A 65189-nucleotide genomic window follows, 5' to 3' on the forward strand; every position below is an offset into this window, starting at 1 on the left:
ACAATGCCACACACCAAAACAGACTGTATATATATATATATATATATATATATATATATATATATATATATAATTAGCTATATATAATTAATTATTCTTCACATTAAAGTATCATAATTAATTTATTCATTCAGTTTTTTCTAAATACTCAAAACATTTATAACTTTCATCGATTTAATCTGAGCACACTGAATAGAACATCATCATTTAACCCAGTAAAAAATGAGTAAACAATCTTCTGTGCAGATAACAGGGTTAAACTGAGCAGCCAAACATCTAAAGTGGTCCTTATACATGCAGGGTTAACCATACATCTTATTTTGAGTCTGTGCTAATTCATTTCTCTGAACTACATGTCCCACCAACCCTTTGTTAAAATAATGCACCACAGTAAATGATAAAATAATAATAAATGTATGTTTTTGCTTACAATTTTCTTCCACTTCATCCTTCTGTTCTGGTACCATGTTTTCACCTGCAGCTGACTGAGACCCAGAGACTCAGCCAGGTCTATTCTGTAGGAACAAAGAAATCAATCAGATCAAACCTCAGAATGAAAATTCAAGATCAAATCAGTTCAGTGATTTTTTCCAACAAAACCGCAGTTTGGTTTGTTTTTTTTCCCCTGTTTGGGCAGAAAATCAAAACTTCAGTTGTTTCTAATGATTCTGCAGAATAAACCGTCATATAGGCCCACAAGTCGTCAAAGTATGAACTTACGTGGGAAACTGCGACTTGCGACAATTTTACTTTGCATTACAATATCAAAACTTCTTCTAGATGAAACTATGACCCGCAATGAAAACAATGAGGTCATGTCCTCCGTTTTCTTTTTTTGTCTTTTTTAGCTGTTCCCAATATTTTCATACTCCATATATTTATATAGACCAATGTATATATCGTAACAATTCATTTATTTGCCATTATTCTATAAAATATGCTGCTTTGGAGAGTCATGGAGAAGTATGCCATTTAGACTACATGGAGTTGGCTATAGCTATTTATTTATGAATTAATAACTTATTAATTATAATTGTTTATTTGTTTAGTTTGACTGAATAAATCCAAATTATTCTACAAACAGCCGCCGCTTTCTGTCCATGATATTCTGGGGGAGCTGCAGGGACCTCAGCATCAGTCTGCAGCCCTGCTCCCCGCACTTTCAACCGGGCTAAAAACGCACCTGTCAGGCGTAGACAGATACTTCTGCTTCTCGAAGCGTTTCTCCAGGCCCATCAGCTGCAGCTCGGTGAACACGGTGCGGCTCCGGCGGCCCTTCTTGGTTTTGCTGCCCCCGTCGGCTCCGTGCTCCAGCTTCCCGCGGAGGTGCAGGTCCAGCGGCAGGTGGTGAGACGCCGCGCCGACCTGCAGGCCCGGAGCCGCGGATAGCAGAGCGGGGCCGAGCGGAGAGCCCAGCGAGCAGGACAGCGGGGACATGGGGAACTTGAGGAGGCTCGTCTGGTCGGTTTTTAGCACTGGACACAACAAGTATACACACGGAGAGGTATTTGTTTTAGACCCTGGTTCATGGTGGTTTTTTAAGGGCTATAGGACTATAACACTGCACGTTTGACCCTAGATGTGACTGGAAACAAATAGATTAAACAGGCCAGAGGTCACACGGGGATCCCGGCTCTCTCAACTACAGCTGGTAGACTATGAGGGAAAATCCGTGATGCATTTATAATAAATATGAACATGCAGTTGTGATATCAAACAGCAACAACAATGGGGCCTCACCTATTTGATGGGCCTGAAACGTTAGAATCAGACGTCTTTTATCATGTTATTATTATTTATCCTCATGGTGTTTGTGGCCACATTTACTATCATGTGCCATTAAAAATCCAGTCATAGGACTATTCCGATTTAAGATCTTTATTTCTAATATAATTAATGTCACACGACTTTAATCAGCGTTAAACAAATCAAAGCCTGATGCACAGGATCAGGTTTTTTTTCACGGAAACTGGAACAGATGTCAAAAGTCTTCTACGTGTAAACACCTGGAATTATACTGAGAACCAGAAACAGTTCAGAAAAAAACACCGCGCAGTGGGCTGCATTTTGAGGAAATAAACAAACTTTGGCCACATAAACTACTCATTTTTTGCACTGGAATGTGAGTAAATATTGTAACATCTGCCACTGAGTATTTTTCCTTTTTATCAGAGGATCAGTGAGGGAGCGCTGCTCATCCTGAACCCGACAGACAGTGCTCATTTTACGCTTGCTCTCTAAGAACTTCGAAATATTCAAATCGTACATTCAAAATGTTTTGTTTTTTTTTGTTTTTTTTTTTTGCAGTTGATTATTTTTCTTGTTAGGCTACAGATAAAATTTTACACTTCCATTACTTTAAAAGTGAAGTTATTGCCTTTAACTGAGACACGTCTGTGCGTCAGTATCAGTTAGGCCTGTATCTGACTTTAATTCTTACAAATCTTTAGCTGTTGCTTAAAACAATACCCTCACAGCCTCTCTCTACTTGCAATTTATTATCAAGCCTAATTTTAAACCAATATTATCAATAATAACAGCCTGATAATAATAATTCGTTGTGTTACAACTAATCTTCAATTCAAATTTTTTTCCCAGCATGAAACGAGTCACACTGTTACTCATTCGTCTTTCCTCAGAAGCCTCTCTTACCCAGTTGGTTGTGGAAAGGCCGGGCGGACAGCAGAGCTTGTACACCGAACTTGAGGAGCTCCCCGGTCGGAGCCGAGACTTTGTGCTCCGGGTGATCGGTGAGGATCTCCTCTATCATGAAACTCCTGTACCGATGCGTTCTGTGGTCGGGGTGAATTTCCGGAGGATAGTAATGCGCCCCCATGTCCAGAGGATGCTGCATGATCTGGCTGTGCGGTCACTTCAACAGACACCAAGCGCTCACACCGATTATCACTCCGCTCAGTGGGCCAGGCCAGCTGTCATATTCCCCTCAGTGCTGCCTGTACAGTCCGGAGATCAATACCGCGGCTCACACTTATCCTCAGGTTCTGGCGCAAACCAAACAACAAGCGCAGCTGCCGACTTCTATGCGACTCTGAGTCCTCCGCGGGGTTTTACGCGTTACTTCAGACCAGATTTGGTTCTTCTTGGAGAGGAAATCTGGAACCGAGAGCAAAACTTTGACCAAAAAATCCCGAGCCCGGCTGAGTTCATGCCCACTCTCCGTGTGTGTGTGTGTGTGTGTGTGTGTGTGTATGTGTGTGTGTGTGTGTATGTATGTGTGTGTGCAAGCCGCGGAGGTCGGAGATATTTGTCAGCTGCGCAGCGCGTCACCTTGGCAGTGAGTTGAAGAATAAGCTTTGGGTTTTATGAGTCTGGTCATAGCTCCACCTCCTCTCAGGGTTTGTCTGCTCGCTTCTTCCACTGAGTTAAGTTACATGCAAAGCTGCTCGCTGTCCTGCATGGATTTATATGCAAAAGGAAGGAGAGAAGGACGTGGAAGGACGGACCTTTTAAGTGCCCTGCAAGGTGACTTTGCAACTTATAGGGCATTAGACTGATGACGGCGATGATGATGATGATGATGATGATGCAGGGGAGCAATTGTGCAACATGGAAAGCTCAGGTTAGAAAGTAAAGTTAATATTAATGGTGTCTACTTTCATGACATTTTTCTATATAAAAATAAGTCTATGCAAAGTCATCAATACGTTTTTATTCTTGAAGGAGGATTTTTTTTTTTGATAATGCACACAGGGTAATGCATGTTTAATAAAGCATCAGGCTGTTGTGCAGAGGCTGCACGTCTGTATTTTCACACAGGACTTTGCAGTATTCACAATAACCTTGTGTTTTTGCCAAGAAAGTGACCAAGAAATCAATATCTTTTTTTTACCCTTGTGTCTGCTACCCAGCAGATGTGTACTTATCACAGACTAAGAGAACCTCAGCAGATGGCAGCATCAGTGTTCCCAATCCAGGCTGTCAGGCCCAGAAAAAACACTGAGGCAGCTCAGAGAGAAATGTATCATCCTGGAGGCCAAGAAACCCGCTCCATAGCACCTCTGGGATTTTTTCCCATTGTGGTTATTTAGCTCAGAATTCGTGAAATATCTCCCACAGTATATTTTTTGCAAGTCTCGTGGCTGCTTTGAGAAAAGCTCTGGCCTCTAAAAATCAACCCTGGAGCTGAAAACCTCACAGAACCTCTGAATGTCGGAATATGTGCTCTGTTTAGATTTTTGACTTTTAAAAAATATGTTTAGTTTGAACTCCTTCTTTGAAATATGACACAGTAAACAACAAACTTTAGAGGCAGGAGCTGATGTGACAAATATTTGAAACATAATAACACAATTTAGAGTAAAATGCTCCAACAAATCTGTCAGGTTCAAAGCTGCAGTTACCATCACCATTACCTTAGTCAGCCTTTATTCTAACACACTGGTGAACACTATTCAAACTAAATAATCTAAAAATCATATGTACATCTTAAAAATAGTCCATTAAAAGCAGCATAAAACTGCACTTTGTCCCACATCAGACATCAGACATGTAGTCGAGAAGAACATTGCAGTTTTAAGTGATTAGAAAAGCTCAGGCTAAAAATAAAAAGAGTATATTTTACATTTCACACTAAGACTACTTCACAAAAAGATTAAAAAAAAATGTAAGTACCAGAACAGGAGAATAATGGCATGTAACATGTCATTATGTCAAACCATTAGCTCATGATAGATTCATGGCAGATGCGTTCTGAATCTTTTAGGGCCTGTTCTCTGTGATCACGAGTCCTTCAAGAGAATGTGTGTTGTGTAACAATGTGTTGAAAATAGTTAGATTATCCTGTTTCTGCTGTGTTCTGGGGCAGCAGGTCGAGGGTGGCGGATGTTAACTGACTCAACAAACTGATCCATGAGGCCTGTGATGTTTTGGGGATGGAGTGGGACTCTGGTGGTGGTGGTGTCAGACAGGACGATGCTGTGTAGCTATATACCATCCTGGGCAACACCTACCACCCACTCCACGGTGTGCTGAGCACTCAGCGATAGACTAATTCCACCACGATGCACCACTGAGCGCCACAGGAAGCCATTCCTGCCCATGGCCATCAGACTTTACAAGTTGTCCCTCAGAGGGACACTTCAAGTCAATAGTCTCCCCCCTGGACTTATTTCAGTCTTTAAGTGGAATATTTCAATTGAGTGCCAAAGGTGCCAAATGTATTTCAGTACCTCTATGCTCTGTTGACAAGTGCAGTTCTAAACTATGCAATTACCCATTATTTTGTTGCATTTATATTTATATTGTATATTTGTATATTACAGTGTAAGGTCATATTTTCACATTTTATGTTTATATTTTTATCTTTTTATCTTTACCTTACCCTAAATCTTATGTTATTGTTTGCTGTTACATTTCCATTCTTGAGGCAGCAACTGTAACATAACTTAATTTCCCCCGGGGATCAATAAAGTATTCTGATTCTGATTCTGATTTAAAGAAAAGAAACAAAACAAATAAACAAACAAAATTAAAAATATGTTTGAAGTAAAAGACAAATAGAGAGAATTAAAGCTCTTGCAATATTCAGATGAGCTGTCATTGGTCATGTATGTGCAGCTGATCGGATGATCCATGAGTAACAATAATGAAACTGCCGAAGTTGCTCAAAAGTACATGTTGCCTGATGCCTGTTGTAAACTCCAGCTGGATCTCCTAACATTGTTGGACTATATCTACCTCTGGTGGTTGCCTCTGAAACTGCAATGATAACGGTTCTCGCCTCGCTGTAGGCTATTAAAACACTGGACTGTAAACACTTCTGCATACTATAGTCTGCAAACTATGTACATTTTATCAGAATGTTTTAATATCTTTGCTTATAATGTACATTTAATACATTTTACACAAATGTGCTTTCCTGTAAATTTGGTTGCATATACACTCATTGTGCATATAATGTGGGGTTTTCATTGAAATTATTTTAGAGAGGTTCTGATTCAGCTGTATGGTCATTTTTCAGGATGTATTGCGCTGCTGTTTAACTGTATTGTCTATAGAGTCATTTGTTATTCAGCCTATCCTCACTGATATAATCGAAGTGTAAAAATCAATAGAAACACTTGTCTGTATAACACAATACAGTTTAACAGCACCACACACCACAGCCTCCAGAGTGGCCATACAGCTGAAACTGTTTCTGCACAAACTGACCCATGTAACTGTCAGGACAGAGGATTTATCACAGGACTGATGTATAAAACTGATTTTGTGTTAGCTAGGTGTAAACCACCAACCGAGTGTATTTGTTATTGTGTATTTATACAGCCTGCTTGTATAATGACTTACCATAATAATTGTATAATAATATTTCTTATAATAAAAATGTATTTAAAATAATAATTTATACATTTCTGTTATTATACTTTAATTTGTTATTGTTGTTATTATTGTTGTTATTGTTTCTATTGTTATTAAACTGTCTTTTTTTCCACCCAAACGTGTGTTTTATTTGATATTACTTCACCTGGATGTTCGAGCTTCACTGAGCTGGACTGTGTGTGTGCAGAGTTTGAAGTTTGTGCTGCTGCTAAGTTTCTCTTTTCACAATGAATCTCAGTTTAACATGTGCAACATTACAACTTATTTAGAAGTCCGTCATTGTCCAGTATGCAATTTACACAATTGTGATAACCTTGAAAATAAGATAATTTAATGCTTTTGAGGGAAAAAATCATATAAGACACATGTTATTATTCAAAGCCAAGGGTTTTGTATGTCTTAAGACTTGTTGAGAGCGGATCTTTCTTTGCCTTCTTACTTTTATGTTATTGTGCAACACCTGCAACAAAAGAATGTCTTGTACACATTAACCTTTTCAGATAAAGTTTCTGGTTATGTTAAAAGTCCCGTATTTTACACTTTTGCTGTGTTTTATTTGAAGTGTTGATATCCATAAGATGGTAGATTTGTGGTCTTAAGAACCAAAAAACATCTCAGTGTAGTTTTACATCTCCTCTCTCAGGCTTCTCTCTGGAGCTCTATAACAATCAGAAGGCTCTGAGCCTCTCTTCTGATTGGCTGACTGATCCTGATTCTGCTCTGAACACACAGTATAAACCAAACCATCACAACAGGCATGACTCTGCAACTTCCATCATTTTCTCACACTGACTGAGTGAGAATTAGTTGTTTGGACAAGTAACCGCACGGTTGTTTACTATCTTGATTTCATGGAGGCACATATAGAATTGTGTCAGGCCAGAGCAAATGTCCTATATGTCCCACTGAAAAGTTTCCCTTGAAGGTATCAAGTTACTTCTCCCTTTAACACCCTCAGCTTCAGTATGTATGTTCTTCTTCCAGTTTCTTACAACATGTTTTTGGGGCACTGTTTTTATGGACTGAGCTCTTTGAAGCTGTGCAGTCATCGGTCAAGTTCTAGCTTGAGGGAACCATGGGGACCATGGACCCGGGGTCTGTCCAGTGGGCTGATTTTGTAATTTATTCATGGAGCACAGGCTTGTTGGAAAAAAAATAACAATACACAACCATGCCGACACCTGTGGTCATGTCCAGTAATCAGCAGCATAAATTCAGTCTTTGCTAAATTCTTCATTGTGTGAGAGTTGTATTTCAGCACCTGGTGAAGGAACATATGCTGAGAGTTAACCTATTCTCCCCAGTTCCCAGAGTTTAAGGAGGTGTGGCGTCCTTTTGTTTTTCATCCCTGCCCCTCAGTGACTGTGTTTAGCTCTGATTGCTCACTTTTTTGATGTGACGATGACAGTGTAATAAATTGAAACTAGAGCATGAAGGTTCATTCATGTCTTTGGGAACAACATATAGCCTATGAAACGTGTGTGACATAATAATCTAAACTCAATTGTTAACTTCATAACTTTTAGTCATAACTTCTTATCACATCTCACTGTTTTTATCAGAAAACTAACCAACATGCAAGCCAGTCTAGTCTGAACAAAGACCATTAGGATTATGGATATATTTAACCCTCCTGTTATGTTCACTTCTCAGGAACAGCAATGGTGTTCCCGGGTCAGTTTGACCCAGTGCATGTTTAATTATCCAAAAGATGTCCGAAACCAAAAAAATCCTAACAAGCACTGTGAATATTTCATTACTAACGCCATTACTAACTATTCTATCAATATTTAGTACAATGGTGTTCTTTACCTCTAACAGGTGATGGTTCAATTAGGATAATTCTCTCATTTTTCATAAAAAAAAAAAAGCATGTTCAAACTTTTTAAAAATGTTTCACCGCTTTATTGCTTTTGAAAGACCAACATATGAAACACAATAGTTTTACATAACATTGTAATAACCCTGTGCCATGTCGAGCACGACCCTTGTGCCCTGATTCTTCTCTGGGGCTCTTCCAACTGGCTTTCCAGTGTAAACCTGCATGTTCAATGCATAGCTGGTGTTAGCATCACATGCTGCCCAGATTTTTATTCCATACTTAGCTGGTTTGGAAGGCATGTATTGCCTAAATGGGCAGCGACCTCTGAATGTCACCAGCCTTTCATCCACTGTGATATTAGGGCCTGGGTTATAGTTGTGGAAGTTGCTCTACCCACTCGTCCCACACAGTCCTAATAGCTGCCAGCTTGTCTCTCTCTCGTCTATCAGCCCTTGTCTCTTGATTATCAAATCGGATTACTCTGGAGAAAATGTGAAACGTCTCCAGAAACATCGTGGCTCAAAATATGGCCCTGCCTGTCCCTGCATCCCACAGACTGGCTGTCGATTCATCCTTCGACTTATAGACCCCAGCAAGGATGAGGAGCCCCAAATATGCATCTAAATGTGTTTTGTCTAGCTCCTTCCAATTCTCCCCAAAAACACGCCTCCCTTCCAGATTAGTCATCTCCAGAATGATTTTCTGTATTGAATCTGGCATGACCAGCTCAAAAGTTGACTTGATGTCAGTCACACGAGTCACTGCCATCCTAGTGGGTCCTGGCACTGTCTTGATTATGTTTTCTGCAGACAGTTTTGCCTGACGCATATTTGGGGATGAAGACCACTGTATTTCACCATTTTTTGACATGAATGTCTTGCTTGGAGGAATAGGAATAGCAATTCCCTCATCTGGTTCAAAATCAGAATCATTAGAATCAGAATTTAGCTCAAGATGGTCTTCATCTTCAGACACATCCTCCTCCATTTCACTGTCATGATCAATGATGACTTCCAGAGCCTCCTGGACTGTCATCCTTTTGCTTCTGCTGCTCATTTTGTAAAGGTTTGCCTGACAGAGTGTAATGTTGGTAGGACTCCCATGCAGAGAATCTTTTATATGTTTTGCCCCTCCCTGTTGAGTGTCCACTGAGTGGAGTTTTCCTGTGAGAACATAAATGGTTCTCGTCAAATATCATAACACCTGCACCTGTGTGTGCGTGTGCTCTGTCTGTGCACTGAGTGTGTGTGTGTGTGTGTGTGTGTGAGTGATTGGGATGAAATATGTCTCACAGTTGCAAAGAAAAAAATAGTCTGACATTTCTGACACCCTTTTACCTCCAGTTTGACTGCTGGGTCAAATTGACCTAAACAGTATCTATGTGATGTAAACATGCAGGGGGTGGTTGCAAATATGTGAGATGAACCATTTTCATATTATATGTTGATTACACTAATTAAGGCAAGCAGAAGAAGTTTTATACTGAAAAAATACTTTTAACTATTTTTCCTAGATCTTCAAACTTTAAAACGGGTCAATTTGACCCGGAACATAACAGGAGGGTTAAAGCATTGGAACACATCTAGGTTAAAGATATTAAAGATGACACGAAATTGTCATTTTAGCATGAGATTTCTGAGGCAAATGCATCAAGACATAACTCATATCATTCATTGAGAGTAAAGAACAGATTGATGTACTGATCACAGTTGTACGAATATGATTTATATGGATTATCATACTGACTCTGACCCATACACCAAGCTCATGAGCAGGCAACAATTTCAGTCCAGATAAAATCCAACCAATGCACTGTACCAAAGAAGAATCCGACAGCAGATGTTAACTGGGTTAGAGGAATAGTTATCTCCTTTTCACAGTCAGGTGGATGTGGATGACCCCCTGAGCTAAATAATCTAATCACAGCCTTCTACAGAAAGTTCCATCATGGCTTGGCTTTTGTCCTGATGTGCTGTGTTAATTGCATGACCTTGTTTCCACAGGTGTGTGCCTTTCTAAACTATATCTAGTCAATTCATTTTACCACAGGTGAACTCCAGTCAACATCACTAGGATAATTAAAGTAAACCAAGCACAGAGTGCCAGCAACAGCATCATTTTAATAAAGAGCCACTAGGCTACACCAGAGGACTTCACAAAAGATACAGTCTCCTGTCGTCTCTTCTTTTTCAGTTGTAGTAGAAACACTCAGTAGACTGAGCACTGGCTATTTCAATGTTTAGGATGAAAGTATTTTCTTTTAAAGACATGTACCTCAGGGTGTTCAATTGTACACATAACATAAAAGCTGTGGTAGAATTTATTATTTGTTGAAGTGTATATGTGGAATTGCAGAATCACGGTTGCATTGGCATTGACTGTCCAGTTGTGAAGACTGTTGTGCTGGAGAATAAACTGACTATAACCTTGTCCTCATTGCAGTTTGTATAATAAACTATTGTGCAGATTCTTGATGTTTCTCATGCGTAGAGTCTGTTTCTGGGGCCCAGAATAAATACATTCATTAACACAACAGAGACCAACTAGGGAGGTTCTTTATTCATCATAAGTATCTTCATATATCTAAATACTTCTTATGTCAATTCAACACTGGGTATATAAAATGCCAGAAGCAAGCACCACAAGATAAGGTCATTACAAACTCACAAAGTGTCACACACTCATTTTTTGATTATGCATTACTAGGATTATACATTTTTAAAGAAAAAGAATGAAAATAAGGTTAAAAAAAAAAGAATCTAAGGAATTAACAAAATTACAGTTGTAATCGGGATGTGCTTTGTGCAAGATTAAATAGCTGTGACCTGCAAAGCTTTCAGTTTCCAGTGGGAGAAATATATAAATAGAATTTCATTCAAAGACTTTATTATTCGTCAATAATTATTCGTCAAAAATCAAAATCCAGTTAAAATTAATTTAGCCAAACCGCTGGCTGTAATCAAAATATGCTAACTGAGCCGTGTGTGGGTCTGTGGTCATGTGACGTGACATGACAACATGTCAGTTTGCTGAGTTAGCTAGTAAGCTAGCTTTGCTTAGCTGACCAAACGATGCGGCGAGTGGAGAGTCCCGGTTTGCTACGTGCCAGCGACAAAACGCTCACGGATTGGGAGAGATGAAACGACTATGTCGGAAACTGTAAAGACAGCCCCGGAGTCAGACGACAGGAAAACGGTACGTTAGGCCTCCTGTAGCCACCATGGTAGCTTCAGCTAACACAGTACAGTGAGATAATTAGCTAGCGTCAAGTCCTCAGCATGAACACCCAGCGTTACAAAAACAGTCCAGACGGTAACCTGACGTTTGGCTTTCTGTTGAAGTTTACTTACAAATATGTCAGTAGAGCTACAGCTAACACAGTTTCACTGAGCTGTAAGATAACTGATAGACGAGCTAACTTAGCGTTAAGTATCTTTAATTAAAGAGCTGACATTTGCGGAGCTAGTAAGAAAGACAGCTGCTTGTTCTCTGACTGCGGTAGTCAAACTTTTATTTGCCTTCGCTGGCACACGGAGCAGAGCAGATCAGAGCCTACGACGGTCATCGTCATCCGGTCTCCGACACGCTGCACACCGGCAAGCCACCCCGGGGTTTCCCATCATCACATTTTCACCTGCAGTTTGAGGAAGTGATGTGTGGAGCGTCGCTACTCAGAAGGGTGTTCATGCAGTGCTGCGACTCTAATGTTATTGATCAATATCAGCAGATTGGGACACTCATACTGGAAGTTCTGGCATCTTCGTCATCTGTTACTGGAATGAGAATATGCTACTCTGTGTCTAAAATTTGTTTTGCTCATTTAATGTGCTTAATAATATATACAAGTAAATCTAATAATGGCAAAGGCAAAAGTGTACTGTATTATATGTCTGAGTGAGCCATGTCATTGAGCCATTGCACATAAATGCAACCAGGATCATTATTAGTTATTACACCTGTGCCTTCCTTGCCATGACAAGTCAGAGGCTGTATTCAAAACGAGTCTCTAATTAGTATATAGTGAACCACGTTTACTGTCTGAGTGAGAATGTTATGCAATATAGTGTCCTTAAAAACTCCCACAATTAAATGATAAAAGTTGTAATGTACGTGGTCTGTTCACTACCTTTTGATAACAGTCTGACAGAGCAATGTGTCATATTTTATAGATGTGACACCTGTCAGTCGTGATGCAGAGTGATGATGAAGTCTCACTCTCTCAGTGATGACTGAAGAGCCTCAGGTCTACTGATATTAGAGAGGGACGTCTGCTGTTAAAGATTCTTAACGTTTACTTGGCTGTTGCTCTTTTTACTTGATTAGCTACTGAGAACACCTGCTGATCTGTAAAGGTGTAGGTGTAGGAATATGAAACACAAATTTTCCTGCACTTCGCCCATAAAAAGGGTTAATTAATGAATAATAATCAGAGAAATGATAAATTGTAAATTGTGTATGAAAGTGACACTTTATAGTCTGGAAGTATCATAACTATATCATTTATTTTAGGATTTTACTATTTACTTTAGGATATATTACTTATTTTATTCCTTATGTATTTTAGTGATTATAACTATTTATTATGTTAGGATATTATATTACTATTTTAGGATGCTGCTATTTAGAGTGCTGCTGAACTAAGTTTTGTCGTATTGTTTTATCCGTGCAATGACAATAAAGTATCTATCTATCGATCAATCGATTGATCGATCGATCTATAAAATACTAAAAATAATGAGGAAAAACACTGGAAAAATAATTTCTCAAACTAAACGCATGCTTGAATTTGTCCATTATAAGGAGAAGTGAAGGGGAGACAACGAATATTCCTCCGAGGGTGAGATTCTGCTCATCCCACTGTGACAGATAGCTGTGCTATAGTATTGTGGAGGCTGTGTGTCCTGTAGGTTTGCCTAGTGTGTGATTAAGGATCCCCGCAGACACATTATCGTGGATTAAACACGGTGTTAGGAGCACCATCTCGTCAGCCATATTGCTTTATTAGCACCCCCAGTGGAAACGACTCTCACGTCCCACACTCATTAGCAGCTACCCTGAAAGATAACTCTCAGCCTTCACACCATCTTTCTCATGTCCAACAAGCTGGCTCCCCAGCGGACATGAGCTTAGCCACCACAAACGTGTGAAGTGTGGTTGTTGAGTGAAGAGATGTATTCATCGTCAGTTTATTTGTACACGTTTCTTACAATTGTTAATATTTTATGTACATACATCACATTTGTCATGAGGAACACCTTCTCATTCACTAGCTTGTTATCAAGAGCTTCCTATAAACACTGCCAGGTGGTGTCCGGCTGCAGCCGAACAGACTGCTGAACTGATTGGATACGCTTCTTTCCGGCTGTCGTGTTGGAAACACTTCAGCCGGTGTCACACTATGTTTTGGTGCCATGTCGGTGTAAAGACACGTGTGGATTACAGTGTAGAAGAAGACGCCAAAAAACCAGATGTGAATGGAAAGAGACAGGCTCTAACTTTACACCATCAATTATTCACAGACTACAGGAGCCGCACTCTTCACAGAAGTGGTACTGTGACCTAAACGTGACCTGTCTCTGAGGTCGTAAGGTTTCCAGTGACAATATGACACTTTTTTTACTAGAAAATAAATAATAAAAGCATTATCCCAGCCTAAGTATACAAGGTCATATTTTCAAATTGTGGCTCTTAAATAATAGAAACCACCATCTTTGTATTCACTATTACTTCTCACTGTACCAAATACTTATATATGGATGGTTTGATCAGTAAAAGTCTACATAAGGGCTCAGAGAATATATGGCAGCCTGAAAGTCCTAGAGAATCCACACAGGTGTTCTCAGTTGACCAGACCCTCTGCTACGACTGTGGCCATGTGACTTCCATTGTTAATAGCACTTTTAAATGATGTATTGATTATTACAGTATATCTACAAATCTAAGTGTAAATTACTTTGATTTAATCAATCAGTGGTTTGTTAATTGTCTTAGTATATTTGTAGTATATGACAAAGGCAAACATTAATGAAAATATCAAGTCCAAAATTAAGCAGAAACATTGTTGTGAGGAATTAGGTACATTCTCCAAAATGTATTGAGTTCAACAATATAATAGCATTTTACAGAAAAGCAAATAATAGATTGCTGATGGCTGAATACAATTTAGCTGCCTTGTTTTCTGGGCGTGGCTGCAGGTCTTTTTCAGGTGAAACACATTTTTTCGGTGGTTCAGATTCACAATGGCTGACTGGGGCAGAGCCGCTGTCAATGTTTTTAGTAATAGCTGTGCTTTTCCTGCTGTGACAAGTCAAAATGACTTGTCAGTGAAGAGCTGATTACAGATCTTAATTCAGAAACAAATTCTAATTCAAAGCACAGCATGGAAGCTGAAGCGCCTGAGCTTTGGAGTGCTGATGCATGATGTGTTTTTTTTGGGGGTTTTTTTGCTTGCATTGAGTGTGACAGAAAATGTTTGTGAACAACTGCTCTAAATGATATGAAGTAGAGGAGCAATCAGGGGTTTGTCTGCTATCAGTTTTAGAAGCTGTTTCATAGTAAACAAACTGTACCTTATATATATTCCTTGTTCTTTGATTAAGCCATCCCAATTGACTTTATCAAAGAGGAAGGAAAAAACAAAGGTCAAGAAATCTTTAGTTCTTCAAAAAGTTAGGATGTGAAGTACACCAGCCCTGCTCAGCTGATGATGGATCACAGCGAGGCAGAGTGCTGTAAAGGTGCACAGTTCCATACCTGTTAGCACAAGTGGTGAGGGCCATTAGAGCTCTGGGTGTAACATGAGAAACTGCTGGTCCCTGGAGTTCAGTTGACACTCTGGGAGATCTCTGTCACACAACTCTTGATATCAGGCTGCGTAAATCAGATGTGCAGGTTGCTGCATAATAGCTGGGGGATGTGTTCGCTTGAATAATTAATAAGTGTGGCATCAGCCTTGTAAAACAGGAGGAATTTGCCTTATCTCCAATGCAGATTAAAATATTCTTACTGGTTGCAACTCAGCCTGAGGGAGACGAGTCCGCTTTGCTGTGTGCTTATCTTGACACTTCTTCATGTGCCCTGTTTCTGGGTGTTTCTGAAGTCAGTGTGGTTTGCAACTCAGTACCTTCAGATCTCGGATTTGCTCCTAGCTCCCACTGTTGTCCCCAGGCCACACCCCCCCTCTTCTCCCAGAGGAGCAGTGGTCAGGCTGACACATGAGCTGCTGACTTGGTGGCTCAGTTTGCACATTTCCCTCTCTCCCCCTGGGTTATCCTGCCAGGCAACGCCGTGCACACTCCCCATATCTCATTTTGTGTGCGCACCTTGTGACTGTTTGCATTATCAGCACAACCAAAGCTTGTGCTTGTAATCTTTTTCTTTTTTTTCATTTGCCTCTGACACCATGTTTATTCACACCTTTCAGCCCCCCTTACGATGGCAGCTGGTGTCAGTGTACTGAGTGACCTGCCTTACTCCATGACTGGAGCCCACAGTGGAGAGATCAGCACAGAGATGGAGACAGGTAGGAGAGCTCTGCAATACACAAAGAACATGAAGGAAGCTGGCGGTTTTTATGGTAGTGACTGGACTTGAAATGGTTTGACTCAGGAAAGTTAATTTGCCTTTTAATATAATTTTGAAGTTAGAAATTAATATATAATATGTAAAGTCAGAGAAGATTGTCTTTAAAGTGGGCTATGAGCTGACACTTCGCAGGTCAGCTTTAGCAACGAGACAAAACTTCATCTCAGCTGTTATATATAAAAACTGTATTTTTTTTGTCATGAAAATGAATGAATGTCAGGTTTACTATAAACTGAAGTGTAAGGTTCTCCAGGTGGATATAATATACTTCAGTTAATAGAAAGTGTCCTCGGGTATATATCTGCCTTCAGGAGGTTTTGCGTGGACCTCTGATAAATGGCTCTCCTCTGGAGCCGGTTTCCTGTGGTTGACCGACTTTAATACTGCTTCTTATTGGAGAGCAACCACAAACACGCAATAAATCTGTTTTCATATGTAATATACTTAAGGACAAGCTGGTCATAACTGCCTCTAACTGTAGACTACATGATGGTAGTATGGTTTGGCATCATTAAATATTCTCTCAGTTCAAATGTCCTGTCCTTTGAACCTTTGAACTATCCTCATACTGGCTCTCTTGAATATTTCATCAACAATTTCAGAAGAAAATCTGGTGCTGATTGTAAGACCAGATAATAAGTCAGTTCATTGAAACATGCCAACAGGTAAAACAGAGAAATGATGAATGGGGCTTTCTGTAGCTGTAGCCCTTGCTCATCTTTGCTGTTTGTCACACACACACACACACACACACACACACACACACACACACACACACACACACACTGGGAGCCTCAATGAGCCAACAGTATCATTTCACCTTTTGGCTTCAGCTGGACTGACTGCTGAATTGTTGAGTGGCTTTAAAGCACAAGGTCTGTGTTACAGTTACATCATCTTGTGTTAGTGGTTACAAGTTGTTACTAGCTGCAGACATGGATTTTCTTGTTTCTCTTTATTTCGTATTATGTTAATTGAACCTCGTCAGAATTCAAAAACAGTCTGTTTCCCTTTGGGCTTTGATCATTTTCAGTGGGGATTTGTTACCTTAATTGCTGTCACTTTCAGAACCAAAAGATTAATATATTAAGACAAATAAAAGTAAAACTTATGAAAATGATAAATAAATATAGCCCTAGAAAAACAGCAGCACTCTCAAAAAGGCAGTGCTGACAGAATTCATGGTGTTATTCAGTCAAATGTCACATCCCTGTGCAGTCTGTGTTATGTAAAGCTCTTGGCTGCTGCTGATCCAATGAAAAGCAGAAAAAGGTGTTTGATTGTTAGCACTGGTTGATGCTGTGTGTTCAGGGCTGGAGCACCACATGTGTGGCCTTTTAAGCAACACATGCCATTTTCCTATCTCAGTTACAAGCCGCCTGCGTTAGATCTGTGTGAATGAGTGTGAGTGTGTGTGTGTGTGTGCTTGTGTGTGCCTGCAGCATTCGCCTCCATTTACCTCCCACTGACGACTTTGGAGATGGTTGTCATGGTGACACTTCAAATGCTGCTGATGAACTGTATTTGCCTCTCTTTGCCAATGGGTGATTGTGTGCGATGATTCACCATGGGCACAGAGCTGTTGAGTCAGGAGCCTTTGTTAGTGCAGAGCTGCTCGCAGTGCAGGTCGCCGCACAGCCCGCACTGTAAAATGCTGCGGCACAGAGGACGGCGCTCCTTAGCCGGAGAGATGACGGCGAGCATGATGAGGCATGACCGCAGGCACTCTGCCTCGGACATCCTGCTGAAGGTCCTGCAGCGCAGACGCAGTTCTGCCCTGGAGATCCTCTCCTCCTCCTCCCACAGAGTCATGGTGGCCGTCAGTGTGAACCTGTCTCATCCGCCCACTGAATGCAAGACCAGAAGATGTAACCACACTGAAGTAGTTTTAGCATGGATGGGTTTGATAATGGCTTAATCTGCAAGGGAAGATCAAAATTCGCACTGATGAGCGTCGTCAAATAGTTCTTAAGTTTCTCTTTTTGTTTTTTCTCCAGCCAATGCAAGGGTCCCCACAGCAAAGTACACCAAGATGGGGGAGACCCTGAGGCACGTCATCCCCGGTCACATGCAGTGCTCCATGGCCTGTGGAGGAAAAGCCTGTAAATATGAAAATCCCTCTCGTTGGAGTTATGAGGAACAAGCTATCAAAGGACTCTACTCGTCCTGGTATGTTGTCTCACCACAGCCTTTCACACAGCCATCACTGTTCATGTTCCTCTTTCTCTCAGTGCTGTACTTGCTCAGTATGGGTCACTGAAGTCCACATCAATAGTTAGATGCAAAGTCAATACATTTGTCCTGGTTTTTGCTTTGCATTGTGATCATGTCAAAATGGAAGCATAGAACAAGGCAGATATTTAGTTTCAGTGCAGCAGTGTGTTTCCACGGTCTTTGGTTTGCTGTTTATACCACAACTCCCCTAACTTGTCATATTCTCCACTTACAGGATCACTGACAGCTTGCTGGCTATGGCAAGGCCTTCCACTGAAATCATAGAGAGATATAATATAATTGAACAGTTTCAAAGGTATAGTAGTCTTCTTCTTTCACACATGGTTAGAATTTCAAACTTTTGTTGGATTTATTTTCATCCAAGTCTGTATCAACATTTAGATCAACAGTGAAATGAAGGTTGTGAAATGTTTTGATCCAGCTGTCTTATGTTCACCTGTAGTGCTGTCAGATGTCAGTGTGTAAATATCCTTGTGAATATACATGTTGTGTTGACTTGTACAATGACTCAGACTTGTTGCTGTGCTCAGGTGCGGTTTGAAGACGGTCATCAACCTGCAGCGGCCCGGAGAACATGCCAGCTGTGGTAACGCACTGGAGCAGGAGAGTGGTTTCACTTATCGACCTGAAACTTTCATGGAGGCAGGCAGTGAGTCTCTAAACCCCTCCCTCACTAACACACTGTAGACTCTCTGAAACAAGAAACAAACCATTATGTGTATGTAGTGTGACTTAGAGACTCAGTAGACGATTGGATAATAAAAAAAAAAAAGTCCTGAATGTTGATATGTGCTCTGGAAATTACTGTGATGTGAATGATTTCATAGAATCACAGGGTCATGCTAATATTAATCTCTAGTTGTACACCTGCTGTTTGTCAGTTCAGACACATAATAGTTTGAAGTTGTTGTATTTGTTCTGTTCACACCTCACTAAGATGCAGTGTTGCTTAGTTGACTGATATTCAGACATGATGAAGATCTGACTTTTACCATTTTTACACTTTTCATCTTAAGCGCCTCATTTCCTGATTAAAAGAGATTTAACGCATTCTTGTTGACATTTAGCCAAATATTTACATCTCTGTTGGTCAGATTGCAAATCTGACTGCATAATGTTTGGTTACTGTCTAAAACATCAGAAGAATAATAACTCTTGCACCGTAGCAGTTTAGTTACAACAGTTAACAGTTAGCAGTAAGAGCTGGCCAGCTAACAGCTATCCATGAACTAAAAGGAACACAACAGATCATTCAGTGATTGACAGGTCAGGCATCAGGTAGGAAGTTCAACACTTCTGTGCATCCTCTGTGTGATGGGCTCATGTTGAGATCAGTGTGGCAAGCTTACATATGCACCTTGGATCAACTCATGCATTTATGCCTTTTCAACATCTGGCTTGAATGCATCTCCATCACATTTCAGTCTTTTTCACTGGGCTGTTGAAATATCAACAAACCAACTGTGATGGATGGGAAACAACCACGGTTCCCACTGTCAAACGATGGTGCAGAACATTACAAACTAAGACACTTTTCTGAGAAACTCACACATGAAAGTGCGTTTCATTTTCAAGATTCAGCAACAAAACGCACTGACAGAGTGTGTACATATATGACACAGATGAAAACAATGATTAGACGAGGTGCTGAAGCCTGCTGCTCTCCTCATGAATGCATTTACACTGAGCTCACTTTAGACTGGATTGCTATCCAATCTGCCAAAGACACATGAAGTATGTATTGGGTCAAATAAGTGTAGTAATATCTAATAATGCCATAAACTTTTCAATTTTAAAAGCCATAATTAACATTGTCGCAGCTTGTTCTTGATCTGATTAGAGGCCCAAAAAAACACACTGCAGTCATTTCTGTTAAGTATTGTTAAATTACAGACAGTAGCATAGTAATTCGTCTCAACTAACGAGCTAGCATCATGACAATATATGTGTCTTATAAAGTCCTCCATTAGTGGCATACTTTAATTAGATATTCCCTCTCTCTAAACTGTATGAAAATATAGCTTCAGTATGTCACTTGTTCTATTATAACCAGTATTGTCTCAGCTTCTTATGCTGCAGTGCATTCTGGGTTTACATTGATTTTTAACAGGCTGAAGTGCTTCACCACTTGAGACCTTCCTCAATAGTAGTAGCCTGTAAGAATGAAATGAAGACTGAACATGTAAACTTAATGATGGATTTATTTACAGATAAGTGGCGCAACCCTGGTGTCCCTGGAAGAGTGGAGCTCTTTCCACATTTGTATGAGGTGTAGTGGCCTGCATGACTAAAGAATAGTGGTAGAGAATGAGTTTCTATGAAGCACATCATCTTTAATTCATATCTTGGCAATCTACAAGAGAATGTGTAGCCGTGGTAGATATAAGGTAAGAGACTAAGGCAGATTTAACATCATCCTCATTAACATCAATGTTGTGTTTTGGTGACATCCGGAACGTGATGTGCTCCTTAGTAACCGAGTACCGAGGGATTCCACCTGTGATGTCTGAGGGGGGCTCTCCTTAACAAGCTCTCTTGAGATCTTTACTTCATCAAAGCATCCAAGCTTTTTGAATAGAGCTCTACATATGATTTTACACTCAGTAAAAGCCTCTAGGATGAACACTGGTTTATTACCTTGCTGTAGGTCTTTATCATGCAAAGTTCTTCACACTCACAGTGTTTCAACTCTGTGGAGCGCCACTCACAGCCTTTCCACCACAGTAGCTCTGGTTCTTGAACCAGTTCCATTCAGGATTCTTGCAACCTTGGTGCACCAGCCTGTGTCTCCACCAGTTTTGAGCTGAACCATTATAATGCACAATGCACAGAAGAAGTAGACAGTAGCAGCAGGATGCAAGGACCAATGATTCATGATAAGAAGACACTGAAGATTATTATGTGCAAGACAAGTGGTGTGTAAAATGTTTTTATTTGCATACATGTAGCCTACATGAGTATAAAGGAAACTATGTAGAGTCAGCAAATAAGTTTTTCATTTGTCACATTTAGCGCTGTTCACAAGTCTGAAACCACACACTTTTGGACCTGTTGTATTTATGACAAAGCAAGAAAGAAAAGGGAAATGTAATCTAAATTAAAACTTTACAGGCATTGGGATGCATACACAGACGGAGGGCTGTTATGTGGACACATTCATGGGCTGTTGTTTAGCAATGAGCAGTTCATGTCCTTTAATTACATCTGTCATCGAGCAGTGGCATTTTTGTCACTTCACTGTTCACAATGTTGCAGAAAAGTCCTTTATTAAAAGAAAATATAACTTTTTACAATGTCTTTATTTACATGTAAGAAACAAAAATAAAATCAGACTGTGCAAATGTCTGTGGTAAAAACACAAATATTCTTTAAAAACGTATCTTTACAAAAGTCAGTAAAAAGCGAGTATAACTATACAAGTATAAAAATGTAAACAAAGAAAGTTCAGACCACTTTCATTTAACAAAAGTAACAGTGCAAAGAAAAGTGATTAGAGTGGGATTCTGTTCCTTGTTCGGTTGGCTTGCTGCCTCTGACCATCCACTCCACCAGCCCCAGCAGAGAAGTAGTGTACTGCTGCATGTGTTGCAGCATCCTCTCCTCTCTGTCCTCGGCCCTGGCATCTGCTCACAGCTCAGGTAGATCTGAGGCCCTGCTCAGACCTGGTGTTAGACATCCGTCTCAGGTGGTCCCATCACAACTGGACAACTCTGAGTTCAGGTGGGAACCCACCCAAGATGCACTGAGGACACATCTGAGATCTCAACATTCATGGTTCTCTCAACCCCTCCTTAACCCTCTCTCACTCACAGACACACACATACACACAAGCACATGGACAACCGACCTGTCTGTCGGATTGGCTAAAAGCAATAACACATACATGTTCATTTGCATATAAAGCAGGGAAGCGCCTCTCATGTGGTCACCTGCGATGCGTGTGTGTGCCAGGTGTGAACTGACGTACTCAGAGCTGAGCGATGGCGATGTGTGAATGCCAGGTCTGAGCAGTTACAATCTGACCCTGAAAACAAGCAGGCCCTGCCCAACATACTGACTTGTCCTTGGTTGCTCCTGTTCTTAATGTGTGTCACCCTGCCATCATCAGAGGCTGATGTGGACGGTGATGGATGGTTGCTGGACTCCAGCTGTGGCTGAAGTCAACACACCAGTTATTTGATTTTCTAGTGTCTGACCCATCATGCTGTCGACAAGCTCCATTTTTTGAGTCTCTGTAATACTCAAAAGTTTATTTTAGTTTATTATTTGTTCTTGCATTTGAGAGCCTCAGCCAACTCTTGGACTAGTTCAGCAGACAGCTTACTCTCTCTCATGCTACTGTCTGTCTGCTGATGACCCAATCACCACCAAGCACTGGGCTTGGTCAGCAGTCTCTTTTTGTGACTGGTGCCAGGTTTTGACAAAGAAGAATTTGTGGAATAAAAAAGATGATCTCTTTTTCTGCTGCATCAATTTTTATCCTTTTCGACAGCGAGGGCTGGAGGCATTATGTTTTTGGTTGTCAGTCCCGTCAGCCCATTGTCGTGAACACAATGTCTCAGTAACAGGAACTCCTTCAAATTTGGCACTAACACTCGAGGATGAACTGTTTGGATTTTGGTGGTCAAAGGTCATAATTCAAGGTCACCTCACAAAACACATTTTTGGCCATAACTCATAAATTTATACACTAATTATGACACAATTCAACTGAAATGTCTATGAGGATTAAAATGAAGTGATGAAATTTTATATCTAGACGGTCAAAGGTCAACTTTACTGTGACATCATAATGTTCCACAAAAACACCTCTGGTCATTATTCAGTGCTTTAACTCAGGAAGGGGAGACTGTGAACATATTTCCTCTTTGCTGGTTGGCGGCGGCAAACAACAACAAGGCGTTAATTCTATATATATATATATATATATATATATATATATATATATATTTTTTTTTTTTTAATTAATTTATTTTTTTTTTTTACTTTACTGTCCCTTATGAGTCAGATAATGTTATTGGAGTGCAATGCTAAACCCTTTAACATAAAAAACACCTACTTTGTAGCTGACAAAAAGCCTGTGCTTCAGCAGATAGAGGAAGCCAGCAATGCTCTGGCTCCGTGTCTGAAATTGCCTCAGGAAGGAAAATAAATCCAGTCTTCTGGCTTTGTGTGTTTCAGTCTATTACTACAACTTTGGCTGGAAGGACTATGGTGTGGCATCTCTGACTACAATCCTTGACATGGTGAAAGTCATGTCCTTTGCTGTCCAGGAGGGGAAAATGGCCGTCCACTGCCATGCTGGTCTGGGAAGAACAGGTTCGTAGCACCAGCAGTTTGGAAGAGCTTCGGTCCTCACTTGTGCTTGTAAAATATCAGTTTTGTATTGTTTGTGTCTGTCTTTGTGTAGGTGTGTTGTTGGCCTGCTACTTAGTCTTCACATCCCGTATGAGTGCCGACCAAGCCATCTTGTTTGTGCGGGCGAAGAGACCCAACTCAATCCAGACCAGAGGCCAGCTGCTGTGTGTCAGGGAGTTTGCCCAGTTCCTGGTTCCTCTACGAAGCGTCTTTTCCTGTGCGGAACCCAAAGCGGGTGCTGTCACCTTGTCCCAGTACCTCACCAGGCAGCGCCACCTGTTGCATGGCTACGAAGCTCGGCAGATGAAGAATGTGCCAAAAATTGTCCAGCTGGTGTGCAGGCTCCTCATCGACATTGCAGCCAACAGACAAGTGGTGATCGAGGAGGAGTGGCTGGAGGTCCCTGACCTCACGGCGGAGGTGGAAAAGACTGTGTCCCAGCAGGCGCTTCAGCAGCTGGGGAAGGAGATGAGAGGGAAGGGGATTCCTGTCCCGCTCTGTTTGTCTCAGCCTCTCAGCCCACCAGCTCTGCAGCCCAGGCCCTCACATGATCAGCCTCTCCACAGCGATAATGACCTCGACCCTCTGTGGAGGCGGCAGAATGTGGAGAGCCCTCTAAGGTCTTCTCTGTCTAACAACAGGAGCCTCAGTGATTCTGTCCTTCACAAACTTCAACCACAGCAGCATCATTTTGGAAAAATGAAGAGCAACAAACAAATCAAACGTTCCTTGTCTCACAGCAGCCTCCCAGGCTGTGAACCTCCCAGATCGTGTGAACTCTCTCCTCAGGACATCAGCAGCATTCAGGACACAAATACAAAAGCAGAGCAAGATACTGAGTCTCCTTTTTCAAAAAAGCAGCTACATATGGTGCATCAGAGTTTGTCTTTAGATCTGTCAGAGCTGGAAAGAAAATCCCACTGTAACGTCACACTGTCAGCCTTATCAACCAAGAGCGGAGGGGTGGGCAGTGATGAGCAGTCAGATTTGGACGTGTTAGCGGTTGGAGCAGAGAGAGGGGACATCACAGAGGTTCCCTTCATCAGCCTCCAGTCTGAGCTCTCTCCAGAGAGCAGGCGCCTGCTGGTGGCCAAAGTTCTGGCCATGGACCTGACAGACAGAGACCTCACCTCCAAAGTCTCCATGTGGCAGGTAGGCTCCCCCCATACCACACAAGCAAATGATACCATGTAGTAATACAGAACCTGTAAACCACTGCACTGTTTACCTGGAAACTATTGTAGAGTAATACCTGTCTGATGTCTGAAGACGGTCCCACACTGAGTGCTGCAGTATTCTGAGGTACTGAGAAGACTGGCAGCACCGACATATCCTCTCTCTTGGTTTGCCACTAGGTCAGAGTTCATGAGATATGTGCCGCAGATGTCTTTAGAGAGGATATCTGGTATTATTTCATGCCCACCGTGCACATTAACATTAGTGATAGCCTCTCTGTATGTGGCTGCAGGCGGCTGGGAGGTTTCTTACACCTACTGTATCAACTAAAAGTGAGACTTGCTGTGGATTTTGCTGCAGGCGGAGCAGTCAGCAACATCAGACCTGTAGCTAACACTCAGTAGCTACAGTAGCTATACCTCATAATTATCAAGTGTCAGTTTTAGCAAAACGTAAACATATATCACCATTGTAATTATCAGTTTTCTGCTATTTATCTGTTTTATCCACAGTAAAGTGTGAGCACAGCAAATATAACTTTATGCGATACAACATGAATTCAGCTCCTGTTTACTGGTCAGTTGCCATTTGAATTTTTTATTTCTTTGCCTATTGACATTTCATGTCAGTCAGTTGATTGGGAGAATGTTCTGTGTTGTGATCCACAGACAGAGCTGAACTCCAGGGAGGGGGCATGGGAGAGGCTGTGTATGGAGCGAGATCCTCTGGTCCTCTCCAGTCTGATGTGGTCATGGCTGGAGCAGCTCAAGGACCCAGTCATCAGCAGTGAGGACATAAAAGCTCTCAGTGGGAAGAGTGTAAACCCAGAGAAGGCCCTCGACTCACTGGAAAAGGTACATCACAAGAAAAAAACTGTGGTAACATTAACACCGACACAATGACACAATGTACAACAGCTTTGTTTCAGCCAGCTGTGTAAGACAGTGTCCAGTAGGACTGTAAAATTTGATTATGGCTCAAATTATAATCTGATAAATATAATATGTTCTGTTTTGATTGTCATCTTTTTAAAGGCAGTCCACACTGACAGGAAACTGCTACGTGTGTCAGAGTCAATGAGATTTACCATTCAGAGCTCAGCAGAGCTCAAACTTTGTGAGCAAACCACTACTCACACGTTTTGCACTGTGGGACAACATTACATTTACAATTGCTTCCTGCCACTTCTAATGAACTAGTCTGCCATTTTTCTGGTATGGAGATGCTTGTCTACAGTCTACTGACCTGGGTCCTGTCAAAGACTCACCAAACTGCAGCTTTTAATCCCAGAAATACTACAAAATCTAGTCATCTGTCATTTCTTGTGCAGCAGTAACCTGCAGTCACCTTAACCTTGTTGTTTAAGTGACTGTCACCCACTCAGCAGCCGCTCTAACAATCTTTATTGGATAGAAACAGCAGCTAACATAAATGAACACAACCCTGTTTCACCAAAAAACATTTATACGCAACTATACAACAACAGCAAATACATTTTATGTGACCAGAATATGTTTTCTATAAATGTCAAGAGGATATGTTGTGAATATATGAATCTGGCAAGTTGCAATTACTTTGACACTGAATATATCAGTAAAATGTTTAGACAACATGTTTGTTTTCTGACAAAATATCCAATCTTGCACAAAATTCTGTAATTGCTATAACATGTTTACAATTTTTGTGGTTTTGTTTAGTACAGAGAAAAGTAAAGTGATGCAGTTGTGTGCTTTGCACAGTTAAATTTAATACAGGCTGGTGGTTTCCACTCGGCTCACGTCTGCCAGGAAAAGAAAAATAATATAATGCTGTTTGAAGCCGGTGCCATGTTTGTCTTTTATTCCAGTACTTTGTGTGATTATCTTATGAAAATGTTTTAAAATGTGAAAGTTATTGTCATGTGATCCGACCATCTTTCACCTTCACACTAACAGGGTCACCGGCTCACTTTGCTCTGTATCCTCGACTGTGCTGCTCACCTCCTGCCAGTGCCTGAAGAAGTGGAGACTGATTTCCTCAACCAAACAATAAAAGTGTTTACTAAGGTGAGTATTAACATAAGCTGTATACTGAATATATTAAGATGTGTACTTAGTTTGCCTGAGTTTTTTTTTTTGTTTGTTTTTTTATCTCCAGATTGACCCAGCTGCAGAGAAGAATGAGTCTTTGTACATGACACTGAAAGCAATCCTGACTCCCATTCTTCATGAGCTGCACAATAAAGCTGTGGAAGTGAACGAAGGGTCCTGATCCAGGCTCAACACGATCAGTCTGACAAGAGGAAGAATTAAAAATGGGGTTCTCATTTTGGGGCATTACTGTATTTTAAGCCAGTTCCTTGCATCCGATTTTGCTGACATCTGCCAATCTTTTGTCTTTCAAGATTGAAGATTTGTAATATGATTTAGGATTTTGTTGATCTTTGAAGCGCTTAATAGACTCTAAGCACTGCCATTCTCTATGTTAATGTGCCACTGTGCTCAGTTTGTTTGTCATCTGTTCTACTGTAATATTTGTGAGGGACTTGATGTTGCTTTTCTCATGTACCTGTTAATGGATAGGAAGTGACTGAGAAACATTCCCGTGTTGTTAATGTAATGTTATTTAAATGTGTAACTCTGACAAAGCTGTTTGGGAGGAGATGGGAGGGGGGGGTCTTATTTAAACCAAAAGATGTTTTACACTGTGCAGATGCTACAATGTGTCTTATTTATTCAGATCTTCTTATTTGAAATGCAGAATGAACTGCTTAACAACCATAACCTGATGACAAGTTGCAAGGTTGCTTTGTTCCTGTAGAATGTAAGCTGTTTTTTTCAAATGCAAACTGTGGCTATTGTTATGGCAATGCAAACTCAACAGACCACACTGCATTTGTTTTCCCAATCAATTTTATGTCCTTAATACTGTGTGCACCAAAAACTCACTGTACTGTTCTGTACATGCATTTGTAAAACATCAATCTGCCTCTACTCTTACATTTAGCTCAATGCTGCCTCACCTGAAATGATCTCTGCCCAAACTAGGCTGCTCTGTGTGTGCGCACATGCGTGCGTGCATGCATGCGTCTGTGTGTGCGTGCATGTGTGCGGCTGTTGAGACAAATCAGGGGCTGCCTCTCACCTCACATGTCTCATATATGGACATAGTGTAATGTGGATCTGCTGACACTGGCTGAATGTGGAACACTAATGAAGATAATAATATGAAGGACATGAGACTGTGGGGAAAATTCAACAAGCACTATTTTTTCATTGTTACAGCAGACTACTTCTTACAGAATTAAACACAAGTGACTGCAAGATGTAGGCACTGAGTCTTTTTTATGGACTTTAGCATAAAACATAAAAGAAACGTGTGTTATTGGGTGAGGTTGGGGGGTGATGTGGGACTTTAAAGGTAAAATCTTCTTTCTCAGCATCTTTGCACAGCAGACTTGGACAAGCCAATGACATTGAGCCATATCCAGAAAGAAGGAAGGATGAGACCAGAGTGTGGAGAATTAGGAGTGTAACTTGTTCTCTTGGAGTTGTGCTTTTTGTTTTCCACAGAGATTTTGGTTGAAGAGTGTTGGGATGGACGTCTCCACTGTCTATATTAAAAAGCATTAACAAGTTTGGCCATATGATTATCACTTGACAAACTAGGTTTAAGCAGCTTCACCTTGTGTGTGCAGAGTATAGACGAGCAAATTTAAAGGTCCCATATAGTATAAAGGTAGATGTCCATGTTTTTTTGATTATAAAGCAGGTCCAGATTCTATATTAATACTGTGAAAGTATCAAAGCCTCAGTCCACAGAGAAATGCACACAGCCTGTATTCGTATTTGTGATGTAACAACAAAGCAGTCACTGCCCTCAGCCACGCCTCAAGCCACGCCCACCTGCACCCACCATCCAAACTTACAGGATTTGGTTTCTCTGAGTGTTTTATTTTTATTCAGTCACTCAAAAACAGTCACCAACCTGTTACTAGAGCTCCAGAGAGCAGCCTAAGGGAGGAGATGTAAAATTACATTGAGATGGTTTTTGGTTCTTACAACCATAAGAATACTGTATCTTCTGATGGATATCAACACTTAAGATAAAACACAGGAAAAGTGTAAAATATTGGACCTTTAAACACGAAACAGAAAAGAAAGTGTGCGTGCCCTACTGACTTACCTATAGTGTAGCTGTGACAATATGAAGTGGTGACTGTGGATGCAGCAATATTTACCATTTCAACCTCACCGTCATAATAAACTCAGGTTATACTTGGAAAATACATATTATGTATTGAAGAAGAATTAGAACTGGTAGGATTTTCTTAATAATACTTCCATCACCCAGTATGCATATAAAACTGTGTGGGTAATCATGCCATTTCAAGCACTAGTGCTCCTTTGTTGACTCAAGTGAGCCCTTATTTTCCTTAGCAAAAGCAAGAAGTTCTTTTTTTCACCCTCTTCCTGCTTATAAGGAATCCTATTTTTCTTTTCCTTTATTGTAAATGACATGGGAAAATGTGTGAGTGAACCTCATGCTCCACCAATGCAATCTCCTCTTAAGTAACCAGTCAGGGTAATAGTAGACAAATGTGCACCTTCAATTGCTCAGCATGTACCAAACTGCACACAGTAACTGGTACACGGCTACTAAACTGGCAGCAGTAAGAGCAACAATAGAAGAAACAGAAACAGAGGCAAAAGGGAAAATAACTATTTGGGGGGGAAAAAAAAATTTATGGATTGGGAAGTTTTCCAGAATAGGAAAGATAGACGAGGCTTGCAGGAGAGGACAGATAAGAAACCCAGAGAGGCCGGGGAGGCAGGGATTCTTTTGATGCATGTTACTGTACAAGACAAATCGAGGGAGGACATCACCAATAAACCTGTACCAACAGCCGCCAGTGTGAGGCATGGAGCACCAGGAGAAATGTCGGTACAAACAGCTTCCACAGTCTCCTGTCTCCAATCAGTGCCTAACTTAGTGGAGCTGCAACAGCCTGACAGCAGAGAGCAGATGACTGACAGCCCCTGTAGATGAGCTGATTGGAGTTTGATGGAGTTTGTGGAGCAGATTATGTGATATGCACAATCCAACGCCAGCAGACACCAGGATGATATCATGAAAGGTCCTGAAGCTAGGGCTTACTGCAGATTCATAGTCCACGGTCAAGACAGTCGCACACTCGCCATAGGATGAGGAGGAGACATCATGTGAAGTTTATGTTCCTGATGCTGTTTGGCATTGTTTGTTTTGACACATGTGCCTCATCATCAGGCTACAAGGTGACTTGGAGTATTTCTGTTAGCAGGTCTCCACTTTAAATCTGCTGACATGGCTCCTGTTGTTTGAATCAGATGACACATGACTGTGAAACATGTGACTGTGAGTTACATCACCTGGGCCCAGTTTGTTGCAAAATGATTGGGTGATTTTGGTGCACTGAAAACTGTGTTGTGATGGTGACACAGCTCGTACTGCTTCTGTCTACAAAGGTTATTCATGTAGAGGTGGACAGTAAAGTAAAAAAATAGCAAAGTACTATTTTTTTTTTTTTGTGGAAACTTTACTCCAATAGACTTAAAACACAAAAAATTGTACTTTCAACTTCACTACATTTGTATGAGGAACTTGTTACTTTAAAAGCGAAGCTTTTAGTCTGTGGAATGAATTTTCTATTTTCTAAAATGTGATAGACCGTCCACTGTGTTCATCGCAGGAGAAAACCCAACCACAGCCAACACCTACCTATCAGTCATGTTGTGCTGCTACAGTTTTGTAACAACTTAGCAGTGGCTTACTATGGCTACGTTAGATAAAGATGAGGCAAATGATTGTTCACCAGAGCACTGCGGCCTTATCGGAAGTCCATGTTTGATGTTTTAACAAAAAGAAAGATTTGTTTTGGTTAATGTTTGCTGTGTGTACCCGTCCACGACCAAACTTCATCACCGCCTGCAAAGATATGTTGTCCAACTTGAGAAACTGTTGAGGTATTTATGTCCAGAATAACTTTTAAACAGAGAGCTTGTACTTGGATGTCCTTCTGTTGATAACTTTGTTTTTATGGCCATTTCTATAGGCTTTGTATCGTATTCTACAAGCTTTTTATTCTACAGGTTCTACAAATAAGTATAATCAGTGCATTCAGTTGGTCGGTTGTTTCAGAGTCATTAGGTCATGTCAATGTAAAGTGAAACAATATAACAATGTGTTGATGTAAAAAATGTACTAGTATCTTGAAAAGCATATTTTTTTTAAAAACAAGTTGACTTAACAACTTTCACTTGTATTGGAGTAATTTTTGACCAGGAGTGCCAAACGAGCCAAGAACCACATGTTCTTTTGTCTCACTTGATTGAACTGCAGTTTCCAAATTCTGTGCTGACATTCATGAAGGAACAGTGTGGGAAATAAATGTTGTACTCAGTTAGAGTGGGGCTTGTGGCTCTAACCTGATGTTAGGCCGGTTTGCCCTAGATCCTTCCTCCATGTGTTGGTCCAAGTTGCACACAGACTCACACATGAAGTAAGAATAGGCTTATCATGTGATCCAAACACAATGGTTTGCTCCAGATGTAACTGCTTTGACTCAGTTGTTACTAAGTAGATGCACAGTGAGCTCACAGGACCACAAGGGCATGGAAGCAGTAAAACACGACCATCTACTGCCACCATCAGGTCCGGCTGTAAACATGCAAATGGACTTTGAATGCGTCTCTGAATCCAGGCTATAAATATCTCCTGGTTACTGTGGACATATTCTCAAAGTAATCTGAAGTGTTCCCTGCAAGAAAATGGATGACACAACTGTGAAAAACATGTCTGGTGGAAGAGAGAATTCTCAGATTCTGCTGTCCACATGGAATTTACCTCTAAAGAGACCAACAGGTGAAGAGAGTGATTGTCACAGTCAAGGAAAGGATGACAAACACTATGCAAACAAGTTGGAAATGACCACATACTTTGCTTTTCATGCTATATTCAATTAGAAGTACTGCTGACTGAACCACAGGACGAAGTCCACATGAAGTGTTAATGGGATGACATGGTGCATGCCCACAGCTGACATCTCACACACATCTGCGCTGATATGAAAGGAGGAATCCATGGCTGACTAAGCACTGGCTCTACCATTCTGAGAAGGTTTCTGCCAGCTTGTCCTGGGAAAGAGGCTATTCATGGCTATACATCCTCTAAAGATGGGAGATCTTGTGTTGGTGAAATCATAGAGGAAGCTTCACTATCTCCCAGGTGGACAAGACCACACCAGGTGCAGTAAACTACAAGAACCAATCTAAAGACGGACAGGAAAGCAGAATGGATCCATGCCACAAGATGCCCCAAAAGCTCCAACAGGGGAGATGAGGTCATGGACTGACCCTCAACATACATGAGTTTTAAGACATGAACTAGAGTGCTGGGACAATAACACCACTGTGGGAACCAAGAGACTTCACAACAAAAGAATGTAGCATGATACATAGGAAATTTAACATCTATGATTCAGCTAAGTTCCAAATTAATCCATGCCCCGACTCCTCACCTTGTCATCTGTGGGAAACATCCTGTGAGAATCCTGGATCACCCCCAGATAAGACTGCTGCAACTGAGATGGGACAAACTATGATACTTGCTGTGAGATAGACTTGGTGCCATGTTATAAGGGCAGAATATTGCCTTTCATCCCAAGAGTGTTCTTGGCAGACCGCCCATAACCACAGGGCCTTCTTTGGTATTGCTTCATGTGTAAAAAGACTGAACACTGGAACAATATTGAAAACAAGGGACTCAAAAGTAGAAAAGGAGAAAAAAAGAACTGTAATTAGTTGCTCTTTCCTATCCAGTAATCAACATAGTATTTGGGTTTATACCAGTCCACACTGATTTGTTAGATTCCCTTTATTTTCCTCCATACGATTGTTATAACCACTTGTGGGCGTTAAGACAGTTTGATGTGGTGGTAGATTTTACTGAAATGTATATAAAATTGCTGAATCACTGTCAAACTGACTTTTGTAATAACTCATCACAGTCATTGTAACCTTTAACGCCAGACTGCAATAGGCTTATTGTAAACAGTCTGTTATTCAGAGAAGATATGACAGTGACCTTGTCCTCATTGCACTTTGGTATAATAAGCTGGTGGGGGAAGAAAATGTTAGGCAGATTCTAATCTGTTTCTCATGTTTGGCGTCTGTTTCCTGGGCCCAGAGTAAATGCATTCATTTAAGACAACAGAGACTGACCGGAGTGACAACTATTCCACAGTCAAAGTGACTTTGATCACATTTCTTCCCCATTCTGATGTGGTCTGGACAACAACTGAACCCCTTCACCATGTCTGCATTCTTTTATGCATTGATCTTAAAAGAATGCATTGAGCTGCTACATGATTGGCTCATTAGATATTTTCAGATCCTTTAACAAGCAGGTGTATCTAATAAAGTAGTAAACTGTAATCTGTGATGATATTGCTCAATAATATATTGGTTGGCTGATTTGTCTGTCTTGCTCTGCTACATTCAAGTGTTCTTCTACAAGCTTTTACATTGTAAGCATTGCCTCCCACCCCTGCTACCTGATTAAATGACTGAAAGTAATGCATTTTCAGTGTGATTTATTTTTTTTTAATTGCAGTTAACTAGTTGTTACAAGACTCAAGTTCTAGTTGGAGTCAGTTGAGCATCTGGTTTTTCATCGCAGGAAATAACCAAGAAAATTGATTTAGTTGCGTGAACTAATAATGGTGTACTGCACATGGATGAATCCGTAATTTATTTATGTATTTATGCAATTGTTAGTTCATTCATTCATGATTCAGACATTGTGACTGGAGACGTTACTGTAGTCTACACTCCGAAACAGCAAGGGGCTGTAACGCGTCCCTCACGTCGTTCTTAGCTGCGCCATCAAAGCCACGAAGAAGAAGCAGTCAGAGGGTGGAGGAGCTTTTTGACATGGCAGGCAGGTGGGTAGACTGTATTATGTAGTGTCATACATTTCTCAGTAGATGTGTCTCAATGCTCGGACGTGTGTTCTGTAAAATGCCGTATAACGGCAGCTGACACTGTTTTGTGGTCGAGGGTTCAGCTGCTCCACTTTTATCCGACGTTTGCCTTTCTGGTCAACCATGCTGGAACGTGCTGCTAGCTAGCCGCTAGCTCGGTGGGGTTAGCTAGTAAGTTGTAAGGAGTGGTTCCCAGAAACTGACGAGCCTGCCCGACTGCGGGGCACCGACTTCAGGTCTATGTTTCACCGCTACATTTAGCAAGACTCCCCCAGCAGCGAGAACATCCAGAGGAGGTGCAGTGTTTCCTAAATGCTCAGTCACGTTGGCGGATGATTGGAACTAGCGAGCTTGCTAGCTTCCATCGCCTGTAGGAGTCGGTCCTGATCCCAGTGTCAGACAGAAAGGCTGCATTTCTGTCTCATGTGAAGAATTACTTCACCGATTTAGTAGTTATTAATTATTATTGTTTATTATTATTTAATTTAGTCGAGCCCTTGAGTTAAAAGCATATCAAATTAGTGTAGCTCCGACAAAACATTTTTTTCTTAATACTGTTCGTATTTTTCTGGGAGAGCTGTGGTCAGACAGCAGTTCAATGCTTCCTTTCGAATGGACACTGAAAAAGAGCGTGTTTGATCGGAGGTTGAGGGAGATTTGGGTGGTGGCAAGGAAAAAAAAAAAAAAGAAGGCTCCCCTACCTGCTGGCAGCTGGAAATGACCCCTCCTGTCCAACAGATGTTCATACAGGAGCAGGCTTGTTTCTGTGGTTGAATGGTGTCGGCTGATTGTTGTATTCTGCGCATCATTTTTCAGGCTAATTATGGAGTAATTTACATGTCAAGCCAGACCTGTAATAATCAGTGTGTATATGTGTGTATATATATATATATATATATATACAGTCATTTAAGTAAATTTCTAAGTCAAAATGCAAACAGCTTTGCCATTTTGAGCTCCTCAAATATGAAGATCAACTGCTCTGCTCTTTTTGATGCTGTAAATCGAATGTCTTTGGGTTTGGACTATTGGTCAGAGAAACACAAAATCAAAAATCGCCTTAGATTCTTAGAAACTGTGATAAATGTTTGATTGAAAGGCATTTTATATATTCAATTATTAATATGAAAAGCAGATTAATAATGAATCCTACATCATTTCAAATTGAATATCTTATGGTTTTGGACTGGTTGTCCAGTTAAAACCAGCAAACCAACAAGTCATGGTGGGGTCTGAGAAACTGTGATGGATACTTAACTAATTTGTGACATTTGATTGATTACACAGTTAATTAACTTTGTAACTTTTAATGACATAGATTTTAAAAAGATCTCTAAATGTTAAGTGTACACCCTTAATCGATTACCTGCTGAGGTGAATCTGTCATTATCAGTGTAGTCAGGAGATGACACTTCATCCTCACAAATGTAACATGTGCCCTTTGCTGTGTGATGTGCTGCCATTGTGTGCTGCCCTGTAAATGATCAGGCATAATATTGTTTTCCATAAAATCATACTGTTTTCCTCCAACAGTAGCAAAGGCCCTCTTTATGTTGGGGGTGGTGGGGCACCTCCAGTATACTGCTGAAGGAAACAGTGGTCTGCTGTGGTCCAAATTAAATGAACAGCCAGTTCTTAAAAGTAAATTTTTTATGAACACTAGGAAATAATCAAATAGACTCTAACCATACACCATATTTGATATAGTTGGTGCAGCCAGCTGAGGTGAACAGATGTATGGTGTTCTCATTGCCAGCTGCTGTCCATGGTACTGAACTTAAAAACAGCAGTACTATTTATCAGGTTTACCTTTTCAAAACTCACTCACAATCTGTGGCCGAATACAGACACCAGCTACAGAGATGCCTGAACCCAAGAGCAGCCAAACGTGTTTGTTTGAGCCCTTACAGAAGTAAACTTATTTAGCTACAGCTGATCTTATCTACTGTTCCTGATGTCTGTCCTTTTAACCAGTAACAGTCAGCTAAAAATGAGTGGTCTGCTACCTACATGTTTTCCACTGCTCTTGGATGAATAAAAATAACGAGTTTAAAGCTTGAGAATTAATCAGCGTCAGACAGAGATGAGTGAAGCTCAGTAATTTGAAAAAACAGAAACAGAATGGTTGTGGGTCATTGTAACAACCAGTGCCTAGGCATACCTAACTTTCCAACCATGACTATCAGGCCAAAAGTCAAATTTATGCCGGGGTAATTTCTTGTTGGCTGATATGAACATCGCCTCCATGAGAAACCGACACTTGAGCTGGGTTCCATCCAAGTTTTTTTTTGATGCTGGTGCCCGTTAAATACCCCATTTCATACTGATACTAAAACAAAAGGGTTTTTTTTCAAACATCACTCCACTGTAGTGTGATCTCCCCCAAAAGTGATGATATGGTCATATAAATCTGTGGTCACGTAGTGACGAAGTAGGTTCAGTATTATCTAGTCTAGAAGTATTAGAGACACAAGTTGACACATCTGTTTAGTCCTATTGGTCCTATTAAACAAATTAGCCTGAAGTAAATGTGTATGGCTGGTTCGTGCAGCCTCAGTTAAATTACTGACTACTCACCGTCTGTTTGACTCTCCACAGTCCAAGGTCCATTGACCTTTGTCAGAACCCGGTTCTCCTCAGTCTTTGAGCCTCTCCGGCATCAAACCACCCCTGAGCGTCTCTTCCACTGCAGCTGACAGCTTTGCTTTCACTGTGGGTTGAGGTAGTAGGTTGTATAGTTTTAGGGTCACACCCGCACTGGGAGATAACTATTCAACCTACTGTCTTTCTCAAAGTGCCAAGCACACGTCTCAGTCGTCCCTACATGGATCCTGAAGTGTTTTACTGGACCTTGATGTTATTTTAATCAGCACTTTTTATTCCAGCTGCTCACACAGTGTGAGGTAGTAGATTGTATAGTTGTAGGGTAGTGATTTTGCCCTGTTGGAAGATAACTATACAATCTATTGCCTTCCCTGAGGAGTGGCATCTCTTCTGTTTGTATTCAGTGAAGTGCTCCTGCATTCATTTTCAAACAGTTTTTCCTCTGTGAAACATCCTCTGTTGTGGTTATCTTCTGAAATATTTGAGAACATTTTACTCAGCAGTTTCTCAGAGAATTGGTTCTGAGCACAGGTACTGTAATTCTTAACTTGCGCAGAATATCTATATCCATTTGTTTATATTTTAGTTTCACATAAGTTCTGATCATAGATTGTGATGAATACATGGCATTTGCTATAATATTAGTGTGTTAGTGAAGACATGAACTTACTCCTTCTGTATTTTCTTGAGTTTATGATAACATCTGATGTAATATGGAAAACAGTTGTGAGCTAATGATTGATATTGAATAAAAAATGTGCAATTACTTGATCCTTTTAGAGCATTCCTTGTATTTTTATATAGCAGAATAATAATTTGATTGTTTTTACTTATGCAATAATATATAAGCAACTTTTTAAAGTTGTATCTGTGGGTATTAAAGTTTACAGCAATGCTTTCAATTTAATCTTGTTAGTAGTTTTGAAATCTTATTCTTCAAAGTAACTATAAAATATGAATACTCAATGAGTATTATTTTACAGGTGTGTAATTTACGGGAAAGTACCATATGTTGTACGCATTGTAGTGATATTGAGTTTTCAGTTGGTACATTTCCAATCAATTACTAGTGTTACCTAGAGTCTTATTGAGTGCACACTGACTAAATATGCAAAAATGTGAAAGTTGCCTTCAGGAAAAAGCAATGCCGCATACAGTACATTAGAAATCAAGCTTTCAGTAAGAAAGTAATCACCTTTAAATCTTATTCAGATTTAAATGGAGCTTTCATGAAGGAAATCACTAGTTTTGCTATCATCACTGCACTATTGTACATGTCTTTCTCTGAAACAAATGAAGGTAGTGGTGTGGAAGAATGAAGTAGCGTAGTACAAATACTTTAAAGTTGTACTTGACAATTATCTGCATCCTAGTGTGTATCCACCCCCACTGGCCAGAGAGGAGGTCTGTTCAGGTGGCGCAGGTGAAAACACCTGTGTGGTGGGCTTTAAGTACAGCACTGGAGTAAATATGTGAAGCTTCTTTCCACCACAGTGAACGTCACTGTTATTTTCCAAACCACAACCATGAATCATTTTATGACACTAGTCAGTTTTAAATTAATCAAAGAAAGAAGTGTACACCTGGTTTCGTAGACTTACACCGATTGATGTGTGTAAATTACTTAATTTATTTGATCTCATTTAAAGCTTACCCCTTCCCATCCAGGGTCATTTACCAAATGAGCAAAGTGGCAACTGTCCCAGTGCCTGCAAAGCCTCAGATTGGCTGTGTCCACTGCTTTTTTATTTGTATTTATTTTATCCAACTATCTTGCAGTATTGTGTATCGTATGTGTACATGTGTCAGAGCCTAGTTTCTACCACCATTAGAACTGTAGTTGATCTGTGCTCACACAGTGCTCACTAATCAAATTACAACATCTTATTTCAGCAAAGAAGTCCTGGTTGGTTTCTGGGTCTCTGTGCTTGATGGCAACCTGAAGGAAACAGGTTTTTATTTTGCCCAGGGCCACTGATTCATTCCTGTACTGTAGAACATGATGTAGTTCCACATGTATGACAGCAGATGGTGTTATGGTCCTTTAACATCTCAAACCATCTGCCCTGCACAGAAGACCACCATGAAGTGGTGTAAGTCACTTAGGAAGTATTATATCAGTCATAAGTGATGAGACAATATGGTTCCTGACTGATGCTTCTGCAGCTCTTATAGCTGCTACTGTCAGGCCACACTTACAGTGCTGTTTACACCAGTGACCACACAAGGTATTTTATGGCTTAAGTTACATTTGTAGATATTCCCCCTTGTTGATTTGCTGTTCTGATGATCATTTAACTGTTCATTAGGCCATTTTTAAAATATGTGTCAGTTATGAAAAACTTTGTATTTCTCAAACTAATTCACATGGAAAAATATCAAAAGTCCTAAAGCTGATGATATTTGGCAGACAACCTTTGCACCAGCCTGTTGAAACAGACACTGGAATATGAATTAAAACACTGATCAGATATAGAGATGAAAGAACTCAAATCATTCACTTAAAGGTCCCATATTTGTAGTGTAGTTTTACATCTCCTCTCTCAGGCTTCTCTCTGGAGCTCTGGTAACAACAGGTGGTAGCTGACTGATTTCTGAGCGATCGAATGAAAATATAGCAGATTTCAGGCAAAACATTCACAAAACAACTCCTGCAAGGTTGGATGGTGGGTCCAGGTGGGCGGGGCTTGGGGCATTACTGAGAGCAGTGACTGCTTTGTTGTGACATCACAAAGATACAGAAGTCCTGACGGCTGGTTTTAAGGCTCAGTTTCTGAATACAGGCTGTGTGCATTTCTCTGTGGACTGAGGCTTTGATACTTTCACAGTATAATATAGAACCTAGACCTGCTTTATTATAAAAAAAAAAAAGACATGGACATCTCAGTTAATACAATTTGAGACCTGGAATTAACTATAAAAAGTAAAAGGTTTTTTTGACACATTAAAATGTCAGAAGTATTTGAATGTTGCAGTTGGTCAGATGAACCCGGTTTCAACTGCCTCATGGTGCTGGGTATTTTTTATGGATACAGTAAATGATATTTCATAAGATGATGATATATCTGGTGTGAAAATGTAAATTTATTGTTGAGTAAAAACAAGTGTGATGGCGTTAAAGTACAACATAGTAGCCTATAAGATAAATATACTCTACAGATTCCCACCGGCGGTGTTCATTGGTTTAGGATTGAGGTGTAAATCGCATCAGATGAAATGTGATCTGATAAAGGGGAGGGGGGGAAGGTGGGGTGGGGTGGGGGTCAAAACGTGCCTAGATAACACAGAATGAGTGGGAGGGGCATTTATTGTTGGAACATTAATAAAAAGTGCGACGGCTGGTTGTCTGTCAGAGTGCTACTGTTCAGTGGCGGGATGGACTCCTCCAGTGCGCGGATGATCCAGTGTCCCAGAGCGGACTCGGTCTCTGTGAGCTGACAGGACCCGCCGACTCGACTCGCCGTGGCCAGGTCCGCAGCTCCGAGCGGGTGTGAGACGCGGGCACGGATGATCTGAGCGTGTACCTGCAGGCTGAGACTGCCAGCGGCTCAGAGGCAGATCCTCCGCAGCAGAACACGCCCTGATAGAAAAAGGTAGACGCGCACTCGCTCTGATCAACCGAGGAGCCGAGCTTCCCACCTGAACACTAACAGCTCCAATGCTCCACCACGGGCTCACACCGCCGGGCACCTACCAGATGAAATTAGGGCGAGTTCATTCCCACCAACGCCGGTTTGTCCCGAGGAGCCTTACCCACGTCTGTAGCGCGGAACACCTGGAGATCCCGCGGGGCTCGACGGAGCAATAGAGCAGGTTATCGCAGCAGCAGAGCACTGCTCCCCCGGCCGGGCTCAGCAACATGAGTAGGAAGACACGGCGCTGGATTTTACATTTCTTCCTGTGCCTCGGAATAGTGTATCTGAAAATCGGGTGAGTTATTGGGGATGTTCTACAGGTTGTCTTTGCGGTAACGCACACAGGTGCTTTAGAGTTTCAAAGGAGGAATGCAGAAAAAAAGAAAAGATTTTAAGACAGCTGGAGAATTGAAAACTGCTTTACACTCCAGGAAAGCTGCAGGAATGTCAACACAACACATGCAGTTATTATACACGTGTGATAAGTCAGAGCCGTGTCTGTTCCTCCAGATCACGGCCCAGTGCTAGTGCTCTGCATTAAAACACCTGAAGAACTTCCATAGGAAAATGCCATATTTAAACATTTTCGCCTTAACCGCAGGGGTCTGTCATCGGTGGTTGCGCTGGGAGCGAGCATCATCTGTAATAAAATCCCCGGCTTGGCCCCCCGTCAGAGGACGATCTGTCAGAGCCGACCCGACGCGATCATAGTGATCGGAGAGGGGGTTCAGATGGGCATCAATGAATGTCAGTTCCAGTTCAGACACGGGCGCTGGAACTGCTCGGCCCTGGGGGAGAGGACTGTCTTCGGGAAAGAGCTCAGAGTGGGTATGTTGCACTTTGATTTGATTTTAACTAGATGGAAAAACCTGAGCACGTATTGTCCTTTGTGCAACAAGCATTCTGAATGGATGGATGAATTATTCTACGTTATTCTATGGGGTTCTGTGATGGGCCCTCTATTAAGATTCAGGTGGTTTTATCTCATTGTTTGGTGACTAGTGCTCCTATAGGGGTCTATCTATACATTTACAGTGCAGCTCAGTAACTGTAAGTTATTAGAGAATTACTGATATTGTTGTTTTGAAGGTAAGAAAGCTTTAAATACTTATTATTAAGAGCTCCACTTTATCTTAGAGTATTTCTTTGCCTTATTATTGTGCAAAACTAAACTTTTTCATTTATTCATTAATATCATATCTGTTTATTTATGTTTGTTTATGTTTGAAGCATCTGAATAAAAATATAAAAGTGGATGAAAAAGCCGCACAGCGAGCGCTGAAAATTGCTATAAAGCGTCCAGAAATAGTTTAAAAAGACATTTCCTCCGATGTGGTCGACCTCTGACACTGACAGAGACTCAGACTCAGTGCATCTGCTCTTGGTGGGAAAAGAAGCCGCAGATCTTATCCTGTATGTGGAATAACACTGGAGGCCATGCTTGCTCCAGAGACTGGACAGTGGAAACAAGTAGAGAATCATATTTAACATGCTGGTATTCAACTGTCTTGTCCTTTAAGTTCACCCTGTCATCTCATAGACAGAGATGCAGAGCTTGGGTGTCATATTTCAATGCAAGTGTCATTAAGGATTACACCTCACATCATGTTTAAGCCTTTAATTTATGCTGATTGCTGCTTTGTACGTTGATGTTCTGTGTTATATTGTTTTACCTGATATGGTTGTGGTATTAGCTGTAACGGATGTAGAGGATAGATTCACACACTTAAAAGCTGAAAGATGAAGAGTTTCATGTGTGGACTAAATGAGCATGTTTGTTCCTTATAGGTTGACATATGCAGTGATAGAGGGTTTCTGTCATTTTTGTTTTACCATGAATACATACTGTAACTGAATGCGTGTCTTTATTGTGCTGTTGCTGTTTCACAGCCTGTAACATGCAGACCTACATGCTCTTTATCTCGTCTCAGCTAAACAACCTTCATGTATGTTCATAAAATACTTTCCCCCCAAAAGTTTCAAGTTCAGACAAGTACTTTCTTCTAGGTTTACAAACTTACCTCCAGGTTCTGCAGCTTTGGCAGGGGATGTTTTATGTGGAACGATTTTAAGCCACTGCTTTAGGGAGGCAACTAGACTGTTTATGCATAAGAGCAGATTTAAAGGTCCCATATTGTATAAAGTGAGATTTTTATGTCTTTTTTGATTATAAAGCAGGTCTAGGTTCTATATTAATACTGTGAAAGTATCAAAGCCTCAGTCCACAGAGAAATGCACACAGTCTGTATTCAGAAACTGAGCCTTAAAACCAGCTGTCAGGGCTTCTGTAACTTTGTTATGTCATAGCAAAGCAGTCACCGCTCTAAGCCCCGCCCCAAGCCTCCCCCACCTGGACCCACTATCCAATCTTTCAGGATTTGGTTTCTCCAAGTGTTAACCTGAAATCAATCTATTGTTACTAGAACTGCAAAGAGAAGCCTGAGAGAGGAGATGTAAAACTACACTGAGATCCTTTTTGGTTCTTAGAACCATAAATATATCTTCTTATGGATATCAAAACTTCTTATGGATATCAACACTCCAAATCAAACACAGGAAAAGTGTAAAATATGGGACCTTTAAACAAAACTCAGTGAGAGTAGATGATTGCAAAAATATCATCACTGCAAAATCCAAATGTTCCTCCTATAAGAAGAGAATCAGGCTGATTTCCAGGAGACAGCAGGTCGGCTGGATCGCTGCTCAGTTCCAGCTGCACTGTATAGAGTCTGTCCAAATCCATTGTTTTGTTTCAGCAGACTGGACCACTGATAATACTGGCTGCGTCTGTACTGACTGGGGGAGTAGATCACACAGTGTTTATTGCAAATTATGCAATAGTTACTATATCTGGTTTACAAATACAGTGATAGGATGCTGCTGTGTTTGAGATTCTGCCTATCATAGATTCACATCACATAGTTCCAACAAAACTCAACACTTGCCCATAAATTTCAGTGTTTGAAGAATTATGACCTTAAAAGTCTACAGAGCTTCGATGGCGGTTTAATGGTTAAAGATGATGACTTTATTGGAGCATTTTTCGCAACTGATGGTCATTTTTGGACAGTCTCCACATGTGCTCCAACAGGAATTATCTCTATTTTAATTAAAAAAGGCAGTTGACTTGAAGCCCTCAGATTTATGGACTGGAAATCCATCTAGGTAGGGAGGCTGTGCATGCCTCTCAGAATCACCTCCACAGGGTGGATCCTAGTGTGATGGCAGCTGGGACAAGGGCCAAAATGATGCCTAAACATTTAGTAGTTTCTCCCACTGAACGGTCTCATATATACATCTTTACTAATCATATGTAATCAATAGACTAAATGTTAATTTACAGACACATCACAAGGCCTAAGGTTATTCAATTATAACTCATAAATACAACAGTTTCCTTCATTAGGGCTTCCCGCCTCTTCCAGTCTGCTTCGTTATATTTTCAGCATGAGTCGGAACTTCCTCCTGAAGTTTATCCATTTAAAGAGAGCATGATTAATGAACTGGATTTGGCTCAGCTCATGTATTTTATGATTTGGTTTGAGGCAGCTATGCTAGGTATGTAAGGAGGCTTGACAGAGTCTGAAATAGTGAATCCTGTTGTTGGCAATTGTGATTAAAAACGTCTTTTCTCCTTATCACAGGCAGTAAGGAGGCTGCATTCACCTACGCTATAATCGCTGCCGGGGTCGCCCATGCAGTCACTGCGGCCTGCACCCAGGGTAGTCTGAGTGGCTGCGGCTGTGACAAGGACAAACAAGGTTTCTACAACCAGGAGGAAGGCTGGAAGTGGGGCGGCTGCTCGGCAGACGTCCACTACGGCTTGGGTTTCTCCAAGGTGTTTGTGGATGCCCGGGAAATTAAGCAGAATGCCAGGACTCTCATGAATTTACATAACAATGAAGTGGGACGCAAGGTATGTTTGTTTTTGCTTTTATTTTTGCACATTCAAATCACATCATTAATGCCCAGTAATAAGTTATTTAGAATCAGTGCTCAAGGTCGCATGGGTAATAAAATCTGATGCATACATGAGTAAGTTCAGCTAATAAGTTTAGCTCAGGTGAACTTAAGTTTACATTTACAGTAAGTGCTGTGGTATCAGTGTGTCATTGTAACTAATCACATCAGCGAAGACAACATTTAAAAGATGGCAAAGACTGACAGTATTCGATTTTTCTTTCTCCCAAAACCAACAATGACTGTATCCTACTAACAAGTAGCCTGATTTATCTTATTGTTCTGTGCTACAGAGCTCCATTGTTATCTATTCAAAGCATGTCAATGACATGAACTCATTCACCATAGTTTATTTTGACTTTGACTGTCCCACAAACACTGTCCTGCTGCTGGAAATACTCACCAAATGTAGATAGATAGACTGAAAATAATCTCTGACTAATGCACCATTTCCTCCTTTTGGAGTAACATTTGATAAAAACTACAGTGAGCAGCTGTTTTAAAACAACTGAGCCTTTTTTTTTAGGATGCAGCTATGTCCACTGATCAGCCACAACATGAAAGGTCCCATATTGTATAAAGTGATATAATAAAGAGTTCTGTAACTTTGTGATGGGCTCTGAGCTTCTCTTCTGATTGGCTGACTGTTTTATATATATATATATATATATATATATATATATATATATATATATATATAACAGATATAATATAACAGATTTCAGGTGAACACTCAGAGAACACTCAGAGAAACCAAATCCTGCAAGGTTGGATGATGGGTCCAGGTGGGCTGTGCTGGGAGCATGGCTGAGGGTGGTGAGTCTCTTGTTGTGACATCACAAAGTCCTGGTGGCTGATTTCAAAGCTCAGTTTTTAAAAAGAGGCTGTGTGCATTTTCTCCAAAGAAAGACATAAAAATGTCTCTATACAATATTGGACCTTTAACCTCTACAGTAAATACAGTGAATCCATGCAGTGTCTGTCATTAAACAGGTCAAACATATCAGTGGAGCCGACATGATAAAGATACATGCACCAATGCATAAAACATGATTATTGTTATGATTATTTGTCATTATTAAGGTAAATCTCATCATTTTTCTTGAAACACTGTACATTTCTATATGATGCAGCTCTACTTTATGTTATTCTACTTAAATGCAGGGTAAACTATGTTATCTTCAAGCTCTTAGGCACTTAGGATTTTTCCTGTAATAGGTTTAAATGGTTTTACATGGTATTTTGTGATTGGCTGATGAGATGGATCTAGTTTTGGGGTTTGGCTGCAGCCATTTCTCACAATCTGATAGTGAAATAGGTCACAACAGGACAAGAGACAGGTAGAGTTTCATCAGAAGCCACTGAAGACAAAATGTGGTCGATTGCAAGATCCCAATCTAGGAATTCAAATAATGCAAGTCAAGAGGGAACAGCATCTGTGAAGCTGTACTGTGAGGGGAACCGTGGCCATTTGAGGGAACATTAGCTAGACTCTGATGTTGTTTACCGGTGATCAGAAGTCGGGAGCCAAATGACAGATCAACAGAAAGTGCAGGATCATCCACAAAGGGGCCCCACAAGATATCTACTGGAACCACAGCAGGCACCTGAGAGATCAGTGGAAGTCTGAGGTAGAAACAGGTCTACTGCAGTCTCGAGCTTAGATGCTGCTGCATTTATGATTTTATTTCAATCAGGAGAGACGAACAGAGAGTGACAGAGTCATTCATTTAATTTATTCGATTTAGTTTGCACAACAGAGAAGCTGATGAAATATGTGAGCAGTCTTTGGTAATTAAACTCAATCGTGACATGATCATTGAGAAGAAAATCCCCCAAGTGAAGAGCAGAGGCTCTGGATGAATGTGATGTGCAGCTGGCTCTGGTGAAAGGTGGAGGTGAACTGGGTGGAGGAGGGAGCAGCAGAGAAAGGAGCTGTTTTCAATTTTGACAGCAACAAGAAACTTAGATTACAGAAGCTGTGGCGAAATCTGATTGGTTAAAGTGAAAGAGTGACCACCATCAGTCAGCTGACTGAGATGAAAGCAGGAAAGAGCCTAAAGCTGGACTTCCTGATTGAACTTTTGCTACGATTCATTTCAGTCAGGAGAGGCACTTACGCACTACGTTATTTTATCTTGTGTGCAAAGATGAAAAAATATGTGAGAAGTCTTTTGCAGTCAGAAGAAAGTTATGCCATTTTGTGCAGATGAGCCCAAAAGTGCAGGTTGGGAGAAGGAGTGCCTCCAAGAAATCACATGCACAGCCCAGTGAAGATGGCCAAGAAGGGAGAGCAGCTGTTGTTCTGTGATGTTTCAAGCAGAGGTTAAGGACTTTGTCATATCACAGATCTGTTTTCAACTTCCTCAGAGTCGTTCTTTAATTTTGATGGTGTCGAGCGTGAAACTCCATGAACAGAAAACAGTTTTGAATTTTGGCAGCGACAAGAAAACTGTCTCACAGACGATGTGTGGTTAACTGATTGTTAGCGCCACCAGTCGGCTGATTGACTTGAAAGTAGGAAAGAGAGAGAGAGAGAGAGAAAGTGATTGTAATAGAGTAAAGTAGACTTTCTGATTCATTAAACCATTGTTTCTTCAGTTTCTTCCCTGATGGCTCAGTGTGTAACAATTTGCTGGCCAGTGTCTGTAAAAGAGTCCGATTTCAAAGGTTAATGCAGTTTACGTTGCCTGAACTTGAAATCACATTCAGTTTGCAGTGTATTATGTACACATAGCTAAACCTAGTGCAGCCTAATACAACAGTCCTGCACTAAATCCGATCTTCAAGGTGGTTATCATTTTCAGTTTTTCGTTGAAGCTGGTTTCCAGAGGCACTGATTCAACTTTATCAATCAACACCTTGTCTCCAGAGGATAAATCTTACCAGCATCAGTTTTTCACTGACTTTTCCTCAACACAGTGAGGTTCACATTTGTATTTGTGAAATGTCTCGACAACCACCATAACTACTATTGGATTTCTGAAATTTCTAAAATTCTAAAATTTTAATAAAGAACATGTTAGCATACTGACATGGTACCCTGCCATAATGAACACTGTAAACATTATACCCACCAAACACCAACATGTTAGTAATTGTAAGCATGTTACCATGCTGATGTTAGTATTAGCTCCAAGCTTTACAGTGCCTACGTATAGCCCCTTAAAGCTGCTAGCATGGCTGTGTACTCTGGTTTGGTTTTGGACTGCTGGTTGTACAAAACAAGAAAATTGAAGGCACTGTCTTAGGATCAAGGAAATTGTAACTGGCATTGTAATTATCTTCTGGCATTTTATAGCTTAAACAATTAATTGCAAAAAAAAAACCAAACAAAAAAAAAACAAACAAAAAAACCAATAGACTACAAGGCCTCTCCGCTAAGGTCAGCGTCAAACAACATTCAGCAGATTTCACTGAAAAAACTTTAGATCCATAGTGAATGATGAAGATCTTCCCCATCTCTGCAGCAAGTAAATTGTTAAATGCAAACTGGTTCAGTAGTTTTTGAGTCATCCTGCTGACAAATACACAGGCACAGCTGAAAACACAACCTCCTAATGCAGTCACACATGATCTCCATGACACCCAAATCCAAACTGCACTGCGTCTTGTTTCATTCTTCATATTAATTTGTATTTCACTATCATAACATGAGATCTTGTTAGCTGACTTGTGAAAATTTAGAAACTGAGAAGTGAATTTGCTTGGAAAGATTTCATGTCGGCATCACAGTGACAGGTTGTGGTCCCATCCTGGGACAAAGAGGAGTTGTTTCATCTGACGGGGCTTCGGCTTCACATGTGAGGCCAGGCATCAGTCAGAGTGTGATACAATCTCTTAATATACACTTACTGAATTGATACCTCTGTAATTATTGTAGTGAGGCTTTCATGTTTAATTGGAGATGATGTCAGAGTGTGTTTTGAGTGTCGGCCTTCAAATTTCTTGAGAAGAATAAACAATAGTGTAAAAGGTGCCACGGGAGGCTTACAGGGTCTGTGCTAAACAAACAATGGCAGCTTCACTGGCATCTCACCTCCCTGAACTCCATGAATTATATGTTTGTCAGATCTCGGGAGCATGACCACACTAAGCTGTGTGCATCCAAGGCTTTTGACAATTACCCCACGAGACTCCAGAAAGTCTGATGCCATGTCAGAGTGGAATAATTAAAAAGCAGGGTGAGGCTCTTTAATGCCAGCCAGGGTGAGGACGGAGGAGGGTGAGCTGATGTCATTCAGCCCGAGGCACACAGAGAATACCCCGGCTGCTCTGCCGAGCGCACCAAAAGGTTCCACTCTGTCCCTAAAACGGCCTTTCACCGCTGCCAGTCTGCTCGCTGTAAATGTCTCGATGTGGTGACAGAACAAACTGTCTCTTTAGTCACCTCGAGAACTCATAAATTAAACCAGCTTATGTCTGAATTCATCGCCGTATACCGGTTCATTTTGTTCTTAGCATATATAGAGAGAAGCTTTGTGGTCAAACTTTTTTGTTAGTTGGTACAACCCCGTTTACAAAAAAGTTAGGGGACTGTGTAATATAAATAAAAACAGAATCTAATGATTTGCAAATCATGTAAACCCATGTTTAATTGAAAATAGAACAAAGACAACATATCAGATGTTGAAATGCTGAAATTTTATTGTTTTATGAAAAATATAGTATATGCTCCATATGAATTTGATGCCAGCAACATGTTTCATAAAATTGGGACGGGGTCATGTTTACCACTGTGTTCATCAGCTCTTCTTTTAACACTCTGTAAATGTTTGGGAGCTGAGGAGATCAGCTGCTGGAGGTTTGAAAGTGAAATGTTCCATTCTTGCCTGATATAGGATTTCAACTGCTCAACAGTTCAGGGTCTCCTTTGTCGTATTTTTCCTTTCATGATGCTCCAGATGTTTTCAGTGGGTGACAGGTCTGGACTGCAGACAGGTCAGTTTATTGTCCAGACTCTTCTACTACAGAGCCATGCTGTTGTAATACACTCAGAATGTGGGTTTGGCGTTGTCTTGATGAAATATGCAAGGCCTTCTCTGAAAAGGATGTTGTCTGGATGGCAGCATATGTTGCTCCAAAACCTGTATATACTGTTCAGCATTAATGGAGCCTTCCCAGATGTACAAGCTACCCAAGCCATGGTATCCCACCCCCATACCATCGCGCTAATAACAAACTGGATGGTCCATCTCCTCTGTAGCCTGGAGGACACGGCGTCCATGATTCCCAAAAAGAATGGTCAATTGGTCAGACCACAGGACGGTTTTCCATTTCACCTCAGACCATTTTAAAAGAGCTCGGGCCCAGAGAAGTCGGAGACATTTCTGGATCATGTTTAGATCTGGTTTCTTCTTTGCATGTTAAAGTTTCAACCTGCATTTTTGGAGTAAGCAGGTCCTGAGCCCCAATGCATTCCACTATAGAATCATATCTGTTTTTAATGCAGTGCTGCCTGAGGACCTGAAGATCAAGACCATCCAGTCCAGGTTTTCAGCCTTGTCCCTTTGCATACAGAGATTTCTCTGGATTCTCTGAATCTTTTAATGATATTATGATCCGTAGATGCTGAAATTCACAAATTCTTTACGATTTTATGTTGAACAACATTAATCTTCAGTTGTTGCACTATTTGCCCACACAGTCTTTCACAGAGTGGGGAACCTCTCCCCATCTTCACTGCACAGAGACTCTGCCTCTCTGGAGCCTCTTTATACCCCCTTTTATATCATCTATTGACCTGTTGCTAAGTAACCTAATTAGTTGTGGGATATTCAACGTGGTGTTTTTTTTAGCATTACACACTACTACTTACTTACACAGTACTACTTAAGGAGCAGGAGACACAATAACTTTAAAGGGCATTTGTAAAATTTGGGTAAAAATCAGTTAGAACCAATCTGCTCACTTAAAAATAACTCAGGAATTTTTCATTGAGAAACAAAACAGAATGTTTAAAGTGGTACTCCAGAAATGAAGTATTCAACTTTTATAAAGTTGGGGACTTGTGAGGATCAAACATACTAAAAAAGATCTGCCAAAACCAACTCAGCAGAAGGCAGGCTAGCCAGACTTTCAGTCCATCGTAGGGTTGAGAGTCATAAACCGACATTTTCCATAATGCTTGATAGCATTTTTCATTACGCCTTCCATTTCTGGTAAATGTTCATCTCTTTCAAACCTCACACACTCAATTCCAGGCTTTCCATTGATAAATAGCTCCAGCTGAGATAGCCCACTGATGTATAAAGGGGAACTGGACACTGTGTTCAAAGATGGTGCCCCATACAGTCCTGTAAGAGTTGCCAAAAAAATCTCAAAAAACACATTAGAGTCCTTCTCCAGCCCAAGACTAGAACCAGTTGGCTTCATGTTAGAACTCTGCACACATGAATGTGATAAAATCATCAACCATACGGCTCCTCTATACTTGCCGAATGCGATTGGATGGATCAAATTCTGATAATAAAGACAGTCATTCATTTGTGATGCTCCAAAAAATGTATTTTCGACAAACTGATAATTCTGATAATTGTGCTTGATAAAAATGCTCTTTGGGCTCCAGTGTATCATGTGATAAATGCAGAAAATGCAATACCCCATGCTGCCACTGTGCCTGAATATTCTCATAGCCCAGCAGTAGTCTTGAGATAACCCTGATGAGATCACTATGACATCGTAAGAGTTATTTTCCTTGAGCTGACAAAGCTCACTCCAGATAGACTTTATATAATGTAACTGTTTTCACTGACTGAGTCGTCCTCATGTGTAAAATCAATAAAGTCCTTTCAAGCTTGTTTTGGTTAATTCATACTCCTGATATAACTGAAATAAAGCCACTCAAAAGTATATGATTTGTATATGAATATACCAAATTATTGAATAACACAAAAATGCATGAAGTTAGCGAGTTTCCATGCTTTTGTATGAGTGTGGTTCTCCCATGTTTTTAAGCTCAGCCTGTCTTGTAAAAGAACATAAATAGCTACCAGTCATAGAGTGACATACTGTAGCGGCTCTGAGACCTCTGGAATGCTTACATTCATTTGGAATGCTCGAAAACTTTTGTCTCAACCTGTTGAACTATTCATGCAATATCACTGAGTATTTCTCTGCACTCATCTCTCTAACCTGCTCATTATGGAAAGACAAACAACAAACAATCTGTAAGAAACTGTGTGTAATGTCAGAACAACTGAACGTTGCTCTCAGGTAGTGTTCTGATGAAGATGTGGTAGATAGTTCAGTCTAAAAAAAAAAAATTAGTTTGAACTTCACACCTTCCAGTTTGAAACTTTGAAACTCTGCCTCCACTGAACTCTTCTTCCATGTTATAGGTTCTGGAGAAGGGCATGCGTCTGGAGTGTAAGTGTCACGGTGTGTCGGGATCTTGCACCACCAAAACTTGCTGGACAACTCTACCCAAGTTCCGTCAGCTGGGATACATTCTCAAGGACAAGTACAACCAGGCTGTGCATGTGGAGCCAGTGCGAGCCAGCCGCAACAAGCGCCCCACCTTCCTGAAGATCAAGAAACCCCATTCCTACCGCAAGCCCCTGGACACAGAGCTGGTCTACATCGAGAGGTCGCCCAACTACTGCGAGGCAGACCCTCTGACAGGCAGCACGGGAACGCAGGGTCGCCTGTGCAACAAAACAGCTCAGCAGCCCAACAGCTGTGACCTGATGTGCTGCGGGCGGGGATATAACACACACCAGTATTCACGTGTTTGGCAGTGCAACTGTAAGTTCCTGTGGTGCTGCTACGTCAAATGCAACACCTGCAGCGAGAGGACGGAGGTGTACACCTGTAAATAGAGATATTTATTGGACATGTATTCAGACAGTTAGACTGGACTGTACGCGCACGTGCTTGTTGTGTATTTCAGAAGAAGGCTTCTTTATGGCTGATGCACACGTGTGAAGTGATGCCTTGCTGTCTTGGCATTACAGAAACCATGACAACCACTTCTTCCAGCTTGTGTTGATTACACTGATGCCAGTGCACATCGGCCATCACACAGGACTCAACCTATGGGCTCATACGTTTTATTTTTTCTAATGCCATTTTGTGCCCGGGCTTGACTTCTCTGCAGGCCACACTGCTCTATTGGCATCAATCACCTCCAGTGATAGCAACAGTGATAGCTTTTTCTCTCTTTTTCTAGACTAATAATTTATTCAGTGAGAAAACTACTGATCATTTTGAAATTCCATTGTCAAATAAATCTGGTAAGGTTTTAAGTTGGTGTAGATGCCTGGCATTGTAGTAAAAAAAACAAAAAACAACAAAAAAAACTATTCAAGTGCACTTAAGAGTAAAAAGATTTTTTTTTGTGTCTATTTTCTTTTTTTTTTACAAGACAATTTAAACACTGGAGCTGAAACCTGAAACAGTCAGAACTGAACTCAACTGACAGATTAACATTAAACTACTGATTCTGGACTCAGTATGATAGTATTGTTTTCTGCTTGTTTCTTTCCTCCTTCCCCTCCAGTTTGCTGCTAGTTGTCTGGAAAGTTACGGAGGAGTTTGTGAGCGAGCAGCCATGTTGACTCTTCAAGCTAAGTTGACACCAGGAGCAAATGTGAGCTTCCAGACAGAAATTTCCCTCAATGTTGCTTGATAGAATATATTTTGTAAGAGATTATTTTTATATAAATATTGTTTTATTTATTTTCTCTGTTTAAGATATTTTCCCTTAGCATTTCTTCACCCGCTGAAACATTAAATAAATTAAAGGCTTTTTGATACTTGGTTCTCTGGACACATTTCAATAAGGTTTTATACCCAGAGAACCTGAAATCATGTCACCAAGAGGCTTAATCAGAAGTTATAGTTGACATTTGTCATGTAGACCCACACTGTCTTTTCATTTGTTTTTGTTTAATAAATGTCTAAGAATAACAGAACAATGTGATTTTGTGTTTAATTAAAGGTCCAATATTGTATAAAGGTAAATGTCCTTGTTTTTTTTATTTTAAAGCAGGTCTAGGTTCTATATTAATACTGTGAAAGTATCAAAGCCTCAGCTCACAGAGAAATGCACACAGCCTGTATTCAGAAACTGAGCCTTAAAACCAGCCATCAGGACTTCTGGAACTTTGTGATGTCACAACAAAGCAGTCAAAGCGCTCAGCGATGCCCCAAATCCCGCCCACCTGGACCCACCATCCAACCTTGCAGGATTTTGTTTAATTCTGAGTGTTTACCTGAAATCTGCTATGTTTTCATTTGATCAGTCAGCCAATCAGAAGAGAACCTCACAGCCTCTCTTCTGATTGGTTCACTGATCTGAGAGAGGCGATGTAAAACTAGATGGTGGGGAAGGTTTTTAGTTATTAAAACCACAAATATATCTTCGTGCAGATTTCTAATAAATTAATAAATCACAGTAAAAGTGTAAAATGTGGGACCTTTAACATTTTCCACATTTAGTCTGAGGATGAGGGCGAGCAGAGTGAAGTGGATGTAGCTGAGGGGCATGTTGCAGGTGTCACAACAGTGTGTGTTCCTCAGCAATCAGTGGGAGTGTGGGGCTGCCGGCTGATGGATTACTCTGACATCTGCTTCATTCACTCCTCAGCAACGTTGCCACAACAACCACACTGTGCCCCCCAGAAATGCTCCTCGTCTCATCGAGAGGCCAGACTGCCCATTAAGAAAATGGTAACCATGCAAAGCCCAGATAAAATTTGGATGCTATTTATTTTGTGGAAATGGCAAATGAGAAGAAAGCAGGAGGGGGGTGGGTTGGTGGGGGGGGGGGGCTTTACAATTGCAAGGGGATGATGTCAAGAAGGATTTCAATCTGAGCAATAGAAAAGGTCTTAACTCCCAGAATAATCAGCACAAGACATTCCTCGGCTAAACTTTGCCTCAATAGAGTGACACTTTCAAAAGGCAGCTGGCCAAACAGCCTTGGTTAGCGTTACACCACAGCTCTGTCACTGAGGACTCAACAACATTATCTGGTGTCTCAGGGAGCACTGGCTTGTTACATGCTTCACTCTTCTACTCACTTGTCAACTTGAAACACACACTCACTCACTCACAGATGGAGAACTGATATCAAATATGATTATCTGTTAATGCAGTGTTATTGTCTATCTTATGTCCAGTCCATCTGTTCACTAACAAACCTACGGTTCTATATACACTTGACAAAAATGCTCAAGCAACACTTTTGTTTTTGCTCCCTTTCTTTGAAATGAAAGATCTTAGACTTTCTCAAACAACACAAAAGATTTCTTTCCCTCAAATTATCTTTGCAAATGTATTTAAATCTGTGTTAATGAACATTTCTCCTCCACCTGACAGATGTGACATATCAAGATGCTGATTAATGTTCAACAGCACAACCTTTGTTTCTCTTTTTTTCTTGAAGAAAGCAACCAACAGTAAATGGGAGAAAAAACTATTTGAAAGGTCCCACATTATATTAAGTGAGATGTCAATGTCCTTTTTGAGCAGGTCTAGGTTCTATATTAACACTGTGAAAGTATCAAAGCCTCAGTCCACAGAGAAATGCACACAGCCTGTATTCAGAAACTGAGCCTTAAAACCAGCCGTCAGGACTTCTGGAACTTTGTGATGTCACAACTATATAGCCACTGCCCTCAACTCTCTTCTGATTGGTTCACTGACCTGTTGCTACTAGAGCTCCAGAGAGAAGCCTGAGAGAGGAGATGTAGATCTACACTGAGATGGTTTTTGGTTCTTAAAACCACAAATATATCTTCTTATGGTTATCAACACTTCGATAAAACACAGGAACAGTGTGAAATATGGGACCTTTCAGTAAAAGAACATACTGACTCATCCCTCACAGGCCTCTGTCAAAGAACCAGCACCAAAAGCACTAATGAACTGTTTCATGGTGTTTTTCCTATAAACACAAGTGTGTCACTGCCAAGGTCCCTGGCGTTTATTACCTCTGCTTGTTGGAGGCGTGTGGAGCTGCTGGTGCCAGCCTCTGTGTCTGTCTGTGTGCAGTGCACCTGTGAACACCTGCACTGAGGGGGTGCTCAGAGATTTATGACAGACATACTGCTCACTGAGTGAGTCGACTGTTGTTGCCCTGACTCCCTGTCATCTCTGCATGTGTTCCCGAGGCTGCCCATATGTGCTGCCTCCCAGAGTGGATATTTCATTTATGCAGAGTTAAATTCTTTCATACAGAGCTTTGTTTGCTGTTACAGGGTCTTTCAGAATGAAAAAAAATGCTCCAAACTTTAATGCTCCACTGCAAACCCGAGCTGGAAATTGTCATGCTTGGCTTGAGCAGTCTTTGTCAGGAGGCTGATTATTTAAGACAGGGGCTGCTTAATAACTACAATTATGGCAGTATCTTGAAAGCGAGGGCCAATGAGAGTCCAAACTGTGCCAACAGTGACGTCGCAGCCCAGGAATGAGTCAGAAACAAGGTACACATACGCTGGAAAACTAAAGGATTTTATGAAGAATTTAATTGAAGAATGCATAAATCAAATATCTCATATCAGGAACTTTAAACACTGCATCTACAATAAATCAGAATTTGACTCTGAATGAATGAGGTGTTATTTGTTGGTTAAAAAAGGCCGAGGTTGTAGCATGCCAGATAAAGATAAAACTATAGCCCTGAGCTAAACTTCTGCTGTCTGGTTGTACCAGTAAAGCAGATTTAATAAAATTGTTTTTAGAGGTGTTTTGCCTGAATGGCATTTGCAATTCTTGCCCAGATATTTGAAGTAATGGCCATACTCTTGATCAAAAAAAAAAAAAAAAAGATTTCTAGTGGTATCTTGCTGAGCACATGAGTTTGTTTTTATTTGATCAGGTTTTGAGATATCCATCTCTGAGATTTCTGGTTCCGCTCCAACGCAACAGAGATGAACGTTATGTTGTTACGGCACTGTTTTTAAAAATCAGTTACTCTGGATAATTCACAGAACACACAAAACTCTTTTTATACTAGTTTTGTAGAAAGTTGTTTCAATGCTTTATTTGGTGAAGTAACCTTTTAAAGGACAAGCCTGTCATCAGCCAGTACTCTCATGCCCATATGAACATGTAAACTGGTTACTGGTCACCGTAATCTTTCCTTTTGTCCATACTGGCTGTGATGAAATCCCTTCCTAACATGATTATAATGAGATGGGGGATGTTCCATCCTTCAGTTAAGAGTCTTAAGTTCTTCTGAAGCCAACGTGAGGCTTCAGCAGTCTGGGTTCACCAAGTCAAGTGGGCACATCACGCTCCCTCTCCACAGACAGTGTTTTCTTGTTGAGCTGCTGCAAAGCTCTCGGAGCTTCTCTATCACTGTATTTATGTAAATGTGGGAACATTTTTGTCTGAGTCACTCAAAAGAACTGATGGAATTTATCTGCTCATTGACCTATAATGGAGACAAATGTAGAGATGAGAGGGGCTGGAGGAAAGTAATCCTGCAGTTCCTGCAAGTTTTGAATCACACAGACACACACACACACATGCATGTATGCATGCTTACTCACTTTCCACAAACAGAGTGTGTTGTTTAGATAGCAGGAGCTAACATCTGTACTGAGCACAGCCATGTCAGCAGCTGTGTGAGACTGTATGTAGGTGCAGCGATGGAGCTCACGTGTTATGTTTACCACGCTCACTATCTGAGTTTAGCGTTCACCCTAACATTTCCTAATTACCACTAAACCGTGTGCTATTTAAACTAGTGCAACTGAGGTTGATGGAATGTCGTTAGTTTTGCAATAGTAATAATTTAGTAATATACCAAAGTATAAAATTTTGACCTGATGGTGGCGCTAGATGAAAAGTCGTGGGATCACCAAAGCCATTACAATTCATCTTTGGACATGAATCGGTACACCTCATCTCAAGGCAATCCGCCAACAAATGTCAGGCTCACGGTGGCAGTAGATCAGTGAGAGGGTCACCACTCAGTAGGATTCATCCTCTCCCACCATGGACATTTACACCTAGTTATATAGTAATCTGTTCAAATGTTGTTGAGATATTTAAGTCTGGACCAGACCGAATGACAGAACAACACTGAGCCATGGAGCCATGCCAGACTGGAACTGTGTAAGATAGGCTAGCCTCTGGATCTGGCTAACTAAGACTGCTGAGCATATTAGCTTTGGCTCAATGCTGGAATGCATTTTGCATGGTGGATTTTGTCCATCTTCCACACTGGAGTTGAGCTTGTGTGCAATTATTTTACGGCCAGTATGGACAGTAGGAAGGTCAGGGATTTTAACTCTTTCATTGTACACATGGAATCTGAGTAATGTATCAAGGCAGATTAGAAAAAGCCCAACCCTATCCTGAATGGCATTGACTTTCCACTTGATATAATCTCCCTGCTAATCCTACCTAAGTGAAGGTGTCACAATGTGGACACAGTGTTCTCATAATGTTCGTGACAAAAACAAATTTTGTAAATACTACCTAGAACTCTATATTTAAAGGATTATATGGGTTTCTGATATTGCAGTCATGCCAGCTACCTGCTTTTACCATCTCAGTCCAAACAGGGATCAATGTGTGGAGCAGGCAGAGATCTCCTGCCATCATCATCATCAGGCGTCATGTAGTTGTGGTGCGGTTACACACTAAGACGTGAAGCCGCGCCGGAGGTCCCACTCCCCCTTTGTTTCCTGCAGTGATTGACAGGTGGCTTAATCCCAGGGAAGCCAAAGGAAATAACATCAAGATGCACTTAATTACACTTTTTTCCTCCTGCAGGCCTTTCTACCACATGTGTGGCGTGTATCTGAAATTACACTCCACGCATGAAAAGGATTAGCAATGATTCTTGTGCTTGTGTTAGCTTGTAGCTCATACCAATTTGTGGAGTATATAGAGGAGTATCACGCTGTTATTAAAGCTCACAGTGTAGGGCAAACTAAATTATGAGTTGTCCCTGCAAAGGTTTACATCAGACACTACACCCTACGCTCCTGTGACTGTAAAAATGTGTGAAGAATGCAGTAATGACACATGGCGTGCACCGTATGAACCGCTTTACTGACAGGACATGGGAGGTATGTCCCTGTAGCCATGCTGACATGAAAGCCAAATAAGCATGCATCAGCTACACAAACCACTTCCTGCTTAACGCCCAGCAAGCTGTAATTTTTCCCCAAATAAAAGGATGACAAAAAAAGTTCTTGAAGCGTATTGAGCCACTAAATGTTGAGAAAACTCTGATGTCTGAAGCCTGAAGCTGAGTGTGGGCGGAAAGGTTGAATCAACAGCTAATGCGAGTCCTGTATCCTGTTTCAGTTCACTGCAGAACCAGCTCAGATTTTTCATAGAGAGAGCAGGTATATGCTTTAAGTGACACACAAATTCCTGTGCAGAATTCGCTCATTCTTGATGGTTTCATCACCTCACACCTTTCAACAGTAGATTTAAGCTGAGGAATGTGGTGGATCATCCCGCAGCAGAGAGGGCAGCTGGAGGAACCTGAAAACAGTTGTGACAGTCATGCTAAAATAAGTTTGAGTAATGAACAGCCTGATGACAGACTAAGGCTATCAGTCTATCCAAAACTACCGTGCCCTCTTCAAATGCTTTGAATAACGAACGAGAGGCAGGTCTGCAAACTTTGGTTCACAGTCACTATGTACAATCGTTGAGCTTGCATTAAAGCAATTTTTTTTTGTCAATCCATGTCCATTATTAGAAAGAGAGACTTTAAACTTTATTATGAGAAGATTTTAAGTAAAAGTGGCTCGATTTTACATCTGATTGACACTTTAACGTTTGGTCTGAAACTACTTACTATGCAATATATATTAGCAAGTGAAAAAATGTGAAATGTGAAAAATGTGAAAAATCATTTGAAAGCTATAGTGAATTATCACTCAACTCTGCAGTTCCCCTTGGCTCTGTGGGGGGTTTTAGTGTCTTTGAGCTCATTGTTTTGGTTTTATGACCCAGGAACACACTGCCTGTGCTGCTTGTGCGTGGTGACTGCCATTGCTGAACTGCTGAGGAGAAGTATGTGCGTGCGTGCTCACGCCGGCTGTGCGTCTGCTGCGTTGCTGCTAATGCCAGCTCTGTCTATAAAGAGTCTGCAGGAAACTTGAATGTTGGATTTAACTTATATAAATTAGTTAAATAATTAATTATATAAATTAATTTCAGATTTTTTATTTTTTCTACAGAAAATGTCACTGTCTCCACATACAGCTGCTAAAATGGTTAAAAAATGTATTTTTTTAATGTCTGTGATATATTCAGTCGTAGAAAATGATAGCGAAAGGTTTCAGTTTTGTTTAATGTTGCTGGTATGATGACAATATGACATCAAAAGGGTCTTTTCTCTGTCTATTTATGCTGGGAAAAATCAGGTGAGACGGCGAATCTCTAGATCTCATGATGCAGTCGCGACATGTGCCTCACGCATGCAGTGTGTCTGCTGTACATCATTCACATGGGCGGCGAAATGAAAACCAAGTTGTTCTGCAACCTCACGCCATGCAGACTGTGTGTTCCTGGCCTCACTGTTGTGGTTCACTCTTACTGCTCTCATCAGCATTGTTTCCAGCAGCAGCAGCCAACAGTTTTCAATAGAACTGTATCTGAGTCCTGTTGGCTGTGTGTAGTTTATGTCATTCTTCCTGGCAGATCCACTCAGACTGAATGGGAAGTGAACAACCATCTTCAGGTTTTTACCTAGCTGTTCTATGGGTTTTAAGTCTGTGCTTTGGCTGGGTCACCAAGAACGGTCAGAGGCTTGTCCTGAAGCCAATCCAGCTTTGCCTTGGCTGTCATTCAAAGGTGAACTGCTGTCCCAGTCTTCTTCAAGGATCTCTCAGTATTTGGCTGCATTTAGCCTTCCTTTAATTTTGACCAGTCTCTGAGAAGCACCACTATGACACGATGCCTGCCACCATCATGCTTCACCATAGGGATGTTATAAGCTTGGTGATGAGCAGTGTCTGCTGTGCAGATAAGATGTTTGGAGTTTTAGCCTCAGCAGACCAGACAATCTCCAAGCAGGCTGTCATATGCCTTTTACTCAGCTTTGATCTAGCCACTCTACCATAAAGACCTGATTGATGGAGTGCTGCTGTGATGGTCACCCTTCCAGCAGGTTCCTCCACCTCTGCAGAGGACTTCTGAAGCTCTGTTAGAGCAGCTACTTCTTGCCTGGGGACTCGGATTAGAAAAGGTTAAGAAAAGGTTATATGCTGTTGCCTTGAAGGCATTACAGTTTTATCACAGATTTATCTATGTAGATTCCTTTGAGTTCATGGTTTGGTTTTTGACCTTATATATACAGGTGTGTGCTTTTGTAAAGTCCCACAGCAAAATGTCTAAATATGAAAGATTTAAGTTTTTGACTTTTAATAAATGAGCAAGAATTCAAAAAAAATAAACTTGTTTTCACTTTATCATGTGGGTTATTGAGTGTACATAGATTTATTTTATCCATTTCAATTAGATCTACAACACAAGAAATTATATAGCTCTAATTTTTAGAACCCACAGGGCCTCAGTGGACTTCTTGTCATCTCTCTAACTTCTCCTCCTGAGAATCAGGAGCAGACAGGATGTCTGAACTTTGTTTCCCTTCTCTGAGTTCAGGGTGTGCTAACACCACCTGTACAGGACCTCTCCACATGTTATCTTTACGTCCAGTCACCAGCCTGCATTGCTTTAGTTAGGAAACTATTCTGCTTGCATTCATCCAGCACATATCTTTATGAGCTTCATGAGGAATTACTGAGATAAGACACGTTCATATTGTACATGTGCACGACTCTGGAGTTTGCACCAAAACATGCTTCAACAGCCCCTGTGGTAGAGCTGAAGGAAGTCATCTTTTCTGCCCAGATGTTGAATGCAGACACAGACTTTCTCTGCATTTAACAAAATGTCTTTTGATTTGTTAGTTTTGAGGTTCACAGTGAGGTCACTGCCATGGCACAGCCTTATAAACTGTGGAAAGTAGGAGATTAGTATAATAATGATGAATGTCATTTGTGCTGGCAACATTAGCCCGGGATTGGATCGGTGAGCTCTCTGCTGCTTTTAAAACAGGTTTCAACAAGTGACAGGACATGGATTCTACAGGGAAAAAAAGATCTCAACTCACTTTTGTGCCAAATGCCATGCATGAAGCCGTATCTGCTAGCTGCCTGTGAACAGTATGTGGAGCCTCTGTAGGTTTATGTGACAACTTAAAAGTCAGATTGCATGTCAGCTGTCAGGGTAACGATACTACAGAGAAAACAATAGCGACAACAATAGTGCTGTACCTGTGGTGACCTTTCATCTCGCTGCAGCCTCTGATGTTCAGACAGTGTCTGGCAGAGGTTAAAAGGGAGACAGAGATCAAAACCCTCTGAAGGCCTATATTGCAGTTATACTCAGAAACTTTTTTTTCCCAAGTTGAAAGATTCCCTTGTAGTTTGTTTGGGCCTCTGTACTTGAAACCAACTAGTGATGGTGGTAAAGGTCCACTGATTGCTATTGTTTAAAGGGCAATTGCATGACTCTGTTAACGGTCCCATTTTACACTTTTCACAGATTTATTTGTTGATAAAGATATATTTGTTGTTTTAAGTACAAAAACCATCTCAGTGTAGTTTTACATCTCCTCTCTACTAATACCAGGTCGGTGAGCCAATCAGAAGAGAAGCTCAGAGCCTCTATGACTGTTTTCTGAGTGAACCAATAAAAACATAGCAGATTTCAGGTAAACACTCGGAGAAACCAAAGCCTGTAACGTTGAATGGTGTGCCCAGGTGGGCGGGGCTTGCAGCATGGCTGAGAGCTCTCCTGATTGAAATAAAATCATAAATGCAGCAGCATCTAAGCTCGAGACTGCAGTAGACCTGTTTCTACCTCAGACTTCCACTGATCTCTCAGGTGCCTGCTGTGGTTCCAGTAGATATCTTGTGGGGCCCCTTTGTGGATGATCCTGCACTTTCTGTTGATCTGTCATTTGGCTCCCGACTTCTGATCACCGGTAAACAACATCAGAGTCTAGCTAAGGTTCCCTCAAATGGCCACGGTTCCCCTCACAGTACAGCTTCACAGATGCTGTTCCCTCTTGACTTGCATTATTTGAATTCCTAGATCGGGATCTAGCAATCGACCACATTTTGTCTTCAGTGGCTTCTGATGAAACTCTACCTGTCTCTTGTCCTGTTGTGACCTATTTCACTATCAGATTGTGAGAAATGGCTGCAGCCAAACCCCAAAACTAGATCCATCTCATCAGCCAATCACAAAATACCATGTAAAACCATTTAAACCTATTACAGGAAAAATCCTAAGTGCCCAAGAGCTTGAAGATAACATAGTTTACCCTGCATTTAAGTAGAATAACATAAAGTAGAGCTGCATCATATAGAAATGTACAGTGTTTCAAGAAAAATGATGAGATTTACCTTAATAATGACAAATAATCATAACAATAATCATGTTTTATGCATTGGTGCATGTATCTTTATCATGTCGGCTCCACTGATATGTTTGACCTGTTTAATGACAGACACTGCATGGATTCACTGTATTTACTGTAGAGGTTATAGGTCCAATATTGTATAGAGACATTTTTATGTCTTTTGAAAACTGTGCTTTAAAATAAGCCACCAGGACTTCTGTAACTTTGTGATGTCACAACAAGAGACTCACCACTGTCAGCCGTGCTCCCAGCACAGCCCACCTGGACCCATCATCCAACCTTGCAAGATTGGGTTTCTCTGAGTGTTCACCTGAAATCTGCCATATTTTTATTCGATCACTCAGAAAACAGTCAGCCAATCAGAAGAGAGGCTCTGAGCCCATCACAAAGTCCCAGAAGGCTGTGTGCATTTCTCTGTGGACTGAGGCTTTGATACTTTCACAGTATAAACATAGAACCTAGACCTGCTTTATAAAAGACATGGAAATCTCACTTTATACAAACCTTAGCATTGTTTAGCTCCTTGTTTACAAGCTTACAGGTTTCTTCTCCTCTGCCTTTGCTGATGCATTGCAGCATGATACCTTCACCTTGGATCACATAACTTGCCTGTGTACTCATGCATGTGTGTCCTTGTATGTATGCACAAGATAAACACAATGGAACTGTACTAGAGGTCTAAAATTCTATAGGGAACCTTTAATGTAGAGTTTTGCTGATATCGACGTACCTGTCTGGCAACAGACTTGAGATATTTAGAACAGAAGAGGACAGTTAAGTGACAGTTGAGGCTGGCAGATCAACATGTACAACATTGTCTCTCTGATCTCACTGCTGTCAATATCTCTAAATTTTAGAGTCTGCATTGCATGTAAATAACATTAATGTAGTGAATCCGAAGAGCTCTGCACCTGGTTGCTAAAGAGTTGAGCAAACACACAAGGGATCTAAGTTCATATTTATCAGAATAAGAAAAATAAAGGCTATTTCTTCCTTTTGCTCCCTGAGATGTGCATTCTGCTTTCCCATGGCTGCCTCATGTTGCTAGTTGCTGTCCCCCTCCCCACCTCTTTCATTGTTTGGACAGCTTGAGGCCTCCTCAAGAAGGGAAAGTTGATATTTATGTTTGAGACTGACCATAAGCAGGAGGAGCTCCAGCCAGGACCCAGGCAGCCTGCCACTGACACAAACTTCTCTTCATAGCTCTTTGGGAATAAGCAGACAAGCACAGACAGTGCCCCTCACATTTAACAGGTGAAGCTTCCTCTGTATCTTTTGTCTCCCACGAGCACTGGCAGTCTACGTCACTGAACACTCTACTAACACATATTTTCCATGGAGCTCCTCTGGATGCTCCCCTTTTTCCGATTGATCTGGAAAGATGTTCCATCTCCATTTAGCTCTTGAGTGTGTTATGGGCTTAGCTAACTGCAGGAGACGACCTCTGCTGACACCTGATTGGCTGAGATTGTAGTTCAGCATGGGGTCAGAGGTGTCCATCGATGTCATTCTCTGCTCAGGAAAACACAGCTGGCCAAGACCAGTGATGTCAGACCGAGGATGATAATTAAATAACTGATGCTGGCCCGGCTGATTGACATGGAGCTAATTTGATGGAAGGACACTAACAGTTAGCATGGGGCTTTAAAGAGTAAGTCATGTTAATTACAACGTGTATCTTATTTTCGTGTATCTTATTTTTGTAGTTTTGTCCATCGTTTTTACAGATAAAGTTACATCTTTACTTGGTGATGATAATAATGACAGATTACAAAAAAGTCAACAGTTCAGAGAAAGATCATCTAAACCACCAGTGCAGAAATGTAATATATGACATGTATGTCCCTATATCAAGAGTGATGCCATATATGTCACCTATATTATTATCATCACATATATACATCCTCTGGATAAGTTTATTACATATATGAAATGCCCATAGTAAAATTTGTACATGCAATATATTAAAAATATCTATATAATGAATTTCTCTATAGTATAACATGCTGCGACAGTACATGTTAACAATATATATATAATTCATATATGCTTTTATAAAGATTCTATATGCTTATTTATGTTTTTCTTATTAATTTCTCCTCCGTGTCTATCTTCCCATTCTGGGAAAGAGGCCTCAGACCCACTGTGTGTAATATCAACATACTGTATAGTAACAGGTTTTAGGATGGATATATATTTATGTAACATTTGTCATCAGAATAAGCATACATACGTTAACATACATATTTGTATGGGCTACACATATATGTCAAAATATGAAATTGTTCCAATTTCTAATAGGGTTCATATATAATTTTTAGATGTTATTTTATTTTATACATACATGTATGTCATATATGGAAATTTAAAATGTGTACATAATATATTACGTGTGTATGGGCACTTGATTTGGAAGTAAAAACATGTAGTACAGAACAGTACACTCCAAATAATTAATAATTGTCTGACTGTTTTTTTCCCTGTTGGACTTTTTTTTCCCCAGATCTCAGCTATGAATTTGTTTTCACCAGTCGTAATGATGTTGCGCTAATGATGGCCACCACGACAAAAACATAGCAAGTAGATTTTCTAATTTAGCCATTTCAACCAACAATAACCATTTTTTTGTGAAGCTGATACAGCTAACCTGTTAGCATTAGCATTTGAGCTAATGCAAGTTCTGCTTCTGGCTCCAGGACAGATGCAAGTCCAATGTTCACTCCTTTCACTCTGTCCTTTTCTCTGTCCCACAAAACACAGAAGAATTAGAAAAAATAGCCTTTCCGTTTCTGTTTCCCCGGCTAGTTGCTAACTTCGTCTGTTTACCATCTGATTCTTGGCAAGTACTGTACAATAATAGGGTTTTTCTTGCAAACAGCTATGTGCTGTGGCTGGGGTTTAGGTTGAAGACTGAACCAGATATTAAAGTTGATGAAGTTGAAGGCTGTAAAACCAAACAATGAGCAGGTTGCACAGAAACATATTTTCTCATTTCCCTTGACTAGTAGCTAGCTCTGGATTTATTTGTCCAAGTTCTGAGACATCCATCCCTGAGATTTCTGCACC

General features: G+C 40.8%; 3 protein-coding genes and 1 long non-coding RNA gene across 4 annotated transcripts in view; 3 read left to right on the forward strand and 1 right to left on the reverse strand.

The window, feature by feature from the left end:
- Positions 1-3580, reverse strand: part of barx1 (BARX homeobox 1) — a 4214-nt gene extending 634 nt beyond the window's left edge. The window contains exons 1-3 of the mRNA XM_071495268.1: positions 2653-3580; positions 1184-1475; positions 431-515 (exon numbers count right to left, since the gene is read on the reverse strand). Of these exons, the coding sequence (XP_071351369.1) occupies positions 431-515; positions 1184-1475; positions 2653-2854 (579 nt within the window). The 5' untranslated portion in view covers positions 2855-3580. The remainder of the gene's footprint in view (positions 1-430; positions 516-1183; positions 1476-2652) is intronic.
- Positions 3581-11159: 7579 nt separating this feature from the next.
- Positions 11160-27816, forward strand: ptpdc1a (protein tyrosine phosphatase domain containing 1a). The gene is made up of 10 exons (XM_071494584.1): positions 11160-11356; positions 15585-15683; positions 17743-17914; positions 18195-18275; positions 18511-18629; positions 23162-23299; positions 23391-24490; positions 25183-25368; positions 26449-26559; positions 26651-27816. The coding sequence occupies exons 2-10, from the start codon at positions 15596-15598 to the stop codon at positions 26762-26764; spliced, it is 2109 nt and encodes a 702-aa protein (XP_071350685.1). The 5' UTR covers positions 11160-11356; positions 15585-15595; the 3' UTR covers positions 26765-27816.
- A 1938-nt stretch (positions 27817-29754) lies between these two features.
- Positions 29755-36900, forward strand: LOC139630935 (uncharacterized). Its single transcript, XR_011693244.1, has 2 exons — positions 29755-33473; positions 36111-36900. It is a non-coding gene; the product is annotated as an uncharacterized lncRNA (long non-coding RNA).
- Positions 36901-39420: 2520 nt separating this feature from the next.
- wnt7aa (wingless-type MMTV integration site family, member 7Aa) lies at positions 39421-52669 on the forward strand. The gene is made up of 4 exons (XM_071494792.1): positions 39421-40046; positions 40353-40579; positions 43396-43667; positions 51052-52669. The coding sequence occupies exons 1-4, from the start codon at positions 39976-39978 to the stop codon at positions 51529-51531; spliced, it is 1050 nt and encodes a 349-aa protein (XP_071350893.1). The 5' UTR covers positions 39421-39975; the 3' UTR covers positions 51532-52669.
- Positions 52670-65189: the final 12520 nt, after the last annotated feature.

Source organism: Trachinotus anak, unplaced genomic scaffold (genome assembly GCF_046630095.1).
Source record: "Trachinotus anak isolate AG129_WGS33_773 ecotype Australia unplaced genomic scaffold, CSIRO_AGI_Tana_v1 ptg000013l, whole genome shotgun sequence".
Taxonomy (NCBI): domain Eukaryota; kingdom Metazoa; phylum Chordata; class Actinopteri; order Carangiformes; family Carangidae; genus Trachinotus; species Trachinotus anak.

Coding starts and splice junctions, on each gene's coding strand:
- ptpdc1a (XM_071494584.1), top strand. CDS start 15,596: ATGGCAGCTGGTGTCAGTGTACTGAGTGACCTGCCTTACTCCATGACT. Junction 17,915..18,194: donor AAAGGACTCTACTCGTCCTG/GTATGTTGTCTC, acceptor CTCCACTTACAG/GATCACTGACAGCTTGCTGG. Junction 26,560..26,650: donor CAATAAAAGTGTTTACTAAG/GTGAGTATTAAC, acceptor TTTTATCTCCAG/ATTGACCCAGCTGCAGAGAA.
- wnt7aa (XM_071494792.1), top strand. CDS start 39,976: ATGAGTAGGAAGACACGGCGCTGGATTTTACATTTCTTCCTGTGCCTC. Junction 40,047..40,352: donor ATAGTGTATCTGAAAATCGG/GTGAGTTATTGG, acceptor CCTTAACCGCAG/GGGTCTGTCATCGGTGGTTG. Junction 40,580..43,395: donor CGGGAAAGAGCTCAGAGTGG/GTATGTTGCACT, acceptor TCCTTATCACAG/GCAGTAAGGAGGCTGCATTC.